This window comes from Larimichthys crocea, chromosome VII (genome assembly GCF_000972845.2).
Source record: "Larimichthys crocea isolate SSNF chromosome VII, L_crocea_2.0, whole genome shotgun sequence".
NCBI lineage: Eukaryota > Metazoa > Chordata > Actinopteri > Sciaenidae > Larimichthys > Larimichthys crocea.
The window spans coordinates 2,133,901-2,200,129 of record NC_040017.1 but is presented as its reverse complement, the minus strand read 5'-3'; the positions used below and the strand labels follow the sequence as shown (position 1 = coordinate 2,200,129).

Below are 66,229 nucleotides of genomic sequence, written 5' to 3'. Positions count from 1 at the left end.
CACACACACACACACACACACACACACACACACACACACACACACACAGATTAAGTCATTTCCTGCTCGTGTGTTCATGTGGCTGAATAAAAACAGAATGCTGAAGTGTGTGTGTGTGTGTGTGTGTGTGTGTGTGTGTGTGTGTGTGTGTGTGTCAGATGAAGGGAACAAGGGGACGGTCACATGGCAGACGGATACAGATGAGGCTTTTCGGTACTCTTTCTAAAGTAAGTGTGACATATCTGTCACAGATATCGACGCCTGTCACACACACCAAATGTACCACAGAAGAAGAAAGTGACATGCAGTAGCCAGCATGTGCTGATCCGGATAATGATGTGATAAAACAAAGGGTGCAGTTTTATAATCCATCTCCTGTCAGTGGGGAAGTTTGCCGGCACAAGTGTTATCTCAGCAACTGCCGTCAGTCATGTGACCCTTGTCTTGCACTTTGTAGTGGTCTAGTATGTCTAAGGCGGCTGTGAAAAGTTCTAAGCATAATAATTCAGAAAGAGGAAACAAAAGCTCTGCACTGTAGTTGGAATATACACAATGTAAAATATGTCATCATTCATCTTATGGCTAATACATACAGCATCTGCTACGCTGCAGCTGCCAGTAGTCATGGATGTTTACATGTAGATGCTGATGCTGCGGCTACACTGCTGCCATATTGGTGAGGGAGAGCCACTCCTGATGGGTGTCTGACTGCAATTACTTGACTTATTAAAAATACATTTTACATATGTTTCTCTTTCTACTGTCAGACAGTGGAATGAGTAGGTCATTTGATTACAGCTCAGTAAAACTGTTGGCCTGCAGATCAATGTGTTATTTTCTGATGTTCATGTGGTGTTTGTTTCTGCACCACATGTACTTTTCTTACAAGAACGTCACCCTCAGACCAAACCCAGCTTCCCTGATATTTAACAACAGTGCAGACCATTGCTAACTCCACACACACACACACACACACACACACACACACACACACACACACCACTCTGACATTTGTGGCCAGGACCGGCGCTGGTCCTTGGGAAAGACACTGAACCCCAAATTGCTCCTGAAGGCTGTGCCATCAGTGTGTGAATGGTTAGCTCCTTAAACTGATGAGCAGCTGGCACCTTGCATGGCAGCTATTCAGTCCCACCAGGATTTTAGCCTTTTTTGAAATAGCTGTGGCCTAAAATGCCTGATGTTGCATGAGGTTTTCAAAAAAATTGCGGTGAAAGTTGCAGTGCTTTTTATGTTTTTGTTGCAATTTTGTTGCAGCAGGAAGTAAAAGTTGCGATAAGTTGCGATTCGACAGTCACGCCCCGAGAGGGCGCAGCGAGCACTAAGTCCACGGCCACAGGAAGCGGCCAGGTCCGGGCGGGAGGGCGCTGTAAAGCTCGCGGCCGGAGCCGTGAGCCACCTTCGCCCCTGAGCCTTTCCAGGCTGACCCAGAGCCAGTCGCGGCGCACCGCCACAGAGGAAATGTGCCCAGCGGAGGCCAGTCAGCACCGGGGAGAGGTCCCATGAGGGGATCCTCCCGCACCACACCGTGCGGCCATCCATGACCGCCGAGTTCAATCCTGCGCAGAAGTTGTGGAAAAATCGCGGTGATTGTTTAAAATTGCAACACCACCCTGAACTCACGGGGATTCACTGAAGTTGCGTTGAAGTTGCAAATCGCAACATTGCAATCGGTTGTTTTTATGCTGGTCATTTTATTTCATCATATTTATCCCCCACACCTTGAAAGCCAGTCTTTGAAAATATTGTCTTACATAAAATATATAAACATGGTGTTGAAGGTGTTGAAATGTTCAATCCAGAGAAATGCAAGCACTAAGCAGTCAGGACTACCATAAAGTTGTGATGGCACCGCCCTCAGCTTTACCCCCAACAAGGCCAACCTGGATCCACCATCCAGGTAGGCTACAATCCATTACCGCTGGTTGGCTTGGCCATGAGTCACTTAGAAAGCAGTCAGCCATTCAGAAGAGAGCCTCATTAATATCAAGGAGACAAAATGAAACACAAAACGTCCTGTTCTTCTCAAAGTAAGATGGTTTTAATTCATAAAAGCACAAATATATAATCTTATGGACATCGAAACTTCAAATGAAGCCCTGGAAAAGTGTAAAACATGGCACCTTTAACAGGAAGACTTCTGGAACGCAATAGTGTTTCATAGAGGAGGCTCAGCCAGGTCAGAAAACTCTGTTCTAGATATGTCGCAGCCCAGATATAACCAGGTCTCCTGATGTGGATCTGTTGAGAGCTGCTGGCCGCTGAATCTGTGCAACATGCTGTGTTTACTGGGGCTATAGGAGATGCCGTTGTATTTAGACGTAGAGAGGCGGCGCCTCAGCATCTCGTTGCCATGGCGTCTGGACCTGGGCGAGGACGCACAGTTCTCGTCCCTGAAGCGTTTGGACTGGTGGTGGCTGTCCCAGCCATGCTCCCTGTGGCATTTCCTCAGGAGGGAGCGGTGAGGCGACAAGGCAAGGGCGGCTAGAAATGACGAAGAGTGGCCTCTGCTGGCCTCGGAGCTTCTGGCACAGATACAGCACGGCTGCCTGTGAAAGAAAGACGACTTGTTCTGGCAGACTAACTTGTGGTAGAGTTTTACAAAGTCCTCGTCAAGCTTCTTGGATGGACAGAAATCACGCCTCAACGACAGAGAGGAGTCAAAGGAAAGGTGCTGTCGCAGGCCGTGATGACCTGCTGGTGCTGCAGCTGTCTGAGGTGAATGCAGCTGTGTCTGGAGAGAATGACGGGAGTCTTGAGGGTGAAGCATCCTCTCTGGGACAGTTGGCCTTTGCGGAGAAAAGGAGTCGGAAGTGGACATTGATCTGGGCCTCATAGGCTCTCTGGAAAAGCTTTCCACGGCATGTGCTTTGGGGCTTTGGAAAAAGGCACCAGGTGATCTACTGAGGCTGGTCATCAGTTGTGCTTTTACGGGACTCTGCCTGACTGGGGAGCTGTAGATGTCTGGTCTCTCTTTAACAGCAGTGGTTAGTGACTCATACATGGAGCACCTATCAGTCTGCGGTGACCGTGCGGTGGTGATCTTTTGCGGTGGGATAGAAAGCTCGTGAAGGACTGGTTTAGAGATATCAGAGCAACCAGAGGGGTCCATGACGAGGACAGGCTGGTGCTGCTCTCTTCTCACCCTCCCAGCAGACTGCCAATCCTGCTGATTGTTTACGCCCCGTAAGGGAGACCAAGAGGTAGCAACAGCCCCATGAACGGGATGTTCATGGGGCTGTTGCTCTCGCTGCTCCTCTTTTTTGTATTGCTCCAATACGTCACATTTTAAGCCTATAACAAATTTTATATTTACTTTATTCACCTTTTATTTCACCTAATTAACCTCTTTATATACTGGGTTATTATCCTGTATGTGTTTTTAGACATGTCATCATGTTATGCTCAGGCCTCATGTTTTCGTTTGAGAGCGTTGCTTCGGTTTCTTTGAAAGTAAATCCAAACTGTTTGGTACATTTCTGAATTTTTGTGTACAGTTATTGTCAATATTTATATTTCATATTTAGATCAGACGTGTTCATATCTACACATGGTTTACTTAATGTTTGTTATGCACCAAGACAAAGACCTTGTACTTGGTACTTGTTTCTGATCCTGATTATAGCTTACATTATCATTAGATAGATAGATAGATAGATAGATAGATAGATAGATAGATAGATAGATAGATAGAAGAACCCTTGAATAAGGAGGACTGGATTCAAAGTATCAAAGTTTAAGTTGAATTTATTATTCTTGCAAATGAGCGTTTAACAGTGCAACAGTTGGTTCTTATATATTTTTTAAATGGGCTGTCTCAGACACCTCCCTCACTGATGAGTCTACTCAACAATGAACATTATGTATCAAAATGACACTTCTTAGGCCTGTTTCTCACGTTCTTGTCTCTCCTGTCCTTGAACTACTGATCTACAATTATCTCTCCCTGCCATCCTCAGCAAAACACAGTCCAGATAAGAGAAGTGCACGAGACATGCAAAAAACAGGAATCACACATTATATGATCAAAACATCTGAACCCCAGGATAATCCTAATTTTTATAACAATTAGAATTTAAAATTAACCTGAGATAGATCTCAATTCAAATATGTACAGAGAATGTAGCAAAATTAAACATTTGAAAAAGGACAGTCCTTAATCCCCATTTGTAGTTCTTTCTCATAAGAAAGTCATTGTTAATTAAAAAAAAAAAATACTAAAGCTTGTCTTTCTAATGGCAGAGATACACGTGTGTCAGTAATAATAGGAATAATAATATAGTGCAGATAACTCAGTCAACACAATAATGTATGACAATATTAATTGGACACTATGTAGTTGGTAGGTAAAACATGCACAAAACACATGCCTAAAAACATACAACGTATTCCTGCCAATTTGTTTCTACTACTAAACACATTTGCACCAACATGTTTGTGTGTTTTTGACTTATGTCTGATCATATTAAGTAAGATGTGCAGATTTCGGGGTAAACAACTATTCCTGACTCTTCTATGTGGCGACATCAGGACTTCAGGAGGTCCACAAAGAACAGAAAGAAAACATTCATGCTACAAACTTGCACTCATCTAAAAATTATTCCTGTAGTGTGGTGCCCTGTCGCCTGCAGTAAAGAGGAACTGCACTCATGTCAAAAGAAATGATTACTTTTATGAAATATAGGGCATCAGTGAAAACACTGACAATAAATTAAGTCATAAAGGCAAGATATTTAATGAGTGATCCAGCTGTTAAAACCCTGATCTGATTCAGCTCAGCGGGTGATTAATTGATTACCGACATTAAACGTTTACTTAGTGGTAATAAATCAGAGCAGCACATTGCAAAGTCTGGACGGGGGGAGAAATCCTTCTAAGACAGTTCCAAGACAAACCCACCACCCCACCTTAGCTATAGAGACCAAAACTTTTTTTTTTGTACCAGGCTGTAAACATGTTTATTTCTGCTGTGAAGTTGGACATTTGAACATGGGGACTTATGGAGACTGAGCCACCTCTGGAGTCAGCCTCAAGTGGACGTTTAAGGAACTTTACATTTGCATATAATCACCTGACAACAAGTCCTACACCACTAGATGTCACTAAATCCTCCACAGTAGTCCGATCACCTGTGTTTTGTCCTCAACAGGTCCACATCTGGGTTGTCTCTCCACCCATCAGGTACCTTTGTTACATGGGTATTAATATTCCAACCAAGGAGGAGCTCATCGCCAACAAGCCAGAGTTTCAAGACAATGCTACATCTCACTTGATCTTTACTGCCTTGTTGTGGCTTTAGCTTCACTTTGGTGCATCTTCGTTTAGCGTAGGTGCTGACAGCGTTCAGTATCTGACTGTGGAGGGCCTGGTATCAGCTGTTGTTATGTCCAAGGCTAATCTCTAAGTTTTTTTCTAACTTCTCTAAATGTTCTCTAATCTCAGTTTTCAGGTGATCAGAGGCTCCTCTTCATCTTTTCCCCTCCTGATCTCTGGCACCTGTTTGGAAGCCTTTAAGAGCTCTGGGTAGCTCCACCCACTCTCTCTCTCACTCATTGCAGCCTGCTGCAACACCACCAGCCTCCACATTTTGTCGTTATTGTTGTCCTTGGTTTTGACATTTGACTATAATAAAAGTTACTTTGGCCGCATTGATTGTTGTTTGTCACCTGTGTTGCTTGCCAAGAGCCGGGGTCGTAACAGCTCTCCAGGAGGGAATCACCTCCCTCCAGAAGGACAAGATGATCAGCTCCAGTAACAAGTCTGGAGGAAGAGTGGGCCACATCACTGCCTGCTTGACTGGGAAATATCCAGTGGAGCTGGAGTGGTAACTAGTGCAGCAACGCAGTGACCAAACACAGCTACAACAGCAGCTCTCAAAGCTGATACACGTGAATGAAAAGTTCTCTGTAGACTGGAAAAGAAGCAGTCAGGCATCTCAATACTGCTATCTGGGACACTAAGACATGTTAAATAGACACAGCATGTAGTTTCTCTTTGAGTTGTTTTCCCTTGATGTCACTTTAGTGAGGACAGGTCTGACCACACAACATTGATGCTTTTGGTGTTTTTGAGGGTCACTGTGCACATTTATCTTAAAACTAGTTTTCACATTTCAAGCCTTAACAACAGAAGAGCATTAGATCTGATTGGCCGTGTCAGGAAAGCACACAAGGCTCGTGACCAAAAAAGTGAAAGTCTTTATTTTCCTCATCATGTGTACTTTTTTTTATATCTTTGTCTAAAATTAACCAGTGTTCTTTTTGTTTGGAGTCTCACTGAGTATTTTCCTAACTTTAAACATGACATGAATATTTGAGATGTTAAATAATAAACATTAACTGCATGGAATACCTTTTTATTTTACAGACAGTTCATTTTCACATGACACAATTTTTAATTCTGACACAAAAAAAGACACAAACATGAAACTGTATTCATTTAGGTAATAATGCACCAAGAGGTAAAACATTCAGTTAGAGAAGATACAAGACTGTAAACAATGAACACAAAGAAAATGGATGGTTAAAATGGATACATCCAGTTACTTCAGGTCTTCATTTCTTGAGCTCACACTGGACCAGCTGAGAATTAAAGCTCCCATTGTTATCATCATAAACCTTACACTGACATTTGTTACATGATATCACAGTGGCACTTGGTTGAAGACTTCTTTGGGCAGGATGGTGTTTTTTGTTGTTCACCAACATTTTCTGCACGTTAGGGGAGAACAAAGCATGTTGATGAGAACACAGGACTGCTTAGAGGCCACAAAATCAATAACACACATAGGAATTAATTATAATCACCTTGGGGAGTATCTGTTGGTCATTTTGCTCTTGAACGCACTTCCTGTTGAATGAAGCACAACAATCACTGAAGGAATCTCAAAAAGGATTTACACACAGTGAAAAGCTTAATGCCATCAGTGTATGACTGTGTGAATGAGATATGTAGTGTAAAAGCGCTTTGAGTGGTCGGACTGCAGAAAGGTGCTATGCTATGCGCTATGCTATGCTAAGCTATGCTAAGTACAGTCCATTTACCATAATCGGACCCAGGGAGATGGTGTAGATAGCAAATAGAAGAGGCCCAGAACCGAGCCCTGTGGCATCCCTGTGGTGAGGTGACTGTCCAAGCCTGATTATGCTGAATGAGCGCCCTTTGAGGTAGGATTCAAACCAGGAACAAGCCGAACCAGAGATATCCATGTTTGAGAGAATAGAGAGGAGGATGGGTTGACTGTGTCAAAGACAGCTGACAAGTCAAGCAGAAAAAGGACTGGCTTATTTTAAGGATGCTGTCACAACAACAGCAGTTTCGGTCGAGTGAAACCAGATTGATTTGGATAAAGAAGATTGTTCATTGAGAGGATTTTGAAGAGTTGTTTAGTGATATGATATTCAGCATACAGATTAGTTTACAGTTTATCTTCAGTGTCCACAGCTCCTGGTACAGCTGCAGACTTTTAGGCTGGTTTAGTTTTATTTGCAAAACAGGCCTGATTTTATTAAACATGAATTATGAACTGCACAGCTCCTGTTCTGAAATCCACCTATTAATTCTCCTGCTGCTCCTAACTGCTCCTTACTGCTTATTCTTATCCAGGCCAATCCCAGCACATCACAGGGCACATAGAGACAAACAACCATTCATGTTCACATTCACACCTACAGACAATTTAGAGACAATGGGCCTGTTGGTGGTGGTGTTTAGCTCAGTCGGTAGAGCAGCCGCCACATATGCAAAGGCTCGCTGCGGGGGCCAGGGCTCAAGTCCCGACCTGTGTGGCCTCCCCACGTTTCCTGTTGATCTTCAGCTGTCCTATCAATTAAGGCAAAAGGCCAAAAAAAACAATATTTAAAAAAAAACAATGAACCTGTTGGCACCTCTGTTCTGAAATTCTTAATTCTTAAGATTTTGAAACTGAATAGTGGGCTTGTGTTGACTGATCCTGGTACTGACACAAGTGTTCTTTACAACCGGCTTGTATAGGCACTGCATATTTTATATTATCAACATGTGAATTATCAAGTTAATTAAATAATTTTATATAATAGCTATCTAACAAGTGAATGTCCCTGTTGTGGGGGCTCTTATTTTATCATTTATAATATGGTATGCACATGTTTGTATCATTTCTGATTCTATAACAAAAGAGAGCACACAGTCACTGGAGATCAGTTTTAATATTGACAATTGTTCAGACCAAATGTTACAACATATCAACACGTTCTGTACAAAAATACTCTACACATGAACCCCCCCAAAAAACAAAAACACCAATCCACTGACAACAGTTTACACAGTGTGTTCAAATCTATACATAAATATGACTGAAGTACCAATAGTACAAACACAAACACTGTATTTTAATACAGCCTCCAGCACTGTATACACACTTGTGCATCAGGTCATTCTGATCATGGTTGACTGGGTTGCACTCTGCTGGTGAAGTGTCCACAAATGATTGAATGACCTGTGGCAGTATCAGCATCATTTCTATACTTGAATGGAACTATTGTTTCTAATTATGTCCTCCAGCTCGTCAAACACTGGACAAACAGACAGTTCACCTGTAGCTCTCATGAAATCATTCATGATGATAATAGTGAAATCCATGGCCCAAGTCATTTAGGAACAGCTTTTCATGACGCCTGAAATCAAAAGGAGCTCACCTGACATGTAAACTTTAAATTTTCATGTGCAGGCGTCTATGTGGATCTCTTGCTTGTTTTCATATATTGTGGGCACACATACTTTTCAATGGGTCAGTTCAGCCAACTTACGATAATACAGGTTTTCACATGACCTCTGGAACCTCTCCATGCAGATACTGTTTGTTTGTGTGTCCAGGTTTGGGAATGTCCATCTGAGATTAGCCACAACACAGTGGAGGTGGATGGTATGTTCCTTTTTGGTGCTTAAAACATTGAGTGACTGAGAGTCTACAGCCATGCTGAAAGCTCTACAGGGCTGTACTTGGGCACACTAGTGCTTTGGCTAAATGCTAATGCCAGGATGCTACAGTGCATGCTCCCAATGGCAATGCTACAGCAGAGGCTGATGAGAATGTCCTTGTTTTGGCATTGGAGGTAATGGAGAAACTGAATTTTTGACTTGATGACGAAAATGATCATAATTCATCATCTTGGATCACACATCTTAATATGGACAGACCAACAACACAACACTGTGATTCCTGGAACCATGCTGCAGACAGTGTTCAGGGGAAGCAGTTCCCATAAAAAGTGTCCACATTTGGTTTCTGCAAACTGATGTTCCTTTTTCATCTCATAAAAAGTCAATTTCCTCTCACTGTGTTGCAAAGATAGAACTCTCAGACAGACGCAACATGTCCAAACCAAAACTAATCTGCACAGACACATAGCATGAAGAGGTCAATAAAAATTAATGAATTTTCGCATTTTGAGTGAACCAACCCTCTGTGATGGCAACCTTGGAATAAATGTTATTGTACAATAATTAGCAGGAATCATAGCTGATAAGAGCTGAAACCAGCAGCCTTCCAGCTATGAAACAGGTGATGAAGCACTCTGTCTGCTGACAAATGGATAGAGATTTACATTCATAAAGAGATATGAGTGGTTAGTGGCTAGATAGGAGGAGCAGTTGGCACACAAAAAAAGTAGTTTTTACATTTCAGGCTAGTTAGCAAAGACAAAACATATGTAGCAGCTAGCAGTCTCATCTGCTGACTGATGAGGTATTATTATCATTATCATCATTATTTGATTATTATTTGATTTTAAAACACGTACAACACAAACAGAAACAGCACCCGGCCACACTCTGGCTGTACAGATCAGGAAAGCATTTAAGAGCCAAGTGTCTGTTTGTTTAAGGTAGCACATCGCTGCTGCTGTGATTAAACACTGTCTCGAACGAGAAAAGCTCTAAAATGTCAGAGTGGTGTGTGTGTGTGTGTGTGTGTGTGTGTGTGTGTGTGTGTGTGTGTGTGTGTGTGTGTGTGTGTGGAGTTAGCAATGGTCTGCACTGTTGTTAAATATCAGGGAAGCTGGGTTTGGTCTGAGGGTGACGTTCTTGTAAGAAAAGTACATGTGGTGCAGAAACAAACACCACATGAACATCAGAAAATAACACATTGATCTGCAGGCCAACAGTTTTACTGAGCTGTAATCAAATGACCTACTCATTCCACTGTCTGACAGTAGAAAGAGAAACATATGTAAAATGTATTTTTAATAAGTCAAGTAATTGCAGTCAGACACCCATCAGGAGTGGCTCTCCCTCACCAATATGGCAGCAGTGTAGCCGCAGCATCAGCATCTACATGTAAACATCCATGACTACTGGCAGCTGCAGCGTAGCAGATGCTGTATGTATTAGCCATAAGATGAATGATGACATATTTTACATTGTGTATATTCCAACTACAGTGCAGAGCTTTTGTTTCCTCTTTCTGAATTATTATGCTTAGAACTTTTCACAGCCGCCTTAGACATACTAGACCACTACAAAGTGCAAGACAAGGGTCACATGACTGACGGCAGTTGCTGAGATAACACTTGTGCCGGCAAACTTCCCCACTGACAGGAGATGGATTATAAAACTGCACCCTTTGTTTTATCACATCATTATCCGGATCAGCACATGCTGGCTACTGCATGTCACTTTCTTCTTCTGTGGTACATTTGGTGTGTGTGACAGGCGTCGATATCTGTGACAGATATGTCACACTTACTTTAGAAAGAGTACCGAAAAGCCTCATCTGTATCCGTCTGCCATGTGACCGTCCCCTTGTTCCCTTCATCTGACACACACACACACACACACACACACACACACACACACAAGCTGCCTACATACCTTGCACAGTGAGTTTGAATCACAATGCGGGCAGAATGAAGATAACATGGAGGCTTATCAATGCCAGATACAGATCACATGATGGCTGGATATGTGCTCACTCAAACATAAAGAAGAGAAGGAGCACCTTCGCTTCTCTCAGCTGCTGTATTTGTACATGTATGGACAGTGCGCATGTAGGCCCTGAGGGCAGTGATCTCTCAGGCAGTGATGATCCCATGACCTTCACCAGGAGAACAACAAAGTGAGGAGACAGAAATGAGGAGTGTTGGGAAACAAGAGACAAAGAAAGTGTCGGCAGAGACAGTAGTGAAGACGTGGAGTCAAAGGGAGACCGCCAGGATCAGGCACAACAGGGACAGGCAGAAGTGGAGCGGTCGGCACCCAGAGGAGATGAAATCATAGAGAAAGAGAAGGAGAGATGAAGCTCAGAAACAGAGGAGAAAATATTACCACTGTGAAAGGAAAGACAGATGAATGGAGGTGTAGAGGAAACATCTAAAACACAGCAAAATATGAGCCAGATCTATCATCAACATACAAAACAGTAGTCACATTATACATGGTCATTTATATTAGTTGATACTCAGCAGGACAGTATTCACATTTCTTTACAAAATCCTATTTACAACATTTTCCATTTGATGGATGGTGTATTGGTTCCTTTTAGCTCCAGCTCATTTTTACCTCAATGACATGAACATTTTGAAGTTGATCGACTAAATAAAATGATACACACTCCCTCTGGGAACGTTTGTGTGAATGATGTTGTAGGCTGGTTCACCCCGGACCATTCATACACCTTCTCTTTCTATGATACGTACTCGTTTGTCTTCCAGAAGTGTCCGGGGTGGGAAAGCCTGCGGTTCAGTTTGGGGAGTCTCTCCAGCATGTCTGTGAGCTGGGTGAAAGTCGGCCTGTTGTCTGCCTCAGCAGACCAGCAGGCTGACAGGATCTCCTGTTGGGATGGAAGGAGGTGTCCATTGATCAAGTGAGTGAGATGTACTGGTTCACAATTCAGCTGCGACTGTTTGTATCCAACACGAGTTTAATGTAAATGCTCCTTTTAAAAAAGTCAATTGTGCTGTCAAGACTAAATTAAAAAGAGTTTTTGGTTAACTTATGTAAGTGTAAAAGTTTGTGAACCCTGATCTTCATTGGTTAAAACAAGCAGTTAAATAGAATCTGGCGGGACAAATTGGTGTCTAAATGAATCACTGAAATGGACCAATAACATCAGAGATGTTTAGGGACGAAATTGTGCATCACTGATTCCATACAGGTCAATCATGCAGAGAGGAAGCGAGATCTCAGAGGACCTCAGGAAGAGGGTAGTGACAGCACATTTGTCTGGGGAAAGCTATAAAGTCATCTAAAAAAATTGAGCTTCATCATTACACTGTGAGGCAGATCATCTACAAATGGAGATCATTAAAAAAGACTACAACTCTGCCTAGAAGTGGACGACCTTCTAAAATATCAGCAAAAGACACAAGAACATTGGTAATGGCAAATATTTTCTATAGTAGATGTGAGAGACTGATGAGTCACTACAGAAACCGTTTGGTTGAGGTTAGGAGTTTTACATACTTTTGCACCCATGAAATCAGATTATTTCTTAAATAAAACCTTTAAAAAAAAAAAAAAAAAAAAAAAAATTCTTTTGTTTGAGTCCATTATTTGAAATGCCATAATTGTGAATTTGGGTACAACTTAACATTAAATAAGGTTATTTTAGTATTTTTTAAGAAAGAAGAAAAGAAAATCTGATAATCGCTGTAGAGATCACAAACTTTTGAGCAGCACTGTATATATTGTGAAAATAACACAGGACCTAAGATGGAGCCTTGTGGTTCTCCATAGGAGATATAAATTGTTCTGTCTTGGAGGTGAGAGTCACACCAACATCTCAAACCAGCTCCACCTACAACTTTTACACACCGGAACTAGACAGACTAGGTCTGATAATCAGAATGCCAAACACGTCTTCCTTTGGGGCATGACAGTAACATTTTACAACATGTATATGTTTGTAACAGAAACATAATCCACACTTATGATACTAACAATAATAATAGTAAATAGTCTAATAATAAAAGTGTGAAAGAGCTCTCAAAAATCCTGTGGAGTGGAGCACATTTTCTCTGCTGGTACTAAAGATGTGTGAGTATATACAGTATATAAAGTATATATTATGCCACATATCTGTGTCAGAAATAACTGTTTGCAGCATAACCATAATAATACAATAATAATGATAATAGCTCTAGTGGGTGTTTTTCTAAGATCTATGTAAAGACTCACCGTGACCTCCTTGCCTAGGTTGGCTTCTGCCAGCACCTTCTTAATGCCCTCATTGCTGCCCACTAGCCAGATTGTAGCTTCCACAGACCGGTCGGTGATTGGCCAGTCTCCGACCTGCAGCTCATACCAGATTGTACTGAAAATGCCAACGCAAAAATCAGATCAGGAACAGTGTTGGATGTCATATGAGGGAAATATGTGAGGGAAATAAAGTTTTCATAAAGTGCCTACATTAACATTGTTGAACATGTTTGTTCAGGTTACACAAAGACAACTGGTGTGCTCGCGTCATTGTTTCTGCTTTTAATCTGTTTGTGTGAACATAGTGCTGATACCACCTTCACTTTAACATATAATATAAATGGAGTGTGTGTTGAATGTGAGCAGGATGTTTCATCAACATCAGTCAGTACCCAAATGCATAAACGTCAGCAGCTCCGGAGAACGGCAGCTGGTCCTCATCAACCTCTGGACTCATTTTTTGAACAATCTCTGGAGCCAGGTAGTAGAGCCAACCCCGAGGTATCCGTAACACGTTCTTTCTTCTAAACACACAAACACACACACACAGACAAACACACACACATTTGTACAGTATTAATGAAAATAACAATCATGGCTTACCACAGATTTTAGAGTAGCACTGATCTCACTCTTACCTGCCCTCTTGTACCACTCCAGACATCCCAAACAGGCCAAAGTCTGTGATGACTACCTTGTTTGTGTCATAGAACACATTTTTGGACTTCAGATCTTTGTGAATGATTCCTTTGGCGTGCAGATAACCCATTCCCTGTAAAGAAAATGGATTTATTGAACAACGAACAAGACATTTCTATGACAGAGTCACATTTAGTCATGTATTTCTTTCCATAAATAAATCAAATGATTCTGATATAAAGGCTACTTACTGTATAGTAATGCATCACCCTCTTATCCAAATAAAGTCATTATTATATGTTATCAATTACACAGGTATGCTACATACACTGAACCCCCATATTGGACTTTTGATATTGGTATCGCAGAGTTCTGATGAGGATGGATTGACATCAACACGTGTGTGACGTGTGTGTATTATTCATTAATTATTATTATGCTCATATATGCACATGCAATATTTGCCTGTTTCTATTCTCCAGCATATCTTTGACAAACTAAAGTAATTTGATAATGTCACACTTTCATGGACATCACTTTGTTCTGTGATAATCTGTTCTAAAATAAAAAAATATATATTTTTTTTTGCTTACCTTCACAATCTCCTGAGCAATCTGTCTGGTTTTATTGAGGTCGAGCATGTGACCTCTTTCTCTTACAACAGAGTATAGAGTCAGACCTTTGCAGAAACTGCACAGAAAATCAATGCAGTGTTATTAAACATATAATAAATCATCATCTTAAACAGAAATGTGCCACCGGAAATGAGGGAATAACAGCAGACATGAGATCTGTTTTTTGCTGAGTCATGCAGCGGCACCTGGTAATGATGGCGAGGTGGGGGGGAGCCATGCAGGCGCCCATGAACAGGACAACGTTCTCGTGCCTGGTCTGCCTGTAGTTCATCACCTCCTTCTTAAAGAGCTTCAGGTGATCCTGGTTGTTGCCGTCAATCTCCAGCAGGCGAATGGCCACTTCACCATGCCAGCGACCCTTGTGCACCTTCCCCCAGCGACCCTGGAGCCACAATGTCAAATATGTTGGACCAAGGTGTTGATATTTTACATTCTACCAAGATTTACTGTGTCTATATTAGATTAGATTATATGATATTATACTTTACTATCTTTACCTTGCCAATGAGCTCTCCGAGCTGCAGCTGCTCATATGGAATGTCCCACTCCTGCAGGTATACGCTGGTCTGGCTGGCCTTACGAGAGATGGGGCCCCTCCAGCGGCCAACGGCCCCGCGACGACATATGGAAGACGGCAGGTCCTCCAGCCCGTCCTCATCACACTCCTCTGTGTTTGTTTTTCTGCAGCCATGGTCAGCTGCTTCCTCATCCTCAGCTGGGTACTCTTCCTCTGCCTCCCCCTCCTGAAACAACATCAGTGACTGTTGAATTAAGACTAATTTTTGTGAAACTACTTCAGTTTGGTACATCAAGGTTGCTCCATGGAGGCCATGGTTCCCTGCTCTCTCTGTGTTGAGTGTGAGTTGCTAACCTCAGTGAAGAAGTTTAAGTATCTCAGGATCTCTTGTTTCATGCAGAATGATATCAATCATTATCGTTATATCTATAGGTGATGTCATTTTGGTTGTGTATTATTTTGGACATCTATTGACACCGCTAGGACTGATCCTGTTTTCTCCAGATGGAAATCAACTGAATCGAAACACAACCAAACTAAGAGTCTTAGTGTGGTTATACTCCACAGCAGTAAATCAGGTGCTGTAAACCATGTGAGCACATTAATGATCCTCACTTCCTCTTTTCAGTGTTGTAACTGCATGTGACTGCTAGAACTCACCCCTCCTTGTTCCGTTGCTGTCAGTTGTATGTCGGTGACGGAATCCTGTGACACACTGAGATATAAAAATGATATTTAGGTTATTAAGCTCACAAAAAAAACAGCCTGATACAAATACATACAATATATATATACAGTATATATACACACACATCATAATGTTTGTCTCTAAATGAGCAAGAAATAAACAGTGCCCTCTGGTGGACAGAACATGAAATGGTAGTCTGTAAAGTTTTGTAACTCATTTATTAAAATAATGATCGCAAAAGAAACACGTCTAATATCTTTCTAATCCACTTTTTTTTTTCTGATCTCCTTTCGGTGTGGTTCTTTCACATAAGGATAAAGATCGGCTGAACCATTCACATGAGGGGCCTGGTTTGTTCCCCATCTTGTAAGGGCTCAACAACATTTATAGAAAGTGATGAGCTACGATCAGATCTCTTACCCAGGCTCGTGGTGGCTGCCAGAATGTTGAACAGCAGTATATGTGGAAGCAGGAACATCTGTTGGGAAATACAACTTCACAATACTGCACTGCTATAAGAGTAATGCTCAAAGTACTCCAAAAATACTACATGAATAAAGCAGCCCTCCTTCCAGACTAAACATCTCCAGAATAAATCTTAGAACCTGTACTGTTCTGTGTGCACAGAGCTTGTGTGTATGTTAGTGATACCAGTGACATGGTATTGACCTGGGAAGTGGAAGCGGTTGTCCCAGGAGCCCTGGGGTGACGGGTTGGGTGGAGGGGTGGCGCTGACACTCGGGGGGTTACTCTGCTGTAAATGTGCTGGGGAGGAAGGTGCGGAGGAGGTGGCTGATGATGGGTTACTGCTGGAGTCCAGCTGGTTTAAACTGGGGGCAGGCTCCTGCTAACACACACACACACACACACACACACACACACACACACAATTCAACAGACTCCAAAAATATGAAAAGAAAAGAAAAGAAAAGAAAAGAACAGGAAGGTGTACTAACCCTTTTGGCTATTGCCTTTGGTAAAGTGCCAAACTGCAGTGGGATCTCAGCTGTGTGATCAATCCGATTATTGATATCTGATGGCACTGATTCTGCTCTGCGCATTCTTGGCACTGAAAGCCACATTAAAACATTTCATCTTTAAACTTTTCAAGTCTGTATGAAAACAATGCAGCTGCCTGTTTGTAGACTGAAACAGGAATCAGGAATATTCTCCCACACTCTGCGTTTGCTTCCTGTTGGAAATGTCATTCTTGTAGTGATCAACCCAAACAGGCCCCCCCCCCCCATGATCAATAGACATAACTTCCCTCATGCACCGGTTATCTTGTGTCATGATCTGACAAAGGAAAAAATGCTTACATGTGGGAAATAAAATCCGACACGAAGGAGCGTCTTTCGTACATTTGTTGTGGCACTTGAACCTGTGAACAGATGGACACGATGTACCCTCATGAGACCATGACAAACAGTACTAGAATGAAGCACGGCGTTTTATTTTCATTCTCTTACTTGCAGTGTTTGCATTTGACACCAAACATCATGCTCTTGTGACAAACTTTGCACGTCTGGGAGAGCCAGGACTTTGTTGAAAACCTTCAAAGGACAGAGAGAATTATTATTTTTAAATCATGCTGACACTGTCTCCCATCCTCTGTCTTCTAACATTTGATGCATCCTGAGAAGTAAAGTTAGGACGTAAGCCACAAATCTGTGGGAGAGTCTAGAGCGCACACTAGTGGAGCATACAAGTTATGATGCTGAATACAACCCAGGACAGAGAGAACAACAGCAGGTGACCCAGGTGTTCTTACAGTGACATTAGGCAGAGTCTCATTTACCATGAAGCAGTACATCTGCAGTAAGTTTCTGAAAACAATGGCCACAAAATACAGCCCACATTTTTTTCAGAACGCAGCTCTGTCGCTCAGCCTGCTAGTGAGGAAAGATGAACAGGAAAACACTGACTGTCTGGGAAAATAAACAGTGGGTCAGACTGAGCAACTGCATTGTTCAAATTCCTGGATTCTCACAACATGCCATTCTTTCCACACAGATGCACTGACTCTGCTGAGGTTTATGCCAGACGGCTCGGCGTGGGTTTGAACCGACTTCTCTCAGATTCACACAGTCTGAATGCAGCTACACCCTCAAAGGGAGTTACCAGGAAAACACATCAGTGACAGCAGAATGCAAATATATTCTGTACATGTACACAACATTCAGCAAAGTAGATTCATGAAAAATGGCTATCTCTGACACTGCTGTTTCAATTAGGCACACTCATTTTCAATGAAGCCACTTGGCAGTGCCCCAACTTCACAGAAGAACAATACTAAAACTTGATTTATACTTGAGGCAAAGGATTTTTAGTCCTTCAGTACAGTGAGGGGTGGGATTCATATCTGAGTGTCAAATTTCATTTGTTGATATTACCAGAGCAATGCATGTGCTGTCATCATGTTAACAGTTTTATTAACATAATATATAAGTCTCCCTGACTTCAATAACAGGAGGTGCAGGTACTACATAGACTCGAAGCAGCTGCTAACTCTCACCAACATTACCAACTGAGTCGCCTAGAAATAATGTTTCTATGTTGCTGAAGTGTTTGTATAATCACGTTGTTACTGCGACCAAGTGTTTGCTCATGGTGGGAATTGTCTGGTCTTATAAAGAGTTGCAGTCTAGACCTGCTCGATATGGAAAGTGTCATGAGATAACTTCTGTCACGATTTGGTGTTATATAAATTAAATTAAATACAATGTTCAGGAGGCAGAGCTGACAGTTGAGCATCATAAAATGTCAGACAAAAGACTGTGACATTAACACAAGTGGGACCTTTCACACACAGCCCACATCACTAAAAATAATGAGACACATTAACCACGTAACGTATAGGAACTGTCAAGTGTCAAGATTCTAAATGAGGCAGGTGGGTGACAGCTGTCATTCTAACTGACCTGTGTGTTACAGCCAGGCCAATGTCTCTTCTCTTCGTCTGAGGGGAACTCCTGTGCATGGCCACATCTGTGAACAACATCAGAATGCAGTGTGTCAAAAACACAAAAAGAGACACACTGAAACACGATGAGAGCAGACATCCAGTCCACCATCTGTTGTAGGGACTCACTGTCCAGGCTGGGGTTGCCAGATATAATATACGGTGCTGAGGCTGGGACAGGGCCTGGTGTTCGGGCAGACAGCAGCGGTGAGCGCAGTACTGAGTCCTCAGGATTGTTTCCACAGCCGTTGATTTGAATAGCAGCCAACACTTTGTTCTTTTTACCGGCCCTACGAGGACAGAAAGCAACTTACAACTATGGAAGTCCACTTTATCTGACACCGCACAGTACAGACATGTCATGGGGATGTAAACCATAGTGTGATGATCATTTATACATGTGTCATACAGACAGAACAACTATTATTTGGACAGTTCCAACTACCCACTTGTGTAGAGCTGGCTCCTCAATGCGGTTGGCCAGCTGGGACTCCTGACTTTTGCTTCTCGTCAGTGCAATGTTGGGGAAGGGCTGCAGCACTTTACGGGAAGGAAGCGGTGGTGTGTGGGTGGGCTTGACGGCGCGTGTCTTTGGTGCTTGGCTAGCAGGAGGGGTGCTTGGCACTGGGGTGAAGGCATCAGTCAACTCTTCAGCTGATATGTAAGGCCTGTGGTCATTCGAACAAGGCACCACTGATATGGAGGTGGAGCGGACGTGGGCGCTGGTGGGCTGCATGGGAGAGAAAGGGCTACTGGAGCTGGAGAGGGGGCTGATGGGAGAGAAGGCATCACTGTCCTGTTGGGGCTCAGAGCTGCAGGAGCCTGAGTCAGGCCTCGGGTCACCTTCTTTAGTCAAACAGTAAAGATCATAAATTAGCCACAACAAAAAGATGGTAACGATACAAAAAATACATCTAATATCATTGATTAATTCTCACCATGTATACTTAAAAAATAAAACATATCTACTATAATCTATCTGAACTGTAATCCACTTTAATGATCGCTGTCTGTTTTAAAGCAGTGTAATCCATATGGTTATAGTCAATGGACATTTATTATTGAATTCTTAATGTTATTTAACAACATAAATAATACTACTAATAACTCTAATATATTATTATACTTTTTTTAAAGGATTAAGCAGTAAAATAGAGTAAACAGTGAAAATGCATTGAATTTAAATGATTAGATCGTAGAGGAAAAGAGAACAAAAATATAGATTGAAATGTAGCTAGAATTTAAGAAATTTTCAAAGATGCTGCAGAGTTGGCCCGAGGGGCTCTAAAGCTGAGGAGCAAGGGCGGAGAAGGCCGGGGCACTTTGGCCAAAAATAAACCGGGTGGTTGGAAGAACTAGGAGAGCCGTGCTCACGGAGCTCTGCCTCCGCTGTGGCTCTGAAGGTATTAAAGGAAAAATGTTTTTTGTTTATTTCATCCTGCCGCATTCCATACCACTTCTTCCAGCAGAGTTTAAATCCATATTGAAAGAGCTGGAGACAGATGGTTGGATATGTGGCTTGAACTGCATCATTATTTTTTGGCTTGTTGTGATACTGACTGTCTATATTTTATTGAATTGACTTGTTCTTAGTTTGATGTTGCTTGCTGCAGGACTCTGCAGTTACCTGACCTTCCCTGCTCATCTGTTTACACTCTCCCTTGTAAGCTCTGCAGTTACCAGCCTTTTTCCCACCCACTGCTTTTCAGTTCATCTAAGATGGCATAAAGTAGAGTGATGTTCTACCTGAACCTGCCTGCTGTGAATGAATCCTTGAGCGCTTTGAGTGGTCGGAAGACTAGAAAGGCGCTATATAAGTACAGTCCATTTACCATTTACCATTTGAGTGCTCCTCACTTTTTTCAGAGTTTCTGTATGTGTGTTTCCTGTGTTTGTGCACTCTGCAGTGTTTTGGAGTAAAATAAAACTTTTTTAGAATTAAGAGTTTTAGAATGCCTTTTTTTATGTTTGATGTACAACATAAAAGCAGGATGGCTGTTCACCTGTTTCATTAGCGCTCTTCAGACAGGAGAGGGCGGCAGTCAGGCGGGAACGATCTTCTGAGTTGGAGCCCAGGCGTCTCATCGTGTCCTGCAGCTCAGAGCTGGACATCTGTAGCAACCCGTCCACTGAGAGTTTCCCTGCTGCAGCCTGCGGGTGACAAGGAGGACATCAACATCAATGACGATGTTCCGACAACAATCAGTAGGACATATTACTTAGTGTGTGTATCTGGGATCCTGACACACACACCGCTCTGCTCGGGTGTATGGAATTTTGTTCTTTTCTCTGCTCATGCATGGGAACAGGATCTAACTGAGTTAATGACTCAGTGATTGGACACCCCCTGGTAGATGAACATAGGATAAAAGGCACTGCAGGTCCCCAGTACAGCTGATGTACAACTACTGTACCTCCACATGCAATATGTAGCACACTTGAACAGAGTAAGACCAGAACCAGACCACACACCACTGGGTCCCTTTGTACTTCTGTACTGGACATGATCTCCAGTTTAACCTGAAGTGTCTTCAGCTAACACACGCATGAAGACTTCAGTGCATGTTTAAATACAAGGCAGCTCAGTTAGCATCAATTAGAGAGCCTTGTATGTTCAAATGGGTAAATATCTGATGTACCATCTGGACACATCTGGATAAATCACCATAATTTCTCAGTCATGTACGTCCATGAAGACACTACTTAGCCTTTGGTGCTAGACTCCGGAATAAAAGTAGTTATTCACACGCATTTCTACTTGTAGATGAATATCTGGAAACCACACTGTGCACACTGTGACACCAACAGTAACAACATGGTTTTTATGCACCAAACAGGATGAACACTTTTACCAAGATAACAGAAGTCAATTAACACAGCTGACACAAGCTGCTGTCAGTGCAGTCTGTGAACGCTTCACAGGTTCAAAGTAGCATCTGCAGAAAGGAGCACTGGCAGTTCAGGCTCTCTGCTGCAGTTATGCATTGTCAAACCGACATGTTTTATCAGGCAGGAGGTCCAAAGATGATGCTTTACCTTTCCCCCACCTCACACACCAGTCAGTGCTTTAACAGCAGGACAGCGCAGACTCATTTGTTGAGTCAGTGCAGTTAGGTGCTCTGACTGTACTGAACTACAGCCTGTGTACTCCTCACAGTTTCAGAAAGAGGATGACGTTTGAAGCGCTGCTTGGAAGTGGAGCCTCACCCTTACTTTTCACTTTCACTTACAGTAATTAGTTTGTTGCGCTCCATGGAACAGTGTGTGGCACTAACCCAAAGCAACCCAGTGAAAAACAGTGACATCATTATCATCATAGCATAACCATGGAGAAATTCAATACTTCTTTCTTGTGGAAAGAAAAGGAAGGAAAAGAATGGGTAAGCAGGATATATTTAGATGTATAAAGAGCGACCTGTGTGACATTCTCCTCACTTTGCTCATGCCGCTCCAACATGCTGCAGGCCGCGCCATGCAGCAGAGACTTCATCACATTTGCTTATTTACAGTCTCTATGAAACAGGAAGTAGAATGCTGTTTCCTAAAAAATAGGGAGGGACAAATATTGATTGGCATTTTCAGTAGCCAATAGTGAGGGTGCGTTACATCCCAAGTGCTATGCATTGCAGGTGATGATCTAGTGTGAGCGTCTCAGCGTTTCAGTGAACATGCGCCGACCCAGGACTAAACATGACCTCTGAAAGCAGCAGTGTCCAGTCTAACAGGGAATACAGCAGCCTGCTGAGGTGGTTTTCTTGCCAGGTTTGGCACCTGACATCCCGGGGCGCAGTCAATTCAGTTAGCTACAAGCCTGACTGAGCTAACAACAGTTAGCAGTTTGTTACTTAGCATTCCATCAGGAAAGTCTGTGAAGTACCTCAGTTCTGTCATGTTATTCTCAAGCTGAGCACATCAGAAGAAGCATCACAGAATAAAGTTAGAAAGTTGTGCTGTTGTACAGTAAACTTTTTATGCTGACTTTTTCTCATTGCTGGTCCAGATACTGGAGGATCAAGGCCAGATGTAATAAAACAATTAAACATCAGTTTGGACCTTATGGAGATTTTTAAAAGGACCTCAGTTTGTTTGGCCAATAAAAGTTGATAACACTGGGGAACACAATTTTAGTCGAGTTAGGTCTGACAGCTGTTTTTAACTCATTTCTGGGTGCGGAATCCAAAACTGATCTCAGTTTTTCTCTATCATGTCAAGTTTTTTAACTATGGGAATATTGTTTTCTTAAAAAATCTGAAAAATACTGTACTTAACAGATATGTGCTTGTTTTGACTAAACAAAAGTAACAGTCTGTGCAATGATCTTTTTGCTCTCGCCAAACCATGGGGATACCAAATGCCAACTTTTCACGTGTTAAATGGTAAATGGACTGTACTTATATAGCGCCTTTCTAGTCTTCCGACCACTCAAAGCTCTTTACAGTACATATCTCATTCACCCATTCACACACATTCATACACTGATGGCATTGGCTACCATGCAAGGTGCCAACTGCTCATCAGTTTAAGGATCTAACCATTCATACACATTCACACACCGATGGCACAGCCTTCAGGAGCAATTTGGGGTTCAGTGTCTTGCCCAAGGACACTTCAACATGCAGACTGCAGGAGCCAGGGATCGAACCGCCGATCATCTGATTAGTGGACGACCCGCTCTGCCTGTGAGCCACATCCGTAAACACTAGAAGTAGCAGGAAAATATATACCTATGTAACTAAAACACTAAGATGGAATAGTTACAAGCTTTGAAAGCTACAAAAACAGCATCAAACCAAGTAGAACTTACAACGGTATGCCCATGGTTACAAGGTGAAGAGAAAAGCCAGCACAAATCCTCTTCATTCCTACTATGCCAGCTTTCTGTGTGCAGATATTGATAGTACTGACCTATTGGGAGCTGCACACACCTCTCACCAAACAAGCTGCCACGTAGCTGTAGATGAGTCCAATCGTAATAAGCAGGCAAGTCTTACTACAGCTGATCAGTGGAATTTTGCTTATCTGGAGGGTCAGCTGTGGACCGTCAAAAAACTTGACGCGCTAGAAAAAAATTGACTGCAATTTTGGAATCAGCATGCCAATTTTAGTTTTAATCAGCATAAAAATCTAACGTAACATGTTCCCCAGTGTAATATATGTGCTCATCCATGTACTTCTATTAACATGTCAGACTATTCCTGTGTAAGCAGCAGAACAAGCTTCAACAGAGTACATGGAAGTGGAGAAGGGAAGGTTTTCTGTGAAAAGCTGGGTCATCAGACAGCTGAATCTCTGCTTCTTATTCAGTGTGAATATAAAGAAAAGCCAGACTGGACTAGAGGAACAAATGGCTCATTTGCAAATGAATGCAGAAATAAGAAACTGACATAAAAACAAGTCAGTATATTAAGAAGTGCAGGATTCCACAGAATTCACCATAAAAGGCATTTTTGAAAAAAAGAAAAAAAAGAAAAAAGGTTGTAAACGTTCAAATCAAAAAGCAGTCCACTGTCAGCTTCTCTCTGAACTGCTGTCCAACAGCAAGCCTGATGCAAGACTGATTCCTGGAATCTGCTGGCAAACTGTGAAAACAGGGTTTACTCTACACTGCTTCTATTTTACTGGAATGTGTTTTCTCAGCCCTTGGGGTGTGTGTGTGTGTATGTTTAATGAAGAGAATGGGGGAAAGGGATTGGCTTAATCTCCTGGCAACTGGCTGTTTCCTGCATTGTGTCCGTGCTAAGTGAAATGGACAGGCTGGGATAATGATGGGCAGTGATGTGTTTGGCAGATAACGCTCCCGACTAACTTCTGTCAAATCTTTAAATTCAACTGAATCAAACTCGTGACACTAGCAGAGAGATGTTCATAGAAGCATTACTTTAAAGACTTTCAGTGTTCTGACTACATAAACATGTCTTTAGTTCATCAGGTTCTGCTGGGGGTCCCTCAAACCAATGAAGTCACATCTTAGCTTCAGCTGAACTCATTTTCACACAGAACCAGGACAGTGTTCCTCATCACTTACAGTGAAGTCACATTAGAAAGAGAAATGATTAGAGCCAGGCCCAGTTTTCTGAGGAGAAAGCATGCTTTTGCATCGTCACTTGAAATGTGTAAGGTGGTAGGTCTTCTTCTATTTTGGTTCATGTATGTCAGAGCTTCAGCTTTAATGTCTGGATGGTTCAGTTTGTCACACCATGGTAAATGTACTGTACTTATATAACACCTTTCTGGTCTTCCAACCACTCAAAGCTCTTTACACTACATATCTCACTCACCCATTCACACACATTCATACACTGATGGCATTGGCCGCCATGCAAGGTGCCAACTGCTCATCAGTTTGAGGAGCTAACCATTCACACACATTCACACACCACCTCCGGGAGCAGCATATCACCAGACAATTCAAAGTGGTTGCATCAAGCTGACGTTGCAGGCTCAAGCATTACGCTCATTGTGCCTTTTCTCATTCAGTATCTTGCCCAAGGACATTTCGATATGCAGACTGGAGGAGCCGGGAATCGAACCACCGATCATCTCATTAGTGCTGCCCATCAGGTCTGCAAAGAAGGTGATTGGCTGCAATCTGCTGTCTCTCCAGGACCTGTGCGTACAGGAAAGATTGTGGCTGATCCCTTCCACCTCTGCTGCGGTCCATCAGGACCAGAACCTCACGCCACAAGAACAGTTTTTTCCTGTCTGCAGCTAGCCTTATCAACAAGGCACAGAGCCCCCTCTGACACTCTTTCACACTCCACCCCAGTCTCTACATGTCACAGTGACATTAGATCCACAAACTCAACGTGTTACTTTAACGTGAGTCTTTATTTAGCATCTTTGGACTTTAATTAAATACCTGCACACAAAATATTCCACACACTGTGAACATTTGCACATTACGTGGCACTTGCAATTCCTGCAGAGCTGTACTGCTCTTTCCATATCGTGTATATATATTTATACTGTTTAAATTTTTTAATACTTGATTTTCTGACTAAAATCTGTGATCAGTGCGCAGCACTGCCAAACAATCAAATAATGTAGCCTCCTCTCCGCATTCCATCTTGTCAGCTTTAAAGGATCAGTCTGTGATGATGCTGCTATCAGCACGATGATCAGCTGTGTGTCTACCAAAACTGTTACAAATCAAAGCTAGAAATTAATCAGTTGTATAATATTTGAGATTTGGTTAGGTTTAGGCACAAAAAAAATGAGGGAAAGATCATGATTAGGGTTAGTTAAGTTGTCCTGCTGAGAGGCATCGGATTAAAAAACCCACATGCCTTTTTATTTAAAAGAATCACAAATATTTTGCAGATAGTAACTTCATGTAAAATACATGAAGTGCAGAAGTGAATACAAAAAGAGGACCTCCTAACAGAGGAAATCATTTGTCTATTTGAGCGATCTAAAGAACTTATCTCCACGTCATATGAAACTGCACAACAAACTGACCTCACAGTTCACAGTAATGATCTGACTCTCATTCTGAGAAAATGTTTTGATGAAGTGCCTTTTAACATGATAGGACCAGCATCCCTCTCATGTCCACTCTGGTGACAGTCATTGCGTAACAAAAAAACAGAAGTTCCAGCACTGACCACAACGCCAGACTTTAGCAGACATTCCAGGAATGAAAAGCCTCAGAGATCCAGTAAAATGAGGGCAGGACTCTGGTGGGAAACAGTCAATCTTCAGGTTTGTTTGAACTGAATGCAGACTGGATGAGAGAACAGTCTACATGGACAGTGCTGATGTAATGAATACAGTGAAATTATACAATATTATGGAGTCATCTGGCCAATTTTTATTTAGAGTACATAAATTATTGAACACATTATACAATATGTTCTAGAAAAAGTAAGAAGTTAGTAAGAAAATAAAAAGTATTTTTCAAATCTGTGCAGTGCCTCACGCTATTTTCCCATCAGGAGATAAATATATGGCTATGGATTGATCCTCCCCGCAGCTTCAGTGTTTGACTGATTAGCATAATAAGTACATTAAGACCATAACACAGAACATAAACTTACTCTCAAATAACATATTTTCTGAAGATGAATAGTGTCGACAAGCCCTGGTCACCATACAGCTGTAAAGTGAATCTTCCTCATACACTACAGTCCCAAACTCCAAATAAAGATATTCTGGTCAAACTGTGCTCACTATGGAGCGGTGTTTAGCTCATTTGGTAGAACAGCCGCCCCATGTGTGAAGGCTTGGTCCTGCTGTGGAAGCCCAGGGTTTGAATCTGACCTGTGGCTCTTCCCTGCATGTCATTCCCCATCTCTCTCTCCAACATTCCTGTCACTCTTCAGCTGTCTCTGTCAGAAATAAAAAAGCTTGTAAAGGCCAAAAAAATTATCTAAAAAAAAATTATGAACATAATATTCATAAACAGGAAGAGAAAACACAGATGCAGTCTTACCACGAGCCAACAACCAGAGAGCTCCTCGCAAGTCAAACTCTGACAGGTGTGTGACATGAACAGGAGCTAGTATATTTTAAAGTGTGTGAAGTGAAGTTTGAGCCAGCTTTTGTGAAGTGTGAACTTGCACAACACTGTGAATCATGTTTGGTCTGTCTGGAGGAAGTTCAAAGACTTTGAGAGTCTGCCCTGGTGAAATGTCTTATCAGCTGTGAATGCTACAGAAAGGAGGGATGGCAAAGAGTCCCATGCTAACAACTTGTGAGCATACATATCACCAGACAATTCAAAGTGGTTGCATCAAGCTGATGTAGCTAATGTTGCAGCATTACGCTCATTGTGCTTTTTCTCTCTCACGGACTACATTAGAGAGATTCAGCTTTATGCTATGTCCAGATGTCAAACAGCTGTCACTAAATCCCAACCAGGACAATTGACTGATAGCACATTCCCCAGAAGAAAATAATGGAACCTGTTTGTCCAGTCTGAATATCTGTTGATCACATGCTATCCATGCTAGTCCCGTTACTACACTGCAAGTGAGAGCTGAAGCAAAGGACTGTTATGTCGCGTCACGGTCAAGTCACAGGTTGTCATTTCCAATCCAAGCGGGTCTGAGTGCATGACCCACAGAGGAGGGGAGACGTGAAGACAAACAACACCAACAGTCAGTTCAGTGTTCATCTACAATGTAGAACATCATAAAAATAAGACACGTGTGACTGCTCCTGTACACTGCCAGTGACCAATAACCCTCATCACGTAAGTATTTTGGTTATGCTTCTGTCCACATCTAATAGTGAAACGAAATGAACTGAAACGGACAAGCTCAGAGCTCGAGTGTCAACACAGAACCTGACCGAGCCTGCCCGGCCATGCAGTCAGGAGTGTGGAGCAACAGTGGAAAGATAGTCAGACTCCTTCAGCTCATTCAGGCCTGCATCCTGTTCTTGTTGATGGACAACCAAGGCCTTCAAAGCAACATTATGTAACTGTTCTACCAGAAAATAGTGATGGTGAATGCCGTCTCGGCTCATTCTGTGCCCCCTTACGCCCCCCTGTTTGACTGATTTTGGTGAAACTGGATCATATTTTATGGAGAAAATGTTTTCTGTGATTTACAGAGTTTATGATGGACAGTGAAGTAAACTGCTGCCAACTGTAGCTGCTGTTAGCTAATGCTAGCTTAGTTTGTTAGCTGGGCTGCCTGGACTGTGAGCTCTAAAACCAGGGGAGAGTTAGCATGTGTACCACAGGGACAGAGCTTTGGACCACCGGGAAAAAGAAGAGGAGGTTTACAGGCCCAGGGCACATGGGAATGCTCTGTGGACATAATGGCAGAGGAGAAGAGACTAAAGTGGAGAAATAAGAGAAAAGGAGAGAGAGAGCACAAACAGCCACTTGCTTGATGTTTAGCTGTTAGCAAAGCTGTCGAGTTGCTAGTTTTTGATCAGAAGTAATATCAAAAACACGTGTACAGCTGTCCATGTTTACCACATACACATACCACAGTGGGATTACACTCTGAAACCATTTTCTATGTAGTATTGCTTTAACTAATGTATATGTAAATCAGTAGGTCATACAGCCGAGGCTTAGCTGTAATTCAATGAGCTGAAAACAAATCTAATTTTCCAGTACTACTATTGTAGGGTTTACTTAATGTCCATTAGGAAACCCTCTAGATCTCAGAGACTTGAGGCAGAGGACATCAGAAAACATGTAGTCCATAAAATATGATCCGGTTTCATTAAAATCAGTCAATAGTTAGTGGTGCGTGACTTGCTGTAAAGCGTTACATAGCAGAGCACAAAGTTAAAGAAGAGACGGGCCGCAGAATGACAGAGACACCGCTCACCTGATTCCACGTCAGTGTAGCTTCAACATGATTTGAAATCTGTTTGATTTTATGGTTAGTGGTTAGGGTTACTGCGAATGCTGTTTCAGTGAGAGGGTCAGTCATCAGGTCAGAATGAATAAGTGAAATGGTTTGTCATTGACTGCCTTCTTTTCATAGACAGTGAATGTTGTTTAGTTCTCTTGTCATTTCTGGTTTACTCCGCTTCAATAAAACATAAAAAGGTTTGAGAAACAGACAACACAGTTTGCAAAGCTGACGCATACCGATACCTGGGCAGTGCCTGGGCATGCCTCAGCTGCCTGTGTTTACAGGTGACGAAAGCCCGAAAGGAAAGGAAGGAAAGAAGAAGAAGAAGAAACACTGACAGAGAGACAGCAGAATGAGTGAAAAAGAGTTAAATCACAAATAAAACTCTTCTCCTCTTCCTCTGACACTAATTACTGCTTTCTCGTGCACACACACACAAACAAACAGTAAAGCACACAGACTGGATGAGCAGGGTAGAGTCCACACTAACAGGCACGTGGGTTTGGATAGACGCCTCCACCTAACAGGTAAATAAAAGTCCGTCCCAAAACTCACCACTGCCAGCAACAATAGACAAGACGCAAACAGCTGAGCAAACAGAATACACACACACACCTAAACTAACAACACACACTGTAACTGCCTGAAAATGCAAGTAAAGGTGTAGCATTGTTCTCCTACAGTGCTGCTGTCAAATAAGGAAATGAAGGAAACACCTTATTTAACCCTTCTGTCACACACTCCATATGCAAGAAGCTGGCAGGCGGACGCAGTAGAGGTCTGCTCCTGTTACATTACCATGTTGTGAAGATCTACGGAACATCAGATCCCCCGCTCTCATAATCCAGGCAACGCTGTAGAATAATCCGTGAGCACAGCAGGCTGCTGGGAAGAACACTGACAGAGCCAACACGTCTTCCTAGCGCTGTTATCACACTCCCTGTTTTTCTCCTCCCTCCCTCCCTCCCTCCCTCTTAGCAGGGCTTTCCAGTCAGCCAGTCTGTCTTCCTGACATGCCAAAGCTGTGCATCAGCGGCCAGCGGCGACCATCCACAGCCGCCAGGCTCCCTCTGGGAAAAGTTTGATTTTCACTTTGTTTGGAATTCTAAGTGCTTTTTCACTCTGACATGGCGTGTTTTTTATGAGCTGGCCTCGAAAGAAGTGAGTGACTTTTACTATCTAAACCACCTTGGAAAATGAGCTCAGGTTCTTGCTTTAAAGAACGTGTACCCTAGCAACACTCCAGACAAATTGTTGTCGCTGTGATAAGCTTTCAAACAATCCCTGCAGTTACCCTCTTCACTCTTCCGGAAGCTAACGTCTAATCAGTACACCCCACCCTACCTCGCAAGAAATCCTCCACTTCCTCTGCATGCCAGCATGCTGTTTTGGGGGTGGAGAGGGGGGTATAGTTGACAGAAAACAGAATATTTGAGCCCAAACTGGTCACGTGCAACATCAAAAATGTACTGTCTGAGAAACTGTGTCCATCTGTAAGCAGGCTGTGACAGAGTTTGACAGCACATGTGATAAACGTACAGGCAGCAGTGAACCTGCATGTGTTTATGTAGACTGGCAGGTTGAGATGCCGTCTCTTCTTTGGCTCCTTCAAACTTTCCCTGACAATGTCGGTTGAAGATCACACAGCTCTTCATGCTTTGGTTGCACAGAACGTAACAGTGATGCATCATGACACATTTTCACCCAGCTCTTACAAACACCATTCGTCTTATCCATCAGTAGCGAAGCCCCCGAGTGAAATCTCATGGAATAACTGGACAGTTCCATTAGTGCTGTGTCTCCGTACTTACACTTGTTGTCAGTGTCAGTTCTACATGCAAGCGTTCCTGCCATCCTATACCTGTAGCTATGCCGGGCATACCTGCTGTACAGTGTGATCGACTCTTGAGCTGACGGAGCTGCTGCAGCAGGAGAGGCGCAAGCATGACCAGGACCAACACACAATGCAAATTGTAATCATCTCTCATCCCTTTCTTTCTTGTTGTGTGTTTCCACAGAGCCACATGTGGATAAGATATAGCAACGCTTCCCACAAAACATGATTCATTTCTCTGGAAGCATCTACTCTCTGAGGGGATTGCCCACTGGCTGTAATTTATAACAGGCAGCCACTGATTCCTTCACACCTGTTCAGGAAAAAGTCACAAATCTTATAGAGAGTTATAGAGAATATTAAAATGAATGTCTGTGTCAATCACTTCATGTCTTCTGTGGTTTCACTGTTTCGGTGACACTCAACAGCAAAAAGGAAACAAAGCAGAAAGACACCCAAACATGACATTAGATTTTCCATTACACAGCACTTTCTTTATCTTTCCAGGCACGTCAGAGGGACAGAGATAAGGACAAGTTGTCATCACATAAAGTCTTGACTGTTTCCTGTCCTGGCTCCACAGCTGTAGTAAAAGCTCTCTGTTAACATCTCCAGTCGCAGACTGAACCTCGGCCCATGATAGCTATAAAAATGTTTCCTATTGTTCGAGATGTCGCAATTGAAGCAGTTCAGTATATTTGATGAAGCTGGGGTTCTATCCTCATTGCTGAATGCACTTACGGTTAAAAGCATTCAATGTAATGATAATGTAGGGAGACTTTCTGAATCCATTACATGAGACAGAAAGCCAAGAGGCCCTGATGAGATTCAGATGTGTCCTTTAATGACAGTTTTAGGATCATGTATGTGTATATGCACACAGTTAGATGAGCTGTCTGTCTTTCATCCACAGATTTGACATTACTGCTTCTTCTGTAATTATCAGAAGATCATTTGCTTGAACAATGATTAAAACAATTTACTGAAAAAAGTTACAGCTCTAATGAGAATGTGAGCACGGCCTTGTATCTCTAAATGCATGATGGGATCTGCATGTCAGTGGAACACCATGTGCAGCACCTGAAAATCTCAGTCATTCCTGCATTTAATTTGAAAAAGGAATTGTCTCATTACATGACCCAGCACCCCCCACCTCCCCTCTGTAGCTCTGTCTCATCGTGCAAATGATTGAACTCTCTAAATCATGTAAAGACTGTGAGAACACGTCTGATCCCAGCTCTGCCCCTCAGGGCAGCACCTCTGCGTACCTGCGTGCCTCTTCCACAATACACGAACACACATGCAAAATGTGAAACCATGGACATGTGCAAACACTAAACTGACTGTTTTCTTAACTAGAAACTTATTTCATTATATAAAGACAAACTTAAGTGATGTTCTCTGCACCTTTCAAACAGTATAAAGAATTCCTTGCTTGCAATGTCCTTTAAACCCGTTACAACTTGACATTCACACCCACTTCACGCTGTGATTGGCCAGCTGTGCAGAGGTTAAAGGGAAGCAAGTGGTTCAAACTTCTCGATTTCACATTGCATGTGTAAAACAGACTAAATGTCTTCCAGGAGAGACTGCTTCAGAGTGCACCATTATGCAATAATAATCTAAACAAAAACTCTTTTAAAGCCTAACATTTGCTGGTTTGACCATGTAAAGTGTGCCTTTTTATGTTTTATACTATTTGTATACATTTGCAGTCCAACACACCTTTCCTTATGCTGCTTTATAATTGCACAGTTTTGTATGCACAAATGAGGTCTGAATTTTGTCAAGTCCAAAGTCAGCAGGTTTATGACTCAAGACTGATTTGAGTCCAAATCAGGTGACTCAAGTTCAGAAGACAGGTTCAAAGAAGATGTCAGATGATAGAAAGTGAAAATCTTTAGAGGAAAGGTCATTGGGTCAAAACAAAAAAAAAACTTGATGATTATCAGTGCAAACTCAACATGTGGCGTACACATATCGTTCATTTATAGATGCTGATAAAAACAGCCTACGCAAACATGGTCAACAGAAACTGACAGCGACCACTGTCACCTATTATAAACTTATTCTGCTCAGTGACCAAACATTCCTGTAGAGTGACTCACAGTGTGCAGTGAGCCACAGATCACAGAATGACTACGGTTACTGGTCAGGACTAGGGGACTGCCAGGACAGACCAGGACACGCTTTACCAGCTCAAACCTGAACCACGGAAATGAAGACCACTGGAACAGAAACCAAACGGACATGTGCAAGTTTTGAATACATTTTTTTGGTAAAGTGCTGTCTCAGTTTTCTTTAACATTGAGTGTAATGGTATTCTAACAAAGCACCCTGGGGTAACCTCACAGTTCATAAGGAAACAATAAAGAGGATGATGAGTCCAAACTTCTCAGTTTAAACTTTAGACGTGTATAACACCACGAAAAATAAAGAGCTGAATCTCACTCAGCAAGTAAAAACTGTTATTTAAGTACACATGTAAAAGACAGCAAGGAATCTGTTGGACCTGTGCTGAGAGCTTGTAGCAAGTTAAGTGGAGAAAGAAAGATACGTAAAGTGTCATATTCATACAAAAGAACATGTAAATCACACTGAACTAGTTTTGCAACAACACAAACCCGCTATGGAGGACATGTGCTATTATAGTGTGGAAGAAGCCAAGTCTGAAGTTTGCAAGAGAGAAAGAACTGATTTGAAATTACACAGCTCACCAGAGACGCATTTCAGTCACTCTGCATGTATCCAAAGAAAAGTGCAGCCTCCTAAAGCTTGACTGAACGTTGATTTAGAATCCTACCTGAGCATGCTACACGCAATCCTGTGAGATTTTGTAAAAGTCCAGCTGCTCCCATGCGGGCTGACCATCAGCCTAAACGTCTACTGCTCTCTGCGGCTCTCCGACTGTCAGGCCACCTGTCGCTTCCTCCTCAGCGCAGTGTCAGTAAAAAAACTGAGTCACCCTGAGGCACAGCTCGAACCCTGCCTCCACTGTTTGTGTTCACTCTTGTTTACAAGGTGCTTTCAAGTCTGCTGAGCTGTGTGCATGTGTGTGTGTGTGTTCCTCTATGTAGATCAGACAATATGTGTATGTGTAAGCGCTTGTGCCTGTGTGTGTTTGTTGGTATGTGCAGTGGTTGGTTTGGGTGTGTATAAATAGCACACTGGGGAGGGACAGAGACTTGCAGAACAGCTGACTCAACACATTCTAGTTTGGGTAAGTGCTCATCACACAGAGCAGTATGGCTGCTGCTATTCAAAACACTGCAGGATTCTGTCCAACCAACGCACTGCAACTACCGGACCTCACCCCGGCCCTGTAGGCCTCAGACAGCATCAGTGATGTATTCAGACTGCACATGAAAGAAACTCCCTACATCCGACCACAAACTTCAAAATGGTCAAAATCACTGCATAACACTGTTCGCTCATACTGAGTATGAATCAAACTGAAAGTTAATTGACAATTAAATTCTATGTCCATGTTTCATAGTCTATCCTCCTGTCTACACACGAGTTTCGGTCATTTTACTCAGGTGTGAGTAATTTACACCTCTATTGAAAAACCATTCACTGCAACGTCAGAGGGTGGTCTATGTTAATCAGTCAAACGCAAGAACAGCCGCGTTCAATCAGCAAGCACTTTCACATTACTGCCACTTCTGTTTCTGCCTTTACACCCCTCTCTAAGAGTGAGGTATCCAAACGGCTTACGTGTAACCGTCTACTACATTACTGCTTGATGGACCCTATACCAACCAACCTACTTCAATCCATCACCCCAACCCTCACACCAGCTGTCACACATATGATAAATGCTTTACTGACCTCCAGCACATTTCCCACTGTATTCAAAGCAGCTCGGGTAACACCTCTACTCAAGAAACCATCTGAACCTTGCTCAGGTTGAGAACTATCGTCCAGTCTCACTTCTGCCCTTCCTATCTAAAGCTATTAAACGGTTTTCCTCTAACTGAACAATCTTCTTGATACAAATCAATCTGGTTTCGAGGGCGGTCACTCGACCGAAACTGCTCTGTTGTCTGTGACAGCAGCCTTAGAAGAAGCCAGCCCTTATTCTGCTTGACTTATCAGCTGTCTTTGACACAGTCAACCATCCCATCCTCCTCTCTATCCTCTCAAACATGGTTGGGCTCTCTTCTGGTTTGAATCCTACCTCAGAGGGCGCTCATTAAGCATATCCTGGCTTGGACATTGGACAGGGCTCAGTGCTGGGCCCCTTCTATTTGCTCTACACCACCTCCAATTATCCCCTCGCATGATTTTTTCTATCACTACTATGCAGATTAGACTCAGCTCTATCATTTTCTTGCGACGACACCTTGGCCTCCACGCGGATCTCAGAATGACTCAGGCATATCGACATGAATGAAGGCACATCACCTCCAGCTGAACCTCTCAAAGACTGAACTGCTGGTCCTCCCAGCCAAACTTACCATACATCCTGACATCAACATCAAAATTGATTCCCTATGTCTTGCCCCTACCACGGTAGCGAGAAACATAGGAATAATGATTGATGACCAAATAACCTTCTTTGATCATGTCACCTCAGTTGCCCAGTCGTGCTGCTTTGCACCAACATCATAAAAATCAGGCCTTACTAACTCAACATGCTACCCAACTGCTGACACAAGCTGTGGTCATCTCAAGACTAGATTTCTGCAACGCCCTCCTGATGGGGCTGGATAAAAGCATCAGCTAAATTACTAAATGTAATGTAATGTAATGGACACACTTAGTGAAAAATGGAAATAACAAATCAAACCACCGAAATCATTTATCTCCCAAATTCGATTTACATAATTTTCCTGGCAAGTGGACATACAATGTGTATTATATAGGTATTTGCCCCTCACCTAATCTCTTATATTTGTAAACAGACTGAGTTCAAACCAGTTTGACTGGTTGGGAGCACATAGTAATTAGAGTCTGGCATACCAGAAACACCTCCACACACACATCATTATGTAAATAGTACAATAGAATCATTTACCAGACTGGCTCCTGATAGACCAGATTAAGAGTCTTGATGGTTAATGTTTAAGTTGTATGAACAGGAGTCAAATTTAACATGTCAGAAACACAGGTGAGGCTCTGTTTATTACCAGGGATTCATTCTCAAACTACAAATTCGTCGAGCAAAGATGAAAATGTCTTTGGTTCCAACAAGCACATCCAGTTAGAGCCACATTTCTGTTACTCAAGACAGACATAGAAGCTGGTCGATAAAATAAACCAATCAAGGACACAACAGGTAGAGTATCGATGAAGCTGGATCACTCAGTTTCAGTGACATTTCAGGCTGACTGTGGAGCAGTTTGACTGGTTTGACTGGTCTGGTCAGGGTAGACACAGTGACACAGGGAGGTTGCATTTTTCCATAGGTTAAATCAGGCTCAAATTCTTTACCACAGTTTGCTGTGTTTTTTTCTGGCATACCCTGTGGCCCACAGAACTGCAGTCTGAAAGCATTCAAATAAATGAGAAAAAGGTCTCATCGGGCCTAATGCAAGAACTTGCACTGTACTGTTGTGGCAAAGCAGGAGCTGAAAGTGAAGCATTATGTTCCAGCCCTCATCTATAGTTACAAGCTTTGATGAGTGACCAAAGGAATGATGTCAGGGATAAGATTTGCGAAAATTAGTTTCCTTTGCTGGGTGACTGGGCTCACCCATAGGGATAGGATGAGGTGCTAAGACATCTGGAAGGAGCTCTGAGTAGAACCACTGCATCATGTAGAAAGGAGTTACTCAACATCTGATCAGGACATCTCCAGGAAACTGCAGAGGTTTTCAGGGCACATCCAACTGTTGTTGTTGAGACTCCAAGACAAACACAGAACATGCAGAAGGGATTTCATATCCCATCTGGTGATCTCATGGCCCGAACATAGATAAGTGGCCTTTGGTCTTTAGTCTAAAGCAGAAAAATTGCCAGCAGCTGAACTAAAATGGCAACACTCCCCACATTTGGACCATGTTCAGCAGGTCGTGGCTGAACAAGCTGTCTCCATGACCACCAAAAAACAAAATCTGAGATGCACCTTGGTTCTGTCAGAGCAAGTCTGGAAAAAACGTGCCAGAGACTGCAAGCTCCAAGAGTTGAGCAAAACTTTTGTAAATCTGATGAAACATATCAGGACACATTTAAAATACTACTTTGAGTAAAAGTTGGATTTTCAACAAAAATTCACAAAACAATTACTGAAAATAACTTGAAAGTAAAGCAATTAGTCATGAAACAGCTTAACAGAGCCTTGTCCGTCATATATGATGGAACACTTCAAACTTTGGTCTCTGTTTTTTATTGTCCTGCTGATGTCAGTAGCGTAATTGATTTAAAGCTCACGGAATGTTCATTTCAAAGGGGACCAAAGGTCATATAAGAGGTTGAATAGTTCAGAAGATACCACTAGAGGAAACGTTACTGTCAAGGTAGAGATCTTGATGACTGTGACATCAGGGTGTGAATGTGTGTGTATGGGTAAGCTTAGTATCAGCGGGAGCACACAGGAAGTGCTGTATCACTCCTGCTGAGCAGATGGCACATTGCATGGCAGTCTCTGCCATCAGTGTATGAATGAATGTGTATAAGCACATCGAGTGGTCAGTAGATGAGAAAGGTCTTAAATATATATATATATATAAATACATCTTGGCTGAGAGGGCAGGGATACTACCTCATAATGTAAGAGTAGCCTACTGTACTTCACTCACTATTTAGAGAGAGAGAGAGAGAGAGAGAGAGAGAGACAGAGAGAGAGAGACAGAGAGAGAGAGAGAGAGAGAGAGAGAGAGAGAGACAGAGAGAGACAGAGACAGAGACAGAGAAAGACAGAGACAGAGACAGAGAGAGAGAGAGAGACAGAGAGAGACAGAGAGAGAGAGACAGAGAGAGAGACGGAAGGAGAGCTTTGATCAAGAGACATAGAATGATTGAGAGTGAGTGAGCGCCAGCCTCGATAATGTTGGTTAATCAGAGAAATAAAAAATGATTTCCTGATCGTTTTGCAGTGGTTATCCACAGACTGTCGTACAACCCTGTGGTGATTCAGCACAGCCTGATCCTGTCTGAATGTAGCCTTACCATGGTAGACTCTCCTGTCTGGTTTTTAGGTCATGAAACTCTCTTGCCACATTTGACACACATTGACTGCAAAATCCTGCTGCAATGAGTAAAACGTTGGCATCAATATTATGTTCTCACAGATGCTGTACTACTACTGTAACATCTCCCACTCTACCAAACTAAAAACTCTTCACAGTGAGGTGAACCATAATGTTTGAACACACTGACACTGTTTTCCACTGACTTCCTGTTTTATCCAGATCATACTGCAAAATCGTATTTATGACTGTACCTACAAAAGTGTCATGCATGAATTAACACCTCCCTACCTATCACAATCCTCAAATCTCATTATTCCAAACATATATAAGCAATCCATGTTTCTTACCATGTTACACTGCTGTGGACTACTTTAGCTCCTCCAGTCAGAGGCCAATTAGAATGAAAACAATTATTTTCAATATACTACCACAGTCACTATGCCCATCTTCACTACTGAAACCTGTGAGGCTTACCCTCAGGCCCTGACCCATCAGATATACATCACCCTGCCAGTCACCTCCTGCACTTCCAACCAGTATTATCCTCTCAGCTATCTGACATGGTCTTACATATGAATTCTACCTACTGCCCTTCTAAAATTTTACCAACACGCCTGTTTAAGGAGATTTTTGTAACAATCTGTCCACTTATTTCAGCCATAGTCAATAGCTCCTTAACAAATGGAGTTGTCCCTTCATGTTTTAAACATGCAATTGTGCAACCTCTGTTAAAAAAATAAGCCTAGACTCCAGTGACATGAATAATTTTAGGCCCATTTCTAAATTACCATTTATTTCTAAGCTTTTAGAAAAAGTTGTCTTCATCCAGGTTTTTCTAACTTAAACACTTTTAATATCCTTGATAAATTTCAATCTGGTTTTAGAGCTCTACATAGTACAGAATCAGCCTTGCTTAAAGTACACAATGACATTCTCCTTTCTGCTGACTCTGGTTCTTCTGCTATTTTAGTTCTCCTCGACCTCACCGCAGCATTCGATACAGATGAACATGCCATTCTTTTAAAACATCTGGAGGCCGAAGTTGGGCTACAGGGGACAGTCCTAAAATGGCTTACCTCCTATTTAAAAAACAGAACATTCACTGTTGAAATTGGGAACTGTTCCTCGTCCCCTGCTCCTATTAAATGTGGCATTCCTCAAGGCTCAATTTTTGGTCCTCTTCTATTTTCCCTATACATGCTTCCACTTGGCTCCATTTTTCAAAAACATAATATTCCTTACCATTGTTACGCAGATGATACACAGTTCTACCTACCGGTCACACCCAATAGCACCTGCTCCTTCAGAAATCTTTTTAACTGTCTAAATGACGTCAAATGCTGGATGGCGAGTAACTTTTTACAATTCAATGAAAATAAGTAATTATTAAGAAGTAATTATCTTTGGTCCACCTGATTCTGTCACCACTCTCAGCAATGCACTTGGTCCCCTAGCTCCAAATTGTCATAACGTGATTAGGAATCTGTGTGTCCTCTTTGACAGTCCCCTAAGTTTTAACAGTCAGGTCAGTAATGTTGTTAAGGGTAGTTTTTATCAGCTCAGAACCATCGCCAAACTCAAGCCATTTTTATCAGAAGGATCTGGAGACAGTCATCCATGCTTTTATCACCTCTCGGTTGGATTATTGTAATTCCCTCTGCATAGGGCTAACTGACTCCACCCTTTCCAGACTCCAAATGGTGCAAAATGCAGCTGCAAGACTTTTAACTGGTTCAAAAAAGAGACAACACATCACCCCAATCCTGGCACACTTACACTGGTTGCCAGTGAAATTTAGAATCAATTTTAAGATTTTATTATTTGTTTAAAAAGCCCTAAATGGTTTAGCTCTGCAATATATTTCTGATCTCTTGATTCCATACTCTGCCCCCAGATCTCTCAGGTCATCATCACATCGGCTCCTCTCAGTCCCCCATTCGCACCTAAAAACTAATGGCGACCGTGCCTTCTCTGTTGCTGCCCCCAAGCTCTGGAATAGCCTACCCCATCACATAAAGTCCTGCCCCACTATTGGCAATTTCAAATCCAGTTTAAATCTTACTTTTATTATATTGCTTTTAGCTCAGTCTGAGGCTGCACTATTAATGATTTTGTCTACTCTATTACTGTAAAGCACTTTGGGTCAACTTGTTTTTTTTTTCAAATGTGCTATATAAATAAAATTGACTTGACTTGACTTATATACTTGACATCTTTCCGTTATTGTATTTTTCATCATTGTATAGACCAGTTTCAATAGTCCTTGGTCCTTGGAACCTTACAATAAATCAATAAATCATTGGAGACTGACGGACCTGTCACAATCTTTTTTCTGGTTCTGGAACAAGAAGATCCACATTTTGACTTGCTAAGTTTTGATTGGGTGGGTTGCCTCTATACTATTAATAAACCTACAACCAACTACAGACAGGCAAACAATTCTACAAAGTACACACACACACACATACACACCTGTATGAACTGTGGTGTGAGGTCAGCTGTTAGTAGCCAGTCTTCCAGTCTCGGGTATCCAGCCAGAGCTTCAGGTCTCTCTTTTTCTCGTACCCTCTGCTTCCATTGTAGTTGTGTCCACATGTACTTGGTCAGCTTCACCTGTAGGGGAAGCCAACACAACACAGACCGCTTCACTCTCACTGAGGTGGAATGAAAAGCAGAAACATGACTACAACAGAAGTAAAAGAAGTATTGTTATTAAATGTTCTGTGCCTTGTGCCTCAAAGTTTTTTAACTGCTTACAGGTTGATTTCAACACGTGTATGAGACAATAAGGGCAAGTTAGTGGAACATATTATTTCCAAACAAACCTTGACCTTCTCGTAGCAACCATAAATGTCAAGTAGTGTATGTATGTAAGTACAGCAGGAGCGAGAAACAAGACTGCAGATGGTGGAAATCCCCGACTGGTGGTCCACACCAGAAATATGCTGCTAAACCCACAAGAAAACGGTTAATACAAGTGTGAAACAACCTCGAGAGCTCCTTTTCATCTAACTGTAAGGTTATAGAGGATGACAGAGACTATTGTTACACTGATGATTCTTGACATAAACAAGTATCTCTCATCTCCCCAAACTTTGAAATTCCATCATTTTAAACTTGCCATCACTTCATAAGCAGATGCTGTCATTAAACCTGGCATATTTCCACTCTAAAATGAAATTAAATAGGTGTATTAGAAGCTCTTTAATGCGCAGTGACACTATGTTACTATTATATACTACTTACTACTATTATTATAATTACTATACTACTATTAGGCACACTATACTATTCTCAGACATCTCACAATCGCAGAGTGCAATGCAAAGCTAAAATCAGCAGCCAGCACGCTGTAGTCATTTTGTCTAAACTTACACTCTTCGGCCTCTACATCTACATAGAATATATACAGTTGTTCTGACTGAAGTTAATTGTTAATCAAACACTTTGACAGGAATAAAAGTCAGATGGATTTTTCTAAAAGACATCAAACAGATTTTTTAAAGTAGTGGCCTGTACAAACAAATGTACTAATGTTTCTGGTTTACAGATGAATTTGCATAAATCTCATCTCCACTGAAATGTGTTTAAATAAAGCAAATATCACTCATATTCCTTCAATGATACATTTTAAAGCTCCAGAAATGTCACTCAGAACTTTTACAACATTTCGATTTTCTTGTGTTCAGAAGTCAAGTCAAGCTTTATTTATGTGGCACATTCCATACACAGGACAACCCACTTTCCCATAAAGTAACAATGTAATCATACAGATGCAAGTGTGCGGAGTGCGCTTGCCTTGCTAACAGTGGACTGTCAGTTTACACCCACTAAGTGGTGACTGCTGTTTCTGGTCATTTTAAAAATAAAAAACTAAAATGCTACATTTATTTAGTTTTATGATATTTTAACATACTACTGTTCCAAAAGAGCTTTTTTTTTTTTTTTTAAGAAATTAAGTGAAGCTAAGTGGGGCCCTGTAACCTTAAATTATGTCTACCTATCAAAGAGACAAATAATACAAAATACAAAAAATAATCATGGCCAAAAATAGCTTAACACAAGTAACCTGGCTACATGCACTGATATCAAATCAAATCAAATCAATTTTATTTGTATAGCCCAAAGTCACAAAGTACATTTGCCTCAGAGGGCTTTACAATCTGTACAGGGAGTGACACCCTCTGTCCTTAGACCCTCGGTTCCAGTGAGGAAAAACTTGCCCACAAAAAACCTTTAACAGGGAAAAAACGTGCAATGGATGTCACATGTACAGAACAAATCAACACAAACATATTGTACAATGACTGATAAAATGACAATGAATCACAATGAATGATAAAATGATTACAGTAGCAAATCATTAACAAATCATTAACTAACTATAAACTGTAATGGAGATATGGTAACAATAATGACAGTAGTAATATATATAGTGGACGTCATGCAGGACCACAGCAGCAGCCACAATCCATGAGAACCTGCTGGACGACAGAGCACAGAAACTCCAGGGAAGAAGTTTAGTTAGTAACATGCATTAATGAGACATGTATGTTTACAGATGGTGAGAGGGAGTGAGAGGGAGAGAAAGAGGGAGAGAGGGAGAAGGGAAGAGTCCCCCGGCAGTCTAATCCTATGGCAGCATAACTAAGGGATGACCTGAGCCAGCCCTAACTATAAGCTCTATCAAAAAGGAAAGTCTTAAGTCTATTCTTAAAAGTGTTGACCGTGTCTGCCTCCCAAACCCAGAATGGTAGTTTGTTCCACAGAAGAGGAGCCTGATAGCTGAAAGCTCTGGCTCCCAATCTACTTTTGGAGACGATAGGAACCACAAGGAACCCAGCATCCTGAGAGCGTAGTGTTCTAGAGGGGTAGTAAGGTATTATGAGCTCTTTTAGATATGATGGTGCCTGACCATGAAGAGCTTTATAAGTAAGGAAAATAATTTTAAATTCTATTATAGATTTAACAGGTAGCCAATGCAAGGAAGCCAAAATGGGAGAGATGTGATCTCTGATCTTGGTTCCTGTCAGAACACGTGCAGCAGCATTCTGAATTAACTCCTAAGTCCTAAGAGACTTATTGGAGCAGCCTGATAACAAAGAGTTACAATAGTCCAGCCTAGAAGTAACAAATGCATGCACTAGTTTTTCTGCATCAACTTGAGACACGATGCTCTGATTTTAGCTATGTTACGTAAGTGGAAGAATGCAGTCCTCGAAATTTGCTTTATGTGGACGTTAAAGAACAAATCCTGATCAAAAACAACTCCAAGATTCTTTACAGTGGAGCTGGAGGCCAGGGTGAGCCCATCTAAAGTAACTAAGTCTCTAGAAAGAGAGTTTCTGAGGTGTTTGGGTCCAATTACAAGAACTTCAGTTTTGTCTGAATTTAACATCAGAAAGTTGTAGGTCATCCAACTATTTATATCCTTAAGGCATGCTTGGAGTTTAGTTAACTGAGTGGTTTCATCAGGCTTGATCGATAAATATAATTGGGTGTCGTCAGCATAACAATGAAAATTGATAGAGTGATTCCTAATAATGTTCCCTAAAGGAAGCATATATAAACTGAATAGAAGTGGTCCAAGTACAGAACCTTGTGGGACTCCATGACAAACTTTGGTCTGCATGGAGGATTCATCATTGACGTGAACAAACTGAGATCGATCTAAAAAGTACGATTTAAACCAGCTTAGGGCGGTTCCTTTGATGCCAATTCGATGTTCCAGTCTCTGTAAAAGAATTTGATGGTCAATGGTGTCAAATGCAGCACTAAGATCAGTACAGAGATGAGTCCTTTGTCTGATGCTATTAGGAGGTCATTTGTAACTTTGACTAATGCGGGCTGTGCTATGATGCACTCTAAATCCTGACTGAAAATCCTCAAATAGACTATTGTTATGGAGAAAGTCACACAGCTGATTAGCTGCAGCTTTCTCAAGTATCTTAGACAGAAAGGGAAGGTTTGATATCGGTCTGTAGTTGGCTAAGACCTCTGGGTCTAGAGTGGGCTTTTTAAGAAGAGGTTTAATTACAGCTACCTTAAAGGACTGTGGTACATATCCTGATAATAAAGACAGATTAATCGTATCCAATAAAGAATGACTAACTAGAGGTAAAACATCCTTGAGCAGCCTGGTTGGGATGGGGTCTAAGAGACAGGTTGATGGCTTAGCTGCAGAAATTATTTAAGTTATTTGATGAAGGTTGATGGGAGAAAAACAGTCTAAATACATATCAGGTTTTACAGCTCTTTCCAAACTTGCTGTATCAGAATGCAGATCAATGCCTCTTGAGGGCAAGAGGTGATGGATTTTGTCTCTAATAGTTATAATTTTATTATTAAAGAAGCTCATGAAGTCATTGCTACTTAGACCTAAAGGAATAGATGGTTCAGTAGAGCTGTGATTCTCTGTTAGCCTGGCTACAGTGCTGAAGAGAAACCTGGGGTTGTTCCTATTCTCCTCTATTAAAGAAGAGTAATAGGCTGCTCTGGCATTACGGAGAGCCTTCCTGTATGTTTTGAGATTATCTTGCCAGACTAAACGAGATTCTTCCAGTTTAGTGGCACGCCATTTGCGTTCAGATTTACGAGTCTCTTGCTTTAATCAAAGACTGCAGAATTACATGAAATTAATTAAACTGACTTATCTAGGCTTTAGACATAAACGTTTTCTCTTGTTATGTTTTATTACATTGGTGCACTAATTTTAATTTCCTCTTCAGAGAATTCATATTTTTCTGTGTTCATCTTGGTCATTTTTCAGACCTGTGTGGATGATGAGTATGCATTTTAAAGAGGGGTTCCTTCATCCTGGATTGCATCTTATATCTTGAATAGAAACAAAAACTAGTACACCAATCCAGAAACTCTCAACACTGCAAAGACCACCAACCAGGTCAGAGACAACACCAAGAGAAAGAAAAAAAACTCTTGCAAGTGGACTACGAGGAGCTGCAAGTGGCCCACATCATCAATGAGGAGAAGTTCACAGACGAGCTCCAGGCGGAGAAGAACAAGAGCAAACTTCTCCAAGAGGAACTGGAACGGCTCTGTATTTCATACCAAGTGCTCAATGAAATGTATGATCATGATGTTCCCAAAATCAGAGAGCAGGCTGATGCCCTTCAGCGTGATCTTGCAGCAGGCTGAAAACTCAGACAGCCATATAATATTTATTCAAATATTTCATTATTTCTACAATTAATTGTTTATGCTAAATTAATTTTCTTTAACATTCTCTGCACATTGATGTAAATGCTTTACACAACAATACACACTTCAGTCACAATGACATAAGGCCACACACACACACACACACACACACACACACACACACACACAGAGAGAGATAGAGACTGCAGCCTTTGCTGCTTTACAGTTAGTACACAGAGGGTTAAAAGAGATCCACAGAACACTCTGTGGATCAGAGTGTTCTTACTGGCTCGTATCTAGAGCATGTCAAGGTGCAAGGCGATTCCGCTTTGCACAGATCTAAGAACAGGTGTAATGTGGTCAGACATAGTTGCAGTAAGAATGTGTGCTATCACATTTGAAATGAACTGTAGTCACAGTGCAGATTTAGATCATATTAGTCAATAGGTCAATTTTTTGCAGTCATGGAGTCTGATACTACAGAAAGACTCTGAGTTTTAAGTGTTCTAGACGGTAGAAAGCTTCTCTAATGACACGATTGAGATGACTCATATCCAGATTTGTGGCTTCACTTTTCCAGAGAGAGAGAACTGAGATGAGTCTTTGCACCAGAGAGGACAGTTTGTGTTTAGTCTTTGTTCAGATGTAAAAAGTTCTCTGACATCCATAGATTATTATCAGCCACACACTTAGTTAGCTATAGGTAAATATTTTGCAGAGTAATGGTAATGGAAAACAGTTAGCAGTAATTGTTGCATCAGCATTGTTCTTCTTCAGGAGGTTTGAAGAACGCATTTTAATACCTGACTGATTAGAGCAGTTCATCATTTTAATACCTATATGTGCTAAGCTGTTGTACAACTGGACTCTACTCGCTGTTACAGCTTTTTCATATTTCAACTCATATATACCCCTCACACACTGTGAAACTACATGACATCTGTAATGTCAGTTCACTTTTCAAGCAGTTGGGAAACAACACACACATACACACACACACACACACACACACACACACACACACACACAGACACTACATTACTCCACAGAAGATATCGAAGAGATCGTTCTTAATATATCTGCACTTGTAAATTGACCATGGAGTTGTGTGTATCCACTATCCACAATGAAAACCAAGTACAGCGGAGGCTGATGGGAATAGGTTTTTGTATCAGCAGTGAACTGATCAAAATGATTATTATAGATTCTAATCATTAAAATACATCACCATCCTTGCCAGATATCTCCTAGTTTTGGAGGCTTTCATTTAGCCCCATCATCAGGTCAAAGATTCCATGTCCTAATTTTGCACACCAAATTCAGTAGAAGAATTCCATGGTAATCCACTGCATAGTTGTTGAGATATTTCAGTCTGATCCAACATTTTCAAGCAACCAGAGCTGGCGCCAAAGTTCTCAAAATGACACGAGGTGTCAACTGCAGGGACGAAAGTGATGTCATTTATAACTAGCAACTGTGTGTTTGTATTTACACTTGAATAAGAAGTGTCTTTATAATCATCTTTATCATTTAATTATAATGTATTAAAGACACCAGTTTTGTTCATGCTATTCATCGACATGACTTTGTGTAGGCCGACTTCATTGCACTGTGTGAAAATAAGGGGGTGTGTAAAAGCATTTATGCAGAGAAGAAAGAGAACAAAGTGTGCACAAATAAGGTCAGAACGTGGAGGACAATGATACAATACACCGGAGAGAGGGAGGAAAGACAAAAAGAGAAACCACAGGGGTTTTCCTGTCCATCATCAACACGTTGCATAGACTGCCATCACATATTAACAGCCTGAACTTCAACTGTTTGGTCTAATTCAAACAGTTTGTGAATCATCACAGAATATGGAACTTCAAATCATTTAATCTTACATCTCTCGACATGGAGAGATGTACAAAAAGTAGTTTTTTTAAGCAGAGAAATTGAAAGCAAATATCTCCAGATCACAGATCTGTGAAGCATAGAGCATGAACACACTCAGATCACTTGAAATATGCTGTGAATGGTACACAACATATACTCTGAGCTGAATTTACTTAAAGCATTGGAGAATGTGTGTTCACATATTGATTTATCACAGATATTGTCCACTATACGTCAATATTAAAACATTTTCTTAGTGATGTTCACTGTTTCAGTGCACTGAGTTTTGGACAATGAAGTTTATTATTATTATAGCAGGCTTTCTTTACATATCTTTGTCAAGAGGGAGGGGTCATTGCAAAAATAACAACAAATAAATAAATAAAAATAGAATATTAACCAATATTGAATTGTTTACTCCGCGTCATCTGTATCAGCTACAAAATCCAGCATCAGTTTCTAACACAGTTTAGTTTGAGCTGCGTTTTGGGTTTAAAGCTCCATTGTGTTACTTTTCAATCATAAAATAACAGTTTAATAATTTGAATGTTACACTGACTTATAACAATGCTTTTATCCATCCATTTTCTTCCACTTATCCGGGGTCAGGTTGCAGTGGCAGCAGGTTAAGCAGGGTACTCCAGATGCCCAGAGCAACACCAGAGGCATTCCCAGGCCAGATGGGCTATGTAGTCCTTCCAGGGATTTTTGCGTCTGCGTTGGGGTCTCCTTCCAGTTCCTCCTGCCCAACTCCTGCCTAGGGGGCATCCGAATCAGATGCCTGAACTAGGGCTGGGCGATATGGCCTAAAAATAGAATCTCCGATTTACGTTTTTGTTTTGTGCGCATGTGGAAATGGCCACACCGTTTCCCCAAAATTCATCATTTTGATAACTGTTACTCAGGAAGTCTATGTGAACAGACCTACCAAGTGAATTGGATGAAATCCCTAGGAGGAGTTCGTTCAAACATGACCCCTTGTCAAATCAGGCCAAAAGTCAATGGAGTCTTGTTTTTTTGTGGAAAAATCAGCAGCGTGGAGTTTGAGGCTCCGTCACGGCCACGCCCTCTGATAAAAAGTTGTGAATTTGATAACTTTTCATTGTGGACGCCTTGAGAACACACACGGCTAGTTTCAAGCACATCGGATGAAATCCCTAGGAGGAGTTCGTTCAAATGCGACCCCTGGAAATGAGGTAAAAACGGGAAAAGGCCAAATCTGAGCAAAATTGGACGCCGTACGCTTCACTGTCGCCCGGGGCACCAAGAGACTTTTTTGTGCGTCTGGGCATGTTACATACTCCCACCAAGTTTCGTGCACGTGGGCAGATGCTGGAATGCACTGGTCGTGCTGCTGCCTTTAGTTGCCACTGACTTCCGACAAACTTTACAGTGGACAGTGGTTTGCTCGGTGTCATCTGCTGTAAAACTGAGCCACTTCCATACCACTGAGGAGACGGTGCCTTTTTTGGGAGCGAAGTTTTGGTCACTCTTAGCATGTGCTGCCATGTTGATGTTTTGCCGGCCTCTGAGGAGAAGAGATAGGTTTCGCACTCTATCTCTAAAGCTGAGCTCCACCCAGTGGAGGAACCTCATTTCAATCTTATTCTTTCACTACCCAAAGCTCATGACCATAGGTCATGGTTGGAACATAGATGGACTGAAAAATCAAGACCTTCCAGCAAAGCTCCCTCCTGTACCAACCAACCCGTCGGTCAAGATCACGCTCCATTTTCCATTTTCCTATCACTCGTGAACCCCCCCCAGAAATACTTGAACTCCTTCGCTTGGGGCAGCACTCAGCTCACTCCCAACCTGGAGGGAGCATTTTTTCTGGATAGATGCCATACGCCATCACAGCGAGTAAACTACTGTCTTATGATTTTGTCCAAATCCAGTCTGTGGAATTTGACACTAACCTTGTTCGTGGGTTTCAATTCTAAAAACTCCAATAACATGAATCCCTAAAGATGGACCTGTCTGTGTGTCAGGCAGTTGAAGAGGACAGTTAAGGGACAGGAAATGAACTGAGAACTATAAAATATATGAACCACAGTTAGTGCATCATTGTACACACCTCCCTCGCTCTTGCATCTGTAACATGAGTCCAAGCACAACATACTTCTTCGTTCTCCGCCCATTGTTGTTCACGTCATTTGACTTTCTTGCCAAACAGGACATGCTCAGAATGCGTGGGAGGGAACCACAGCTAAATTTAGCCTCTTGCCACAGACATGTACACAACAAGGACTCCTCAGGCACTCCTGCCCTGAGAGAGTGGGCAGCAACAGCCACTCCTCAGCTACACCACACATTGAGCCCAAACAGACAGTAAGGAAACACAGACCCTGAGACTGTCTGTGGGAAAGACTCAGAACTGAACCAAACCAATCCAATAAGTGTGTCCACTGTGACAGGCTTTAAGTAATGTACTTGAGTCATCTCACACTGCCTAGGAACTTATCATGAAATCATACATGACGAGTGTATTTGGTCACTGTCTTTACAGTGATGGGTGTCACATTCACAGTCATTTCTGATTGATTGCCAATCTCAAGAGGGTGTCTCTAACATCTACGAGCCAGCCCAATCCTGTTCCCTAAACTGAAATTCATAGATTACTAAATAGTTTTTCCAGTTATGCTGTGGTAACCAACATAGTCACTGCCTCACTTATGGTCAGGTGCTTTTAAAGAATGGAGTTCTACATTTATCTAGAAGGTGCAGGACAGTGACACCAGAGTCCAGAGTTCACATTAGGATCTTTCCTGAAGCTTAGCCAAGTGCTGAGTGTCTAAACCATAAAAAGCTTAATGATGCTGCAGTCAGCCGTGGAGAAAAGAGAAATAGATGCTTGACAAAGATGTGCTGCAGAGAAAGCCAGTCGAGATCACTTGTCCAGATAAGGCCTGCATTCTTTTACCTAGCAGAGGAATATGGAACATGCTCACCTCATGAAGCTGTGGCCAAAGGATACCTTTAGCACAATGTATGGCCGGTTAATATACAGTCATAAATAAGCGGTTGTCAAAATAAGTGTACAGTGCTGCTCAAAAGTCTGTGAACCTCTTGAGTTTTCTATTGTTTCACCCTGATTTCTTTTTTTAACTGGAACCATTATTTTTATATGAAATAACAGGTGTATGTTTATCAATTCAATATACTCTTTTTTAAAATCAATTGTGTATTCAAGACTAATTAAATTAACTAATTAAGATTTTGATCGACTTATGTAGATGCAAAAGTTAGTGAACCCTCAGTTGCATTACTCAAAACAAGCAGGTAAATAGAATCAGGGGGGACAAAATGCTGGCTAAATTAACCACTGAAATGGACCACTGAAATGAGAGATGTTTAGGGAAGATATTGCACATCACTGATTGAAGGTATGTCTATGTTTATGTTTTATGTTTAATGTTTTTATGTTATGTTTTTTCATCTACCTGTGTTTTAACTGTACTTATGTCCATCCCTGTATGTACAATTGAGAGCAAAGAGAACCAGAGTTAAATTCCTTGTATGTGTACACACACCTGGCCAATAAAGCCATTCTGATTCTGATTCTGAAACAGAGATAAAACCAGGTCACTTTAGTCTTACCCAGGTGAACCCATACAGATCAATCATGCCAGCAGGAAGCGAGATCTCAGACGACCTCAGGAAGAGGGTAGTGACAGCACATTTGTCTGGGGAAAGCTATAAAGTCATCTACACAAGAAAAACGATAAATCAAGTAAAAACCAACCCAGACATAACATCTAGAGATTTGCAGACCTTTATTTCTGCATCTGGGACACTTGTCCATGCTTCCACAATAAGAAGAAAACTCAATCAACACGGCTTACATAGAAGGGTTGCTAGGAAGAAGCCTCTGCTCAGAAAAAAGAACAAAGCTGCCCGTCTCAACTTTGCTAGAGAACACCTGAAGAAACCTGAAGCCTTTTTCCAATCTGTGGACAGATGAGTCCAAAATTGAACTGTTTGGTCACAACCATGTTTGGTGAAAAGTAGGGATGCACCGAAATGAAAATTTTCGGCCGAAACCGAAACCGAAAAAAAATTAAATGGTTGGCCGAATACCGAAACCGAATATGAAATGCGGTTGTTACATTTTTCACAATTTTTTTTACTATTGCATAAATATTTAATATCCTTCAAATATTCCAGTAGAATTTCCAGTTAGTATAATTATTATTTCATTTATACTGTTAGAAAGCCCATGTTGTTTTAATCACTGTTAATTTGTTCTTGAAAGAAATAATATTTAGTTTTATTATATTTCCGGTGAATTTCCAATTTTCCCACGTTCATGAACGCATCATAGTCATGCCGACGGTTATTGAACGCACCTCGCATGTGTGAGACGACATAATGTAGAGAGAAGTGTATAGCTTTGCTAAAGGGGCCATTTTCGGCCGAAAATTTTCGGTGGCCGAATTTTCGGTGCATCCCTAGTGAAAAGTCAACACTGCATTGCAACCAAAGGAACCTTCTCCCAACAGTGAAGCATAGTGGTGGGAATGTTAAGCTCTGTACCCAAAAAAATCTTTAGGCCACTTATGTATTTCAATTGCATAGAAAACTTCTATCCATTTGAATTACATAGTTTTAATATAAATGAACTAACAAAAGCAAGTAATAGGATTTGTGTAATAGTACTCATAAACTCAAAATGACTGCATTCATTTTCACTGCTGTTAAAGGTTTTTTGTGGGCAAGTTTTTCCTCACTGGAACCGAGGGTCTAAGGACAGAGGGTGTCACTCCCTGTACAGATTGTAAAGCCCTCAGAGGCAAATGTACTTTGTGACTTTGGGCTATACAAATAAAATTGATTTGCATCTCATGACATACAGAGCAGGTCTAGATCGTACTCTTTATAATATTATCTACAGAGTCCCAACAGTTCCAATGGTACCATGTGCACCGTGCCACAGCAGTTTTTCACTGTGGTGAACTTTGACTATGTAGTACACCGAACCTGGCACCAAGTGCGGTACAAATTGCGTTGGGTTTGAAGGGGCCATTACTCTGTGCCAAACTAAATGACACAACATCAAGGAACCAGCTAAAATCATGATATAACCCGAGCCTCAGAGGATAGAAGAGCTGAGTGGATACAGTTTATTTTTCATGGCAGTATTTGTGCATATTTTACTAGGGACTGCTAACTGTTCAAACCCAAAGATAGATCTATTCTGTTACCAGCTGTTTGTGACCAGACTTCAAACTTTAGAGCTGTAAAGTTTCAATGTTTTATGTTGTTTTACTGTTTATTTTTAATTTAGTTATGAATTTTTTTAGTTATGAACTTGGCTTTAGCATGTTGTGTGGCTAGGTGGCTTTTCGGGAGTGGACATGTTAGACTAATGTTGAAATATTAAAGGACAGTCAAGTGAAACGATGTGAAAGTCACGCATCACTTGTAGTCAAATCTATGATGACAGTAGTAGGTTGGATGCCGCTAACTGTTTTTATATGGAGCTGTAGCTACGCGTGAAAAAGTCATGATCAAGCTGCAGGAATGAAGTACAACAAAGTTACCACAAGATCCAGGAACGACAGCACTACTGATAAGCATAGCTGGTGTATCAGGAGCATTTTCAACAAGCAAGAAGCGCGGTGTTCTTCAAACCCTGCAACACACTTAGACAGACACTGGTCCACCCAAAGACTGTAATACCCAAAAGCAATGTGGTGTATGCTGTCCAATGCAGTGAGGAGGGCACAGACCTATAGATCAGTGAGACCAAACAGCCACTCATCAGACAAATGGCTTAACACAGGACGGCCGACTCATCAGGACTGGACTGGGATACCCTTTTAGTGACGATGTTCACATTTTGGAATGCTGTCCCTTCATCCCTTCCCAGGAGACTGAACAGCAATTCACACTTCAATTCAATTTTATTTATATAGCGCCAAACCATAACAAAAGTTATCTCATGACACTTTTCATACAGAGCAGATCTAGACCGTACTCTTTATAATGTTATCTACAGAGACCAACAATTCCTCCATGAGTAAGCACTTGGCGATGGTGGCAAGGAAAAACTTCCTGAATCCAACAACTATCGTCCACACCATACCTCATGGCACTTTGCCAATTGTCAACAGTCATCACAGCAATGACAAGCACTAACGGACCAAGTGGAAACTATGGCCAGGTCTACAGTCCTGCCAAGGCTAAATACTTGGATGTCCCCACCAGTCAGTTGGAACTGTTTTTTGTAAAATGTCTTCATGGATCTACAACTGAGTCCAGTTGCCCAAGGTTTAACGTTTCATGAAGAGAGATGACCCGGAAGAAACATGCAGATTGCTTTCCACTGACTGGTTGAAGACTGAGTAAAAATTAAAGTGACCTAGATTTTTTCTTGATTGATTACAGAGCTAATAATCAGAAGTCCTCAGGTGATGGTACTTTCCATCAGCCACAACTCAAAGTCACACGTAAGCAATATAATGACAGAACTCAGACATAAGAAGAAGTGTTAGAAAAACTAGTTGAGCAAATGTCACATTAGACGTCAGGCTGAGCTCAGCTTCAGACACCTGTCTGTAATATGGGAGCTTTTTGTTTTAGATGATCAACAAACTGTTTTGAGATCACTTCTGAAAAAGTTCCACAGCTGTTCACGCAACACAAGCAGTCCTGTTACTTTGTATCTCTCTCTGACTCTGATATTCTCAGCCACTGTAACATGTCTCTACTTAAGTCGCCATTTTGGTGACATCACCCCAAAAATCACAATAATGTTAACATGTGACAGAGTGTGACAGTGACAGAAAACAGTGCACCTGTTTCCTTTCCCAGCCTCCACAGAGACCGTCAGAGGCTCCCCACCTCTCCTGGACCGTACCTCTAAAGTGCGGATCTCCTGCCGGGTGAGGTCGTTGGATGCGGCGCATCTGGTCCTGAGAGTCCGCAGGCTGGAGATGGAGATGTCCACCAGGTTCTGGATGAGTTGACAGTGATGCAGAGCCTCCTCAGCTGCTCTTGGTTCGGCTCTGCTGCTGTGGACCATTCTGTCCTCTCTGTCCATTCCTCCACATTGGCGCGGTTTGTGTCACAAACAGCCTCGAGACGTGTCGCACGCGGGCGCTTCCTCTAAACAATTCATATTTTCAGAGTTCAAGTTTCCGTGTTTGTTTCCATCAACGAGACAAGACTCCCCAAAACTCACCAAAATAAGAGCAAGGAGGCACAACGTTGAAGCCACTTCCTCAATGTGTCCTTCAAAGTAAAGGCCGACTAGAAGAAGCTCTGAGTGACATTAAAAAAGAACACAGTGCAGAAAAATAAAAAAATACAGTCAAACACATATTCGAAAGAATAGTCCTGAACGACCTCAAAGAGGATTTACAGTTTATGGAGCAACAAAATAAAACAACACTGAGAAACTTCATAAAATAACAGATTTGAAATCATGTTGTGTCATTGACTTAAAAAAGTATAGAGTTCCCTGATGGACAGTGAAGTAAACTGCTGCCAACTGTAGCTGCTGTTAGCTAATGTTAGCTCAGTATGTTAGCCGGGCTAAGGGTTTGTGACGCAGGCGTTGCGCTGATGTTGAGTGGAGTCGGTGTCATGCCAGAACCAGAGTCAGACTAGTGGGCAATGTGACAGGGCTCAGCAGCATCTATGGACATAGTGACAGAGTAGAAGAGAGCGAGCCAAGAGTAAATCTGGGTCTGACTTTTAGTCACTGGCAAGGTTCCTGTGGAGCTGTTTTATGCTTTTATTTTGAAGAAGTCATATGTTTATTTCCTTTTTCATTGTGAATAACACAAGTAACTTGGACAGCCCTGTCAGTCATAGACACTTGCTGCATTCGATGTCCTCAGTAATCTCTGCCATCCTGAATGTCTGTCACACATACACATACAGACTTTACATAAACTGTGCAGCAGTGTGTCCTCGTGTGTAATGTGAGTACTCTAATGCGCACACACGTTACTTTCATGTTTTGTATTTTTCGTGCAAGCCTCAACATTTTCATCAGAGTTTTGACTGACTGACACTCAGCTTCTTCTGTAAATGTCAAACTGCTGAACACTCAAAGTGTCATTAACAAACAGTGTGTAGTCTGTGTAGTAAGTTAGAGTACACTGCCATCTGCTGCCTGAGCTGCTTCAATGAACACTTTTACACATTTATACCGCTGAAACTTTTATATTCGCCATATTTCTACTGTTTACATCTTTTAGATTTGCCATATTTTCTTAGATATATTTTTAACTTGTATATATTTTTCATATATGTATATTGCTGTTTGCACCAAGGATATGAGGGAAACGCTATTTCAATTCTCTGTATGTCCTGTACATATGGCAGCGCTGACAATAGTTAACTTGACTTGATTTGACTAGAAATACCACACACACACACACACGGCTTATAGACATGCAAATGTGGACAGATGGCGGAGTGATGGGCTGCTACATAGAGAAATTAGAGGCTTTGGTACCTTGCTCTAGAGCTCCCCAGCAGTGCCCAGGAGGTGAACTGGCACCTCTCCGGCTACAGTCCACCCTATTTTGGTCCATGCTGGACTTGAACCAGACCACCCCCCCTATAGTTACCCAGACAAGTCCCTACAGACTGAGCTACTGCTACAAGATTTGAAATAGCACAACCCCACACATAACAAAGGACTATTATTCATGTTATTCATTGCTGCATTTGACCACAGTGGTTCAGTGAAGTATCACATTGTTATGGAGTATTATGTAGTGGATGAAGAGTTACATTTCACTGTAACTGCTTCAGTCATCACTAACATTTCAAATAAGAGCTTGTCTGACATTAATTTATTACAGTGAACCATTGTGACTGAAAGTCAGGCTCATCTACAATCACAATCACAGCAGAGGGAGAGTAGTATGTATGACTTTACCACTGAAATATCAATGTTCAGATGGAGTATGAACATTTCTTTTTGAGCACTTATTGATCATCCCACCTGCCTCCCCCTGAACATTGGGACAGTTCTTATAGCATACATGGCACACAGCATAATAAACACATAATAAAATAATTTAAATCTTGACCAGAGTTTGAAACTATTTCACCACAAATGCATCACGACTTTCTGCACATTGCATGTAATGCGCCCATTTCTTCTCTCCGGCCCCTCAGACATGCTGCTGTGTTTTAGTCTCAAAATCTCAAAATCTGTTGTTGTTTTAAAGCAAACTACTGTAAAAGCCACAAGATGTTCTGGACATACAACAGCAAATGTTCTTGTCACAGTGTGGCTTCTTATTACAATCTGTGCAACAATGTAATAGCTGTCCAAATGATGAGATCCAGTCACCTGATCTTTGTCTCCATGGTTATCTGCAGCACAAAGTATAACCTTTTATTCATACAGCATACATTTCATCCTTCTTCTCTGTGAGACACCTCATGAGTGTGGTTAAATGAGTTTCATTTTTGCATAACACAGAGTATGTATGCAGAAATCAGCATCTTCCACTGTCCCTAAAAAAATCTGTTTAAAATGTGAAATTCCCTCTTCTATGTCAGGTCACCTGGTACGGCTGGAAAGTAAATCATAAGTGTGTTGTTTGTGATGAACATTGCAGTCTCTTGGGGGCAGTAGCTGAGCTTTAGATTGACGCTAACCAGGTCTGGGATCTGTAGCTGTGTTGTTAGTCAACAAAAACACACTCTGCAGGATGATGGCATCAGGGGTGAGGTCTGCATGGCCTTTACATTTACAATTTGGTCCAGATGACGGGGAAAAGACAGTACGTGTATACTGTTTTTAAGGTGTACTCCAGTGATTTAATATTTCACTTCCATAAAGTTTGGGGACAGAAGCAGCAGTGGCAGGACCGGCTGCTGGCAGAAGCAGGCTATGCGATTGCCTCGGGCCACAGCTGCTAAGGGGGCCGCACATTAACTTGGACTGACGCTGCTTGCTCATCACTTTGTACAATTTGTTCAGTTGACCAACTTGTTCAGGGGTTGCCAACTCTCACACGATGACCGTTATGAGTTATCAAATAGTTTTTGACTGACTGGTTTGTTGACTTTTGTGAGAACACAGCTGTCAAAAGGTCATTCTGCGGCTCTTCTGGCAGCAGCACAGCAACTCTCTCTCCTCTGCCAGCTTAAGTTACTATCCTACTCATTCTTAGCGGTGTGTGTGCGATTTGTTGACTGCACTGAGTTTTTTGGGGCCATAAACAAGACCATGCTTAGGGCCACTAAATGCCCAGGGCTGGCCCTCAGCAGAGGCCAAGATACTCTCACTTTCAGTCCCTCACATGGGTCAGAGCCAAAAACACTGGATCCTACATTTCCCATAATGCAACCAGATAGCATATTTCAGTAGACCCTCCCTGTCTGTTAAACTCCACATCTTCAGTTTAACACTTTGTGTTATACGTTTGTACTCTCATGTATAAACAGACTCACATACATGTATAGACAGACATGAATGTGTGTGTGAACAGATCAGGCTGATATCACTGTAGATTTTAACAGTGTTTCCTTCTTCTAATCTATCAAATGATATTTGTATTGGTTATGTAATCAGATTACTCCTGGTGAACACACACTGACATATCAGAGCTGAATTTGTTCTAGATAATTCTACCAGAACATATTTGATAATGGTCATGTGAGGCTTCACCCATATACACACACACACACACACTTACACAATGGATCAAAATCAGTAGGGCAAAAAAAGAAGTAGAAGTTATGTAAGTGGTAAAATGACTTTTTGTGTATCTTTTTGTGTTGTCATGTGTTTGAACAGTTTGATTCAGTTTTCTTTTGCTTTTTGAATCCCAGCGTGCCGTGCTTCATGGCTGTGAGCGGGTGTGGAAGTCTCTGTAGTTGGCAGGAAGGAAGCCAAGCTTCTCGATGTTTCTGTGGGGTTGAAAAGGATTCTGCATGCAGCCTGACACGTAACACATTCCTCCACAGCAGCATGATTCCCTCTGATCCATGTGGGAATATGAATATATTGCAGTGTGTTGTGCATGTACACATCCATGCTCTGGGATTATAATGTGTTATTAAAAAGCATTGAAGGGACAAGATGAAAGAGAAGAGCTGAAGCTGAAGATCTGTGGTTGTTTTTTTTCTTGCTGCATGCTGACAGCACCACCCTCCTGTCCTTGAGAGCCCATAACACCGCAGTGACTCACTTCCTCTGTTTGTTGAAATGTCTCTTTCACTGAGTCGCAGATGCTTATGCAGTCACATGACAGTGATACGCACCTCGGAGAGACACATTACTAATTCAATTGTGAAATTTTGCACTCACAGCACGTACTTGTGGAAAAAGTGGAAAAACATTACGTGACCTGCGTGCACATCCAGGCCTGTTTGAGGCACACACCCCCCCAAAGCTACCACAGCTATGTGATGCGTGCACTTCTTTTGGTGAAAGTTAGCACTTTCAAAGTTGAGCTCAGAGGTTTGGGGTAAATGGACCATTTCATGTGTCAATTAGCTGCCTGAAGTTGTCTGTACTGGTGCCTTGTAAAGCCTTGTATGGATAAATATAGTGTATTAAATCTTTATTACTCGGCACATGAAAAGATCTGTGTTCCTACATAAAACTGAGCTCTTTGATCTATGTGCTACTTTGTTGTGTCCTTCTCCCTAATGTTTAACTGCAGGTATTAACAGGGCAGGTCAATAATAAACCCGATCACAGGTCATGTGCACACTAAGCACAGAGCTGTGCGGGCGTGTGAGCTGCTGGTAGATTTCCACTGGGCTGATAGGAGGGTCCCTGAAGGCTGTAATGTACTTTTCCTGCAGTCGCAACTGCCACAGATACTCTTTGAGCCCTGCAGTGTTTGTCTGCACACTGCCTGTATAACCAGTAAGTCACTGTGTTACTGTGTGTGTCTGTGGCATGTATGTCAAATGTGTAGTCCCTATTTGAGTCCCAACTTAATTTATTAACACATCCATACTGTACCACATATATATTTGATATATATTGTATTATACTATAGTAAAGCATGTAGTAGGCATACCTTTGGTAATGTCCATTACTATGTGTATAAATAACATTTCTGACATTCAGTGACTTCCTAGAGTGAACAACAGCCAACAGCTTCACAGTCTAACTGTCTTAAACAATAACAACGATTCAAATCTGGACTAGGATGTAATCAGATTACTGAACTCTGATCTGAACATGAATTGCCAGATAGACTTTACAGTAATCACTGTTTAGTAATCTGCTCTCAGTTCACTTCTGCAAAGTACCGTTTAAATGTTGACACGTCTGACACGGCTACTGCGGGGCTTTCGTCTGTCACATGACAAGCCAGGATTTATTAATAATACACACAGGCACAAAAACATTGTGCAAGCTGCTCTCCACACAGATACTGGTCTTCACACAGAAAGTGCCACAGGAATCAACGTACCAACGGTGCAAAGAATCATAATGTGGTAACACGACATGCAGCAGAGAACAAATGAGTCAATAAGCCATCATGGGAGAAACATCCTGATTTAACTGTGTCAAAATTGAATGGAACAGCTGACGAGTGTGACAGTGTCCTGTCACCTCACGCCTGATGGAGATTTTGGACGTGTTAGACAGTGCTGTCCACCATCAACACCAAACACAAAGAGACGGAATAGCTTCAGGACAGTGAAGTGGAGCTCCACTGTCAAAGCAGCCTGTCCAAATGTGATCCGTCAAAGCTGAACTGTGATTCTTTGAGTTCGTATTCATGCATGGTAATTCATGTCACCCACAGGAGGAGACTGAGACTCTGTCAAATAACCATAACCACCAGAATTATGCCAAAAAAAAACAAAACTTTATTTAAACTATAAACAGAGTTACAAGAAAATTGCAGGAATTGTATACATTCATATATTTGATATATTTACTGCTTCATTCTGTTTGTGACTGAGGCAGGACTGTGTTTGTCTCTCATCTCCATGGTTACACAAACAGAACACGTGATGCTAACCCCCGTTCAGATTCACAAACACCTCTCAACAGAAAACTGAGAACAAGCAAACATGTTCAGAAACAATGTGAAAATAATAAGCTTTGGCATTGACTGAGAACTTATTGCCAAGAATGATTGACCGCTGCTCTGCATCTGCCTTCCTATGTACGCACAATCAGGACAACATTAAAGGCTCACTTCGTCACAGCTCATCTCATTAAAAACTCAAAGAAATAGAAGACTGACATCTTTAAGTCAGTTTGGATGACCTTGCATATTTCTATCAAGAGTTCAGTGAACACGAAAGTCTTTAACAAAGGGTGACAGAGGCTGGCAAGTGATTGGTTGGTTAGGTTGTAAATTCTACCGTTACTGGGCGCATAGCACTGCAACTGCCACACGTCTGACCAGTACAGACATGAAATGATGAAATACAACCTTCATTCTGGACTGAGCTGTACAACGTTTGTAGATTTTCACATTTAAAAGGAGAACAAAATGAACAAAGTACAAAAACACAATAACAATAATAATAATTATAATAATGAAATTTATATAAATGACAAAAAAAAGTGAAAAAGGCTTAAAACTTGATATGTTTATATACATGATACAGTTTTGTATATACACACATACATATCACACAGACCTCTATACAGGCTTCTGTACAAAGTTCAAATATACTGAAGATAGACGCTGCAGCTGAGTGTGAAGTCATCAAACAACACTGCCCACACACACACACACACACACACACACACACGCACGCACACACACACACACACACACACACACACACATCCTCTGGTAATAATCCAATGGGTGGTGTAACATACAACATGAGCGATGATGCAGGATTTCTCAGGCCCAGAATAAGGCTGCATTTTCTGATGAGCTCCCCTTCAATTTGTTTTTCAGTTTACAGTGGAAAAAGAAACTTTAGAGTGTTGACACATCTTTGGCATCTCAAGGTTTCATTTTGTGTGGTTTGTCGGCTGATCGTGAGGGTTCTAACAGGCTGGATGTTAGCATGCTAGCCCACAGTAGCTAACTTCTGGTGTGATTGAGACGCTCTGATTTTTTCTGGTGAGTAAATACTGTTTCAGAGGAATACAAGTGCTTCACTGTTTATTCTTTTATGCCATGACAATAATTTAGTGTACTCCCACAGATCGGACTATTAGCCTTCAAAACCCTGCATCCTCGAAACCTCCCATGTGCCTCTTCCCTTTAGCCCACACACTTGCAAACAGAAAGCTGATATTAAGAGCAAGCTCCACAGCAAAGCTTCTCACAAGTGCAACAGCTGTTTGCAGTCAGAAGAATAGATGAACGCTGTACTGATCCTGGTGGAGCCACCTGGAACAGGAGCTCTGGAACAGGAACACTTACAGGTGCCACACTGAGATAAGAGAGAAATCACTATGTCCACCTAGAGGTGGTGCGCTGGCTCCAGCACACTCATTTACTAAAGCACTTCTTTAAAGAGATGCACACAACACAACAACATCCTGCTGGACGTGAAGGTGCTGGGGGGGGTGAGACTAGCATGAGGTTTCAGCAGACTGAAATCTTGCTCCTGTCCTGATCACTTGTGTTTGTTCAGAGTTTGATGAAAAACTGTTCTTTTTCAGGATTCATTGGTTTCCCAGCATGCAGCTGAAGGTGCAGTTGCATGAGCTGGTGCTGAGGCGGGGAGGGGGGGGGGGATTAGATGACTTTGTAGGTCAGGTAGTCACGGAGTGGCGTGGGAATGGCCAAGGTCTCCACCTGCTGGGTGGTCATCACGCGGCGAAGGGCCATCCTGCTCATGTGCTGCAGACTGGCTACGCTACGAGGACACTCCCAGAAGTGCACACTACCATCCCGAGTCCTTCAGGAGAAAAGAAATCATCATCATCATCATCATCAGGAGCCAGTCACAAGACTGCTCTGTTGCATTATGGGTGAGTTGAGTAGAAAAGTTCAAAGCAACACTTAAGAAACATGATGAACAGCACAGTGACAACATGGAGAACTGGTTTCTTTGACTGCTCTATCATAAGGTGGGAGTTGATAGGTGTGACCGAGGTGATGTGAAATGATCTGTGTGTTTAGGGTGTGTGTGTGTGTGTGTCTGAACATGAAAGTATCTTACCCAGCAGCAAGGACACTTCCTTCAGCAGAGAAGGCACAGCAGAGGCCATTGGACAGAGAGGCGATGGCCTGAGGAGCTCGTTCCTCGATGCTCCAGAAACGCACCAGCCTGAGCAGAGACACAAAACACTGCAGTCACAATCCACACGTCAAACAAACCAGAGGACTGCCCATGGTAACTATCCACAGCAGATTCCTACTGAGGGTGAAGGTGAATAAAACCTGATAACATCGCTGCCATGTACTAAAAACATGCACCAACCAGCTAGTGGAATTTTAAAAAGTTACTATCAGGAGTGTTCCTTCAAGACAGCTGCCTGTACAGCCGCCATATTCTGAACGGGCTACCGCTGACATTCCACTGTATCAGCCTGTGTCAAACTACAAGAAATCAACCTCAACACACTGTATGAGTTGTCCAAATCTAGAACAAATAGCCTCAAGGTGTCAGAGACAGGAGAATTTAGCAGGCAGAGAGAGTCTAATGAAAAGATGTCATTATGGGTAATGTAGGAGACAGGTTTTATGAGCCTGACCCACACTGGCACTACATTTTCTTTTCCCTGCTGTGAACTAGGGGTTGTACAGACTAGTCACTAGTCACTACTCCACAATGACGTTTAGAGCTTGATGTCGAGTAGTCGCTAATCACCGTAAACAAAATTCATCAGAACCCGCTGCACTGGTGGGCCCAGAACGAGGATAGATTTCCCTGTTTGGCCAAGTTGTGCAAACGTTACCTGGCTGTCCCAGCGACAAGCACACCGAGCAAGAGGATTTTTTCACTGGCTGGAAATAACATCACGCGACAGCGGGCGAGCCTTCACCCAGCGCACGTAGATGCACTTGTGTTCTTGCACACAAACCAGGATCGAAAAACGAAAACTGTGACTGAGCAGGACTGTGATGATGACTAGGCTTTCAGGCTCTTGTCTGTGTGTTGTTTTCCTCACAAACTGTTCAGTACAGTATTTTGTTTTCCACTTCGCCTATATGGGAGATGTAGCCGAAAATAACATGTAGGTATGTTACAGAAAATTTAACAGTTGAGTTGCTGCTTGTTGTTGATACCTGATGCTTGCTGTTCTGCACAAATTCTGTGTAACAGCTGTCCATTGTCAGCGAATACAGATTATTGCAAAGCATTCCCTCCTCCTGTAATTTTTTAATTACTGAAAAAAATTTATCAAAGACGTCACCAGCAACTGGTCAACGTCGACTCGACTTTCATAAGTGTCGACTTAAAAAAATCTGAAGTCATGCAACCCCTACTGTGAACACACTGACGTGACTGAACCAGTTGAAAATATTTCAACTTGCGATAAAAGTCCAGTATTATCTTGGAGCTTCATCAATCTGATTTATGAATATAAAATATGGGAGGAAAGAAGGCAGCATGGAGGGAAACAAGCTGAACCACCAACAGACACTGCAGGTGTGGGCACTGCTACCTGATTACAGCTAACTATTTGTACTGTTGGTACACTGTTGGGAGTGAATGAGCGCAGACTGGAACAGTTCAAACTAAATGGTTGTTTGCCTGGTAGTGGCGCTAGATGACCCGGATGGATTATTGCTTGTTCATAACTTATTCCAGATGATGATGATGATGATGAGCTTTGGAATGATGAGACTTTTTGAGAAGAGGCATCTTCATGGTAATGTTACAGTCAGTTCCAGCTCACGCATACCTCTCTGTTCATTTGGAGCTCTTCATGTGTTTTCTTGCTTTTTTCCCTCCACAGCCTCCATTTTGCAGATCAACAGTTCAGTCTTTGGCCCAGACAGAGGAATTAATAGCTACCTTGTGATAGTCATGTGACCTGTCCCAACAGACCAACATACAGTAGCTATGTGCTCTCATGACTCCAAGGCTTAAAAACAAGCTGCAGCAAACAGTGAAGCTTTTCTTCTGCTGTGCTGTTGACACATCAGCGGTGTGCATGAACAGATTTGAGTGAACAAACATGGTCTCAGGGGGCTCGTCCTGGACTCACTGCTCGTTCACCATTTGAACACTGTGTTACAAACAGTGCACTCGTTTATCTACTGCTGAAACAAACGCTCATGCTGATACAGCTAACGTCCTAGAACAGTTTTTAACAATGTTGTATTTGAAGGTTTATACTTAAGGTCAGCATGTTTACATGTTTGTTTCAGCCTGAAAACTCCACCACTAAACTTAGCAGGGTAATAATTAGCCTAATATCAGCAGGCCTGGAGGAGGCGGTGGAAACAGCGGCGGGCTAAAGGAACCTTTCAGCTAATTCTGTGTCTCACCTGTCATCAGTAATGCTGGCGATGTGGCGGCCATCAGGGCAGAAGCTCACAGAGCGAACCCAGCGGTCATTTGCACCTCCAGCGAAAATAGGTGATGGAGGAGGAAAGAGATGGCTGGAGAGAGTTCAAGAAGGGCATCGGTATCAGGAAAAGTTCAAAATAAACAATATGACCAGTAGCTAATGTTAGCAAAGATACAGATAGATACTGCTGTACAATCAACATCCACTCTGCTCCACCCGTGCTGTTGGAGCACCATGTTCTAGTATTTACCATTACGCTGGAATTAGCAAGTGTGACCACTGTTAGACTAATGTTACATAAGCCCAAATATATTGATAAATAAACAATATGATGTAGTAGTGTGAAGCCTGAGCAAGGCTCACTTACGAGCTTTTACCATGTCCTTCAACCACATCTCATAACAACAAACACTCTGCTGAGGAAGACCATGAGATACAGCTGAAAGCTCCGGCAACAGTTGACTTCAAAACAGTTGGAATACCCCCCCACCCCCCACCCTGACCTGTGCGGTTATGAATTAGAATTCATTTCCGGGCAGCAAACCCTCCCCGGTCCCCCCAGACCCCATATTATGTGCATTTCATACCCTAGTTCCAGCAGGATGGTGGCCTTGTGGTGGTCCCACACGATGACCCGGGTGTCATACGAGGCAGTGGCCAACAGCGCCCCGTCTGGAGAGAACTCACAAGACACCACATCATTGTGGTGCCCCTCCAGCTTCCGGATCAACTTGTACTTATCCATGTTCCATAGGAACACCTGCAATGGGAAGAGGGGACTGTTATAGCCTGTGCAGTGATTTGGTGGAGTATGTGCTCTCTTATCATTACTATATGCAAATAAAGCATTTAAAACTTAAATTAAGCAACATGAATTAAAAGAGAATTAAACAGTTATGCTCAAGTTCTGTCATTGTAAAGCTTTGGAACCTTTAAGCAGGCCAAACAAACAAAAGAGCACATGCTACTCAAGCAGCAAGGCTATGTCAAAATGCAACACTTAACCTACATTAACATTCCAAAAGTTTAGATTATAGAACAGTATTAAACTACAATATCACAACTCAAATGTATACATCTGTAAATACATAATTACATACGTAATAGATACACTAGTAGTATACTAATAATATAAAGACTGTCATGATTTTAACAGGAAAAGTCTAGAAAAAAGAAAATAAAACAGGTAGTAACTTAAGGTAACATAATGTTACTCCACTGGTTTCCCCTTTCAGAGTTTTAGTTCACTGTGTTTACAGTAGGCTCCCACCTCCGGCAGAAGCCTACGAAGAGAGACAGATACTGCAAGAGAAAAGAATATTTTATGGCCAAAGGGTTGATACCTCTGGCAAATACACATATGCACACATACATTCTGTACACTCACACACATTCTACACACACGTAGAAAAGTCTGTGGAAGTCTTTTGTTTTAAAGACAGACATGGTCTGAATTGATAGTATCATATCTATCTATGCAGTTCTAGAACTTGTTGTCACTTGTTGGAGAAATGGAAAACAGTCACATGCAGGCTAATGCTTCAGTCTGATGGGGGGAGGGGTGCTTCTTCCTCTATTCCAGCTATTCTAGTTTCCTCATTTTCTAGTTTCCTCAATTGAAGTTTAACACATAAATTTGTTTTTCCATCTCAAGTAAGCTGCTGGATAAATGTGGAGAAACCGTGTAATTTATGTTCTTCCACGGCTGCTGCCAACAACAGAAACTCAAGAGTTCTTAATAAAAAGCCATAGAACAACTGAAGATGGGGAGTTACAACATAACTGGCCAATTTGTCTGCTGTTTTTCTCAATAACTGCAGGATTATACAAAAGCTCTGCTCATTTCTTTATCTATTCTCAATGATGTGAAAGCTGCTTGATAA

General features: G+C 41.9%; 2 protein-coding genes across 9 annotated transcripts in view; both read right to left on the bottom strand.

Moving 5' to 3' along the window:
• Positions 1 to 6,357: 6,357 nt before the first annotated feature.
• On the bottom strand, positions 6,358 to 54,157 carry LOC104931385 (kinase suppressor of Ras 1). 7 transcript variants are annotated; one of them, XM_027280843.1, is made up of 21 exons: positions 53,820 to 54,156; positions 40,394 to 40,534; positions 20,636 to 20,783; positions 19,082 to 19,478; positions 18,762 to 18,922; positions 18,592 to 18,658; positions 17,140 to 17,223; positions 16,990 to 17,051; positions 16,627 to 16,739; positions 16,340 to 16,517; positions 16,091 to 16,148; positions 15,643 to 15,697; positions 14,963 to 15,208; positions 14,651 to 14,847; positions 14,424 to 14,520; positions 13,830 to 13,963; positions 13,584 to 13,715; positions 13,171 to 13,306; positions 11,691 to 11,824; positions 6,825 to 6,867; positions 6,358 to 6,728 (listed from the first exon to the last, which is right to left on the bottom strand). In XM_027280843.1, exons 1-21 carry the CDS (start codon positions 54,000 to 54,002, stop codon positions 6,573 to 6,575), a joined length of 2,922 nt encoding a protein of 973 aa, XP_027136644.1. In that variant the 5' UTR covers positions 54,003 to 54,156; the 3' UTR covers positions 6,358 to 6,572. The 7 variants fall into 7 exon arrangements, with proteins under 7 accessions (XP_027136644.1, XP_027136645.1, XP_027136647.1 ...); XM_027280844.1 differs by having other exon boundaries at positions 16,340 to 16,514; XM_027280846.1 differs by lacking the exon at positions 40,394 to 40,534 and having other exon boundaries at positions 53,820 to 54,157.
• A 5,590-nt stretch (positions 54,158 to 59,747) lies between these two features.
• The window catches only part of wsb1 (WD repeat and SOCS box containing 1), an 11,514-nt gene continuing 5,032 nt past the window's right edge, over positions 59,748 to 66,229 (bottom strand). For both annotated transcript variants that reach the window (XM_019262816.2, XM_027280857.1), the window contains exons 6-9: positions 64,934 to 65,106; positions 64,324 to 64,437; positions 62,045 to 62,152; positions 59,748 to 61,780 (exon numbers count right to left, since the gene is read on the bottom strand). In XM_019262816.2, coding sequence (XP_019118361.1) covers positions 61,618 to 61,780; positions 62,045 to 62,152; positions 64,324 to 64,437; positions 64,934 to 65,106 — 558 coding nt within the window. In that variant the 3' untranslated portion in view covers positions 59,748 to 61,617. The remainder of the gene's footprint in view (positions 61,781 to 62,044; positions 62,153 to 64,323; positions 64,438 to 64,933; positions 65,107 to 66,229) is intronic.

Excerpts from the sequence above, each read along its gene's own strand:
- LOC104931385 (XM_027280843.1), bottom strand. The coding sequence starts at position 54,002 with ATGGACAGAGAGGACAGAATGGTCCACAGCAGCAGAGCCGAACCAAGA. Across the intron at positions 14,521-14,650 it reads CACCTCGCCATCATTACCAG|TTTCTGCAAAGGTCTGACTC; the intron begins GTGCCGCTGCAT and ends TTTTCTGTGCAG. Across the intron at positions 6,729-6,824 it reads ACCAACAGATACTCCCCAAG|AAAATGTTGGTGAACAACAA; the intron begins GTGATTATAATT and ends CCTAACGTGCAG.